The sequence below is a fragment of the Schistocerca gregaria genome, chromosome 1 (genome assembly GCF_023897955.1).
Source record: "Schistocerca gregaria isolate iqSchGreg1 chromosome 1, iqSchGreg1.2, whole genome shotgun sequence".
NCBI classification, from domain to species: Eukaryota; Metazoa; Arthropoda; class Insecta; order Orthoptera; family Acrididae; genus Schistocerca; species Schistocerca gregaria.
The window spans coordinates 139,210,241-139,282,329 of NC_064920.1; positions in this window are offsets into that span (position 1 = coordinate 139,210,241).

Genomic DNA, 72,089 nt, shown 5'->3' on the forward strand with positions numbered 1-72,089 from the left:
AACCTGCAGTGGTGCATCGGCATCTACTACTAAACCCTCAGGATTGTTTTCAACGCAGACTGTTTGATGGGTTATTCCTCCTTGACATAAGTCAAAATTGCGACTTTTATATTGAATCGCGATCCAATTTCTGTGTTTCGTCGTGAATGGAAAGGTCCAAGGGTTATAGTAAACCTGCAGTGGTGCATCGGCATCTACTACTGGAACTTCAGGAATGTCTGCAACACAGACTGTTTGATGGGTTACTCCTCCTAGACAGAAGTCGGCATTTTGACTTTTATATTGAATTGCGATGCAATTTTTGTGTTTCGTCGTGAATGTTAAGGCCCAAGTGTTGCAGTAAACTTGCAGCGGTGCATCGGCATCTAGTACTGGACCCTCAGGAATGTTTGAAACACTGTCTGTTTGATGGGTTAGTCTTCCTAGACGGAAGTAAGCATTCTGACATTTGTATTGAATTGTGATGCAATTTCTGAGTTTCGTCGTGAATGCTTAAGTTCAAGGGTTACAGTAAACCTGCATTGGTGCATCGGCATCTACTGCTGGACCCTCAGGAGAGTTTGCAACACAGACTGTTTGATATGTTACTCCTATTAGACAGAAGTCGGCATTGTGACATTTGTATTGAATCGCGATGCAATTTCTGTGTTTCATTGTGAATGTTATGGTCCAAGGGTTACAGTAAACCTGCAGTAATGCATCGGCATCTACCACTGGACCCTCAGGATTGTTTTCAACACAGACTGTTTGATGGGTTATACCTCCTTGACGTAAGTCAAAATTGTGATATTTGTATTGAATCGCGATGCAGTTTCTGTGTTTCGTCGTGAATGCTATGGTCCAATGGTTACAGTTATCCTACAGTGGTGCATAGGCATCTACTACTGGACCCTCAGGAATGTTTGAAACACAGACAGTTTGAATGGTTACTCCTCCTCGACAGAATTCGGCATTGTGACTTTTATATTGAAAAGCGATGCAATTTCTGTGTTTTGTCGTGATTATTAAGTTCCAATGGATACAGTAAACCTGCAGTGGTGCATCGGCATCTAATATTGTGCCCTCAGGAATGTTTGCAACACAGACTGTTTGATGGGTTACTCCTCCTAGACAGATGTCGGCATTGTGACATCTGCATTGAATCGCGATGCAATTTCTGTGTTTCACTGTGAATGTTAAGGTCAGGGTTACAGTAAACCTGCAGTGATGCATCGGGATCTACTACTGGACCCCTCAGGAATGTCTGCAACACAGACTGTTTGATGGGTTACTCCTCCCAGTGAGACGACTGCATTGTGACTTTTGTATTGAAACGCAAAGCAATTTCTGTGTTTCGTCGTCAATGTGTAGGTCCAAGGGTTACAGTAAATATGCAGTGGTTCATCGGCATCTACTACTGGACCCTCAGGTAAGTTTGCAACACAGACTGTTTAATGGGTTACTCCTCTTAGACAGAAGTCAGCATTGTGACATTGTAATTAATCGTGATGCAATTTCTGTGTTTCGTCGTCAATGTTAAGGTCCAAGGGTTGCAGTAGACCTGCAGTGGTGCATCGGCATCTACTACTGGACCTACAGGAATATTTACAACACAGACTGTTTGATGTGCTTCTCCACCTAGACAGAAATAGACATTGTGATATTTGTATTGAATCGCGATGCAGTTTCTGTATTTCGTCGTGAACGTTAAAGTCCAAGGGTTACAGTAAATCTGCAGTGGTGCATCGGCATCTACTACTGCACCCTCAGGATTGTTTTCAACACAGACTGTTTGATGGGTTATTGCTCCTTGACATAAGTCAAAATTGTGATTTTGTATTGAATCGCGATGCAATTTCTGTGTTTCGTCGTGATTGTTAAGGTCCAAGGGTTACAGTAAACATGCAGTGGTGCATTGGGATCTAATACTGGACCCTCAGGAATGTTTGCAACACAGACTGTTTGATGGGTTACTCCTCCTAGACAGAAGTCGACATTGTGACATCCGTATTGAACCGCGATGCAATTTCTGTGTTTCGTCGTGAATGTTAAGGTCCAAGGGTTGCAGTAAACCTGCAGTGGTGCATTGGCATCTACTGCTGGACCCTGTGAAATGTTTGCAAAGCAGACTGTTTGATGGGTTACTCCTGCTATACAGAATATGGCATTGTGACTTTTGTTATTCAATCGCGATGCAAATTCTTTGTTTCGTCCTGAATATTACGGTCCAAGTGTTACAGTAAACCTGCAGTTTTGCTTCGGCATCTACTACTGGACCCTCAGGAATGTTTGCAACACAGACTGTTTGATGGGTTACTCCTCCTTGACATAAGACAAAATTGTGACTTTTGTATTGAATCGCGATGCAATTTCTGTGTTTCTTCGTGAATGGAAAGGTCCAACGGTTATAGTAAACCTACAGTGGTCCATAGCATTCTATTACTGGAGCCTCAGGAATATTTGCAACACAGACTGTTTGATGGGTTACTCCCACTTGACATAAGTCGCCATTGTGACTTTTGTACTGAATCGCGATGCAATTTCTGTGTTTCATTGTGAATGTGAAGGTCCAAGGGTTACAGTAAACCTGCAGTGGTGCATCGGCATCTACTACTGGACCCTCAGGATTGTTTTCAACACAGTCTGTTTGATGTATTATTCGTCCTTGGCATAAGTCAAAATTGCGCCTTTCGTATTGAATCGCGATGCAATTTCTGTGTTTCGTCGTGAATGGAAAGGTCCAACGGTTACAGTAAACCTGCAGTGGTCCATCGCATTCTATTACTGGAGCCTCAGGAATGTTTGCAACACAGACTGTTTGATGGGTTACTCCTCCTTGACAGAAGTCGGCATTGTGACTTTTGTTTTGAATCGCGATGCAATTTCTGCGTTTCATTGTGAATGTTAAGGTGTAAGTGTTACAGTAAACCTGCAGTGGTGCATCGGCATCTACTACTGGAACCTCAGGAATGTTTTCAACACCGACTGTTTGATGGGTTACTCCTCCTAGAATGAAGTCGGCATTGTGCCTTTTGTTTTGAATCGCGATGCAATTTCTGTGTTTCGTCCTGAATGTTAAGGTCCAAGGGTTGCAGTAAACCTGCAGGGGTGCATCGCATTCTATTACTGGAGCCTCAGGAATGTTTGAAACACGGACTGTTTGATGGGTTACTCCTCCTAGAAAGAAGTCGGCATTGTGACTTTTGTTTTGAATCGCGATGCAATTTCTGTGTCTCATCCTGAATGTGAAGGTCCAAGGGTTATAGTAAACCTGCAGTGGTGTATCGGCAGGTACCACTGGACCCCCACGATTGTTTTAAACACAGTGTGTGTGATGGGTTATTTCTCCTAGACAGAAGTAGGCATACTGATATTTGTATTGAATCGCGATGCAATTTCAGAGTTTCGTCGTGAATGGTAGGGTCCAAGGGTTGAAGTAAAGATGCAGTGGTGCATCGGCATCTACTACTGGACCCTGTGAAATGTTTGCAAAACAGACTGTTTGATGGGTTACTCCTCCTAGACAGAAGTCAGGATTGTGACATCTGTATTGAATCACGATGCAATTTCTGTGTTTCGTCTTGAATGCTAAGGTCCAAGGGTTACAGTAAACCTGTAGAGGTGCATCAGCATCTACTACTGGATCATCAGGAATATTTACAACAAAGACTGTTGGATGGGTTTCTCCCCTTAGACAGAAGTCGGCATTGAGACGTTTGTATTGAATCGCGCTGTAATTTCTTTGTTTAGTCGTGATTGTTAAGGTCCAAGGGTTACAGTAAACCTGCAGTAGTGCATCGGTATCTAATACTGTACCCTCAGGAATGTTTGCAACACAGACAGTTTGAAGAGTTACTGCTCCCAGACATAATTCGGCATTGTGACCTTTATATTGAATAGCGATGCAATTTCTGTGTTTCGTCGTGAATGTTAACGCCCAAGGGTTACAGTAAACCTGCAGTGATGCATCGGGATCTACTACTGGACCCCTCAGGAATGTCTGCAACACAGACTGTTTGATGGGTTACTCCTCCCAGTGAGACGACTGCATTGTGACTTTTGTATTGAAACGCAAAGCAATTTCTGTGTTTCGTCGTCAATGTGTAGGTCCAAGGGTTACAGTAAATATGCAGTGGTTCATCCGCATCTACTACCGGACCCTCAGAAGTGTTTTCAACACAGACTGTTTTATGAGTTACACCTCCTAGACAAAAGTCGGCATTGTGACATCTGTATTGAATCGCGATGCGATTTCTGTGTTTCATTGTGAATGTTAAGGTCCAAGGGTTACAGTAAACATGCAGCGGCGCATCAGGATCTACTACTGGACCCTCAGGTAAGTTTGCAACACAGACTGTTTAATGGGTTACTCCTCTTAGACAGAAGTCAGCATTGTGACATTGTAATTAATCGTGATGCAATTTCTGTGTTTCGTCGTGAATGTTAAGGTCCAAGGGTTGCAGTAGACCTGCTGTGGTGCATCGGCATCTACTACTGGACCTACAGGAATATTTACAACACAGACTGTTTGATGTGCTACACCACCTAGACAGAAATAGACATTGTGATATTTGTATTGAATCGCGATGCAGTTTCTGTATTTCGTCGTGAACGTTAAAGTCCAAGGGTTACAGTAAATCTGCAGTGGTGCATCGGCATCTACTACTGTACCCTCAGGATTGTTTTCAACACAGACTGTTTGATGGGTTATTGCTCCTTGACATAAGTCAAAATTGTGATTTTGTATTGAATCGCGATGCAATTTCTGTGTTTCGTCGTGATTGTTAAGGTCCAAGGGTTACAGTAAACATGCAGTGGTGCATTGGGATCTAATACTGGACCCTCAGGAATGTTTGCAACACAGACTGTTTGATGGGTTACTCCTCCTAGACAGAAGTCGACATTGTGACATCCGTATTGAATCGCGATGCAATTTCTGTGTTTCGTCGTGAATGTTAAGGTCCAAGGGTTGCAGTAATCCTGCAGTGGTGCATTGGCATCTACTACTGGACCCTGTGAAATGTTTGCAAAGCAGACTGTTTGATGGGTTACTCCTGCTGTACAGAATATGGCATTGTGACTTTTGTTATTCAATCGCGATGCAAATTCTTTGTTTCGTCCTGAATATTACGGTCCAAGTGTTACAGTAAACCTGCAGTTTTGCTTCGGCATCTACTACTGGACCCTCAGGAATGTTTGCAACACAGACTGTTTGATGGGTTACTCCTCCTAGACAGAAGTCGGCATTGTGACTTTTATATTGAATTGCGATGCAATTTTTGTGTTTCGTCGTGAATGTTAAGGCCCAAGTGTTGCAGTAAACCTGCAGTGGTGCATCGGCATCTACTACTGAAACCTCAGAAATGTTTGCAACACGGACATTTTGATTGATTACTCCTCCTAGACAGAAGTCGGCATTGTGACATCTGTATTGTATCGCGATGCAATTTCTGTGTTTCACTGTAAATGTTAAGGTCAGGGTTACAGTAAACCTGCAGTGGTGCATCGGGATCTACTACTGGACCCCTCAGGAATGTCTGCAACACAGACTGTTTGATGGGTTACTCCTCCCAGTGAGACGACTGCATTGTGACTTTTGTATTGAATCGCAAAGCAATTTCTGGTTTTTGTCGTCAATGTGTAGGTCCAAGGGTTACAGTAAATATGCAGTGGCTCATCCGCATCTACTACCGGACCCTCAGAAGTGTTTTCAACACAGACTGTTTTATGAGTTACACCTCCTAGACAAAAGTCGGCATTGTGACATCTGTATTGAATCGCGATGCGATTTCTGTGTTTCATTGTGAATGTTAAGGTCCAAGGGTTACAGTAAACATGCAGTGGCGCATCAGGATCTACTACTGGCCCCCTCAGGAATGTATGCAGCTCAGACTGTTTGACAGGTTACTCCTCCGCGTGCGAAGTCGGCATTGTGACTTTTGTATTGAAACGCAATGCAATTTCTTTGTTTCATCGTCAATGTGAAGATCCAAGGGTTACAGTAAGTCAGCAGTGGTGCATCGACATCTACTACTGGACCCTCAGGATGTTTGCAACACAGACGGTTTGATGGGTTACTCCTCCAAGACAGAATTCGGCATTCAGACTTTTATATTGAATACCGATGCAATTTCTGTGTTTCGTCGTGAATTTTAAAGTTAAGGGTTACAGTGAACTTGCAGTGGTGCATCGGCATCTACTACTGGACCATCAGGAATGTTTACAACACAGACTGTTTAATGGGTTAATCCTCCTAGACAGAAGTCAAAATTGCGACTTTTATATTGAATCGCGATGCAATTTCTGTGTTTCGTCCAACGGTCCAACGGTCCAACGGTTACAGAAAACCTACAGTGGTCCATCGCATTCTATTACTGGAGCCTCAGGAATGTTTGCAACACAGACTGTTTGATCTGTTACTCCTCCTTGACATAAGACAGAATTGTGACTTTTGTATTGAATCGCGATGCAATTTCTGTGTTTCGTCGTGAATTTTAAAGATAAGTGTTACTGTGAACTTGCAGTGTTGCATCGGCATCTACTACTGGAAAGTCAGGAATGTTTGCAACACAGTCAGTTTGATGGGTTACTCCTCCTAGACAGAAGTAGAGCATTCAGACATTTGTATTGAATCGCGATGCAATATCTGTATTACGTCGTGAATGTTATGGTCCAAGGGCTACAGTAAACCTGCAGTGGTGCATCGGCATCTACTACTAAACCCTCAGGATTGTTTTCAACGCAGACTGTTTAATGGGTTATTCCTCCTTGACATAAGTCAAAATTGCGACTTTTATATTGAATCGCGATCCAATTTCTGTGTTTCGTCGTGAATGGAAAGGTCCAACGGTTACAGTAAACCTACAGTGGTCCATCGCATTCTATTACTGGAGCCTCAGGAATGTTTGCAACACGGACTGTTTGATGGGTTACTCCCCCTTGACATAAGTCGACATTGTGACTTTTGTACTGAATCGCGATCCAATTTCTGTGTTTCATTGTGAATGTTTAGGTCCAAGGGTTACAGTAAACCTGCAGTGGTGCATCGGCATCTACTACTGGAACCTCAGGAATGTCTGCAACACAGACTGTTTGATGGGTTACTCCTCCTAGACAGAAGTCGGCATTTTGACTTTTATATTGAATTGCGATGCAATTTTTGTGTTTCGTCGTGAATGTTAAGGCCCAAGTGTTGCAGTAAACTTGCAGCGGTGCATCGGCATCTAGTACTGGACCCTCAGGAATGTTTGAAACACTGTCTGTTTGATGGGTTAGTCTTCCTAGACGGAAGTAAGCATTCTGACATTTGTATTGAATTGTGATGCAATTTCTGTGCTTCCTCGTTAATGTTAAGGTCCAAGGCTTACAGTAAACCTGCAGTGGTGCATCGGCATCTACTACTGGACCCTCAGGAATGTTTGCAACACAGACTGTTTGATGGATTACTCCTCCTAGACGGAAGTAAGCATTCTGACATTTATATTTAATTGTGATGCAATTTCTGAGTTTCGTCGTGAATGCTTAAGTTCAAGGGTTACAGTAAACCTGCATTGGTGCATCGGCATCTACTGCTGGACCCTCAGAAGAGTTTGCAACACAGACTGTTTGATATGTTACTCCTCCTAGACAGAAGTCGGCATTGTGACTTTTGTATTGAATCGCGATGCAATTTCTGTGTTTCATTGTGAATGTTATGGTCCAAGGGTTACAGTAAACCTGCAGTAATGCATCGGCATCTACCACTGGACCCTCAGGATTGTTTTCAACACAGACTGTTTGATGGGTTATACCTCCTTGACGTAAGTCAAAATTGTGATATTTGTATTGAATCGCGATGCAATTTCTGTGTTTCGTCGTGATTGTTAAGGTCCAATGGTTACAGTAAACATGCAGTGGTGCATCGTGATCTAATACTGGACCCTCAGGAATGTTTGAAACACAGACTGTTTGATGAGTTACTCCTGCTAGACAGAATATGGCATTGTGACTTTTGTATTCAAACGCGATGCAAAATCTTTGTTTCGTCGTGAATATTACGGTCCAAGTGTTACAGTAAATCTGCAGTGGTGCTTTGGCATTTACTACTGGACCCTCAGTAATGTTTGCAACACTGACTGTATGATGGGTTACTCCTCCTAGACGGAAGTAAGGATTCTGAGATTTGTACTGAATCGCAATGCAATTTCTCTTTTTCGTCGTGAATTTTAAGGTCCAAGGGTTACAGTAAACCTGCAGTGGTGCATCGGATATCTACTACTGGACCCTAAGGAATGTTTGCAACACAGACTGTTTGATGTGATACTGATCCTAGACAGAAGTCGGCATTAAGACTTTTGCTTTGAATCGCGATGCAATTTCTGTGTTTCATCATGAATGTGAAAATCGAACGGTTACAGTAAACCTTTAATAGTGCATCAGCATCTACTACTGGACCTCCAGGAATATTTACAACACAGACTGTTTGATGGGTTACTCCTCCTAGACAGATGTCGGCATTGTGACATCTGCATTGAATCGCGATGCAATTTCTGTGTTTCACTGTGAATGTTAAGGTCAGGGTTACAGTAAACCTGCAGTGATGCATCGGGATCTACTACTGGACCCCTCAGGAATGTCTGCAACACAGACTGTTTGATGGGTTACTCCTCCCAGTGAGACGACTGCATTGTGACTTTTGTATTGAAACGCAAAGCAAATTCTGTGTTTCGTCGTCAATGTGTAGGTCCAAGGGTTACAGTAAATATGCAGTGGTTCATCGGCATCTACTACTGGACCCTCAGGTAAGTTTGCAACACAGACAGTTCGATGGGTTACTCCTCTTAGACAGAAGTCAGCATTGTGACATCCGTATTGAACCGCGATGCAATTTCTGTGTTTCGTCGTGAATGTTAAGGTCCAACGGTTGCAGTAAACCTGCAGTGGTGCATTGGCATCTACTACTGGACCCTGTGAAATGTTTGCAAAGCAGACTGTTTGATGGGTTACTCCTGCTATACAGAATATGGCATTGTGACTTTTGTTATTCAATCGCGATGCAAATTCTTTGTTTCGTCCTGAATATTACGGTCCAAGTGTTACAGTAAACCTGCAGTTTTGCTTCGGCATCTACTACTGGACCCTCAGGAATGTTTGCAACACAGACTGTTTGATGGGTTACTCCTCCTAGACGGAAGTAAGCATTCTGACATTGTAATTAATCGTGATGTAATTTCTGTGTTTCGTCGTGAATGTTAAGGTCAAGGGTTACAGTAATCCTGCAGCGGTGCATCGGCTTCTACTACTATACCCTCAGGAATGTTTCAACACTGACTGTTTGATGGGTTACTCCTCCTTGACATAAGACAAAATTGTGACTTTTGTATTGAATCGCGATGCAATTTCTGTGTTTCTTCGTGAATGGAAAGGTCCAACGGTTATAGTAAACCTACAGTGGTCCATCGCATTCTATTACTGGAGCCTCAGGAATATTTGCAACACAGACTGTTTGATGGGTTACTCCCACTTGACATAAGTCGCCATTGTGACTTTTGTACTGAATCGCGATGCAATTTCTGTGTTTCATTGTGAATGTGAAGGTCCAAGGGTTACAGTAAACCTGCAGTGGTGCATCGGCATCTACTACTGGACCCTCAGGATTGTTTTCAACACAGTCTGTTTGATGTATTATTCGTCCTTGACATAAGTCAAAATTGCGCCTTTTGTATTGAATCGCGATGCAATTTCTGTGTTTCGTCGTGAATGGAAAGGTCCAACGGTTACAGTAAACCTGCAGTGGTCCATCGCATTCTATTACTGGAGCCTCAGGAATGTTTGCAACACAGACTGTTTGATGGGTTACTCCTCCTTGACAGAAGTCGGCATTGTGAATTTTGTTTTGAATCGCGATGCAATTTCTGCGTTTCATTGTGAATGTTAAGGTGTAAGTGTTACAGTAAACCTGCAGTGGTGCATCGGCATCTACTACTGGAACCTCAGGAATGTTTTCAACACCGACTGTTTGATGGGTTACTCCTCCTAGAATGAAGTCGGCATTGTGCCTTTTGTTTTGAATCGCGATGCAATTTCTGTGTTTCGTCCTGAATGTTAAGGTCCAAGGGTTGCAGTAAACCTGCAGGGGTGCATCGCATTCTATTACTGGAGCCTCAGGAATGTTTGAAACACGGACTGTTTGATGGGTTACTCCTCCTAGAAAGAAGTCGGCATTGTGACTTTTGTTTTGAATCGCGATGCAATTTCTGTGTCTCATCCTGAATGTGAAGGTCCAAGGGTTATAGTAAACCTGCAGTGGTGTATCGGCAGGTACCACTGGACGCCCACGATTGTTTTAAACACAGTCTGTGTGATGGGTTACTTCACCTAGACAGAAGTAGGCATACTGACATTTGTATTGAATCGCGATGCAATTTCAGAGTTTCGTCGTGAATGGTGGGGTCCAAGGGTTGAAGTAAAGATGCAGTGGTGCATCGGCATATACTACTGGACCCAGTGAAATGTTTGCAACACAGACTGTTTGATGTGTTACTCCTCCTAGACAGAAGTCAGGATTGTGACATCTGTATTGAATCACGATGCAATTTCTGTGTTTCGTCTTGAATGTTAAGGTCCAAGGGTTACAGTAAACCTGTAGTGGTGCATCAGCATCTACTACTGGATCATCAGGAATATTTACAACAAAGACTGTTGGATGGGTTTCTCCCCCTAGACAGAAGTCGGCATTGAGACGTTTGTATTGAATCGCGATGTAATTTCTTTGTTTCGTCGTGATTGTTAAGGTCCAAGGGTTACAGTAAACCTACAGTAGTGCATCGGTATCTAATACTGTACCCTCAGGAATGTTTGCAACACAGACAGTTTGAAGGGTTACTGCTCCCAGACATAATTCGGCATTGTAACCTTTATATTGAATAGCGACGCAATTTCTGTGTTTCGTCGTGAATGTTAACGCCCAAGGGTTACAGTAAACCTGCAGTGGTGCATCGCATTCTATTACTGGAGCCTCAGGAATGTTTGAAACACGGACTGTTTGATGGGTTACTCCTCCTAGAAAGAAGTCGGCATTGTGACTTTTGTTTTGAATCGCGATGCAATTTCTGTGTCTCATCCTGAATGTGAAGGTCCAAGGGTTATAGTAAACCTGCAGTGGTGTATCGGCAGGTACCACTGGACCCCCACGATTGTTTTAAACACAGTGTATGTGATGGGTTATTTCTCCTAGACAGAACTAGGCATACTGATATTTGTATTGAATCGCGATGCAATTTCAGCGTTTCGTCGTGAATGGTAGGGTCCAAGGGTTGAAGTAAAGATGCAGTGGTGCATCGGCATCTACTACTGGACCCTGTGAAATGTTTGCAAAACAGACTGTTTGATGGGTTACTCCTCCTAGACAGAAGTCAGGATTGTGACATCTGTATTGAATCACGATGCAATTTCTGTGTTTCGTCTTGAATGTTAAGGTCCAAGGGTTACAGTAAACCTGTAGAGGTGCATCAGCATCTACTACTGGATCATCAGGAATATTTACAACAAAGACTGTTGGATGGGTTTCTCCCCCTAGACAGAAGTCGGCATTGAGACGTTTGTATTGAATCGCGATGTAATTTCTTTGTTTCGTCGTGATTGTTAAGGTCCAAGGGTTACAGTAAACCTGCAGTAGTGCATCGGTATCTAATACTGTACCCTCAGGAATGTTTGCAACGCAGACAGTTTGAAGGGTTACTGCTCCCAGACATAATTCGGCATTGTGACCTTTATATTGAATAGCGATGCAATTTCTGTGTTTCGTCGTGAATGTTAACGCCCAAGGGTTACAGTAAACCTGCAGTGATGCATCGGGATCTACTACTGGACCCCTCAGGAATGTCTGCAACACAGACTGTTTGATGGGTTACTCCTCCCAGTGAGACGACTGCATTGTGACTTTTGTATTGAAACGCAAAGCAATTTCTGTGTTTCGTCGTCAATGTGTAGGTCCAAGGGTTACAGTAAATATGCAGTGGTTCATCGGCATCTACTACTGGACCCTCAGGTAAGTTTGCAACACAGACTGTTTAATGGGTTACTCCTCTTAGACAGAAGTCAGCATTGTGACATTGTAATTAATCGTGATGCAATTTCTGTGTTTCGTCGTGAATGTTAAGGTCCAAGGGTTGCAGTAGACCTGCAGTGGTGCATCGGCATCTACTACTGGACCTACAGGAATATTTACAACATAGACTGTTTGATGTGCTACACCACCTAGACAGAAATAGACATTGTGATATTTGTATTGAATCGCGATGCAGTTTCTGTATTTCGTCGTGAACGTTAAAGTCCAAGGGTTACAGTAAATCTGCAGTGGTGCATCGGCATCTACTACTGTACCCTCAGGATTGTTTTCAACACAGACTGTTTGATGGGTTATTGCTCGTTGACATAAGTCAAAATTGTGATTTTGTATTGAATCGCGATGCAATTTCTGTGTTTCGTCGTGATTGTTAAGGTCCAAGGGTTACAGTAAACATGCAGTGGTGCATTGGGATCTAATACTGGACCCTCAGGAATGTTTGCAACACAGACTGTTTGATGGGTTACTCCTCCTAGACAGAAGTCGACATTGTGACATCCGTATTGAACCGCGATGCAATTTCTGTGTTTCGTCGTGAATGTTAAGGTCCAAGGGTTGCAGTAAACCTGCAGTGGTGCATTGGCATCTACTACTGGACCCTGTGAAATGTTTGCAAAGCAGACTGTTTGATGGGTTACTCCTGCTATACAGAATATGGCATTGTGACTTTTGTTATTCAATCGCGATGCAAATTCTTTGTTTCGTCCTGAATATTTCGGTCCAAGTGTTGCAGTAAACCTGCAGTTTTGCTTCGGCATCTACTACTGGACCCTCAGGAATGTTTGCAACACAGACTGTTTGATGGGTTACTCCTCCTAGACGGAAGTAAGCATTCTGACATTGTAATTAATCGTGATGTAAATTCTGTGTTTCGTCGTGAATGTTAAGGTCAAGGTTTACAGTAATCCTGCAGCGATGCATCGGCTTCTACTACTATACCCTCAGGAATGTTTCAACACTGACTCTTTCATGGGTTACTCCTCCTTGACTTAAGACAAAATTGTGACTTTTGTATTGAATCGCGATGCAATTTCTGTGTTTCTTCGTGAATGGAAAGGTCCAACGGTTATAGTAAACCTACAGTGGTCCATCGCATTCTATTACTGGAGCCTCAGGAATATTTGCAACACAGACTGTTTGATGGGTTACTCCCACTTGACATAAGTCGGCATTGTGACTTTTGTACTGAATCGCGATGCAATTTCTGTGTCTCATCCTGAATGTGAAGGTCCAAGGGTTATAGTAAACCTGCAGTGGTGTATCGGCAGGTACCACTGGACCCCCACGATTGTTTTAAACACAGTCTGTGTGATGGGTTATTTCTCCTAGACAGAAGTAGGCATACTGACATTTGTATTGAATCGTGATGCAATTTCAGAGTTTCGTCGTGAATGGTGGGGTCCAAGGGTTGAAGTAAAGATGCAGTGGTGCATCGGCATATACTACTGGACCCAGTGAAATGTTTGCAACACAGACTGTTTGATGGGTTACTCCTCCTAGACAGAAGTCAGGATTGTGACATCTGTATTGAATGACGATGCAATTTCTGTGTTTCGTCTTGAATGTTAAGGTCCAAGGGTTACAGTAAACCTGTAGTGGTGCATCAGCATCTACTACTGGATCATCAGGAATATTTACAACAAAGACTGTTGGATGGGTTTCTCCCCCTAGACAGAAGTCGGCATTGAGACGTTTGTATTGAATCGCGATGCAATTTCTGTGTTTCGTCGTGAATGTTAACGCCCAAGGGTTACAGTAAACCTGCAGTGGTGCATCGCATTCTATTACTGGAGCCTCAGGAATGTTTGAAACACGGACTGTTTGATGGGTTACTCCTCCTAGAAAGAAGTCGGCATTGTGACTTTCGTATTGAATCGCGATTCAATTTCTGTGTTTCGTCTTGAATGTTAAGGTCCAAGGGTTACAGTAAATATGCAGTGGTGCATCAGCATCTACTACTGGATCCTCAGGAATGTCTGCAACACAGACTGTTTGATGGGTTACTCCTCTTATATAGAAGTCGGCATTGTGAATTTTAAATCGAATAGCGAAGCAATTTCTGTGTTTCGTCGTGAATGTTAAGGCCCAAGGGTTGTAGTAAACCTGCAGTGGTGCATCGGCATCTACTACTGGACCCTCAGGTTTGTTTTCAAAACAGACTGTTTGATGTGTTATTCCTCCTTGAAATAAGTCTACATTGTGACTTTTGTATTGAATCCGATGCAATTTCTGTGTTTTGTCGTGAATGGACAGGACCAAGGGTTACAGTAAACTTGTAGTAGTGCATGAGCATCTACTACTGGTACCTCAGGAATGTTTACAACACAGACTGTTTGATGGGTTACTCCTCCTAGACAGAAGTCGGCATTGTGACTTTTGTTTTGAATCGCGATGCAATTTCTTTGTTTCGTTGTGAATATTACGGTCCAAGTGTTGCAGTAAACCTGCAGTGGCGCATCGGCTTCTACTACTGGACCCTCAGGAATGTATACAACACAAACTGTTTGATGGGTTACTCCTCCTAGACAGAAGCCTGCATTGTGACTTCTGTATTGAATCGCGATGCAATTTCTGTGTTTCCTCGTGAATGTTAAGGTCCAAGGGTTGCAGTAAACCTAGAGTGGAGCATCGGCATCTACTACTTGACCCCTCAGGAATGTCTGCAACACAGAATGTTTGATGCGTTACTCCTCCTAGTGAAATGTCGGCATTATGACTTTTGTATTAAAACGCAATGCATTTTCTGTGTTTGATCGTCAATGTGAAGGTCGAAGGGTTACAGTAAACCAGCAGTGGTGCATCAGCATCTACTACTGGACCCTCAGGAAAGTTTACAAGACCGACTGTTTGATGGGATAATCCTCCTAGACAGAAGTATGCATTCTGGCTATTGTATTAGATCGCGATGCAATTTCTGTTTTTCGTAGTCAATGTTATGGTCCAAGGGTTGCAGTAAACCTGCAGTGGTGTATCGGAATCTAATACTGGACCCTCAGGAATGTTTGCAACACAGACTGTTTGATGGGTTACTCGTCCTAGGCAGAAGTAGGCATTCTGCCATTTGTATGGAATTGCGATGCAATTTCTGTGTTACGTCGTGAATTTTAAGGTCCAAGGGTTACAGTAAACCTTTAGTGGTGCTTCAGCATATACTTCTAGACCCTCATAATTATTTTAAACACAGATTCTTTGATGGGTTACTCCTCCTTGACATAAGTCAACATTGTGACTTTTGTATTGGATCGCGATGCAATTTCTGTGTTTTGTCGTGAATGTTATGGTCCAAGGGTTACAGTAAACCTGCAGTGGTGCATCGGCATCTACTACTGGACCCCCACGAATGTTTGCAACACAGACTGTTTGATGTGTTACTCCTCATAGACAGCAGTCGGCATTGTGCCTTTTGTATTGGATCGCGATGCAATTTCTGTGTTTCATCTTGAATGTTAAGGTCCAAGGGTTGCAGTAAACTTGCAGTGGTGCATCGTCATCTACTACTGGACCCTCAGAAATGTTTGCAACACAGACAGTTTGATGGGTTAATACTCCTAGACAGACTTTTCTATTGGATCGCGATGCAATTTCTGTTTTTCATCGTCAATGTTATGGTCAAAGGGTTACAGTAAACCTGCAGTGGTGCATCGGCATCTACTACTGGACCCTCAGGAATGTTTGCAACACAGACTGTTTGAAGTGTCACTCATCCTAGACAGAAGTCGGATTTGTGACATTTGTATTTAATCGCGATGCAATTTCTGTGTTCCATTGTGAATGTTAAGGTCCAAGGGTAACAGTAAACCTACAGTGGAGCATCGGGATCTACTACTGGACCCCTCAGGAATGTTTGGAACACAGACTGTATGATGGGTTACTCCTCCTAGTGTGACGTCGGCATTGTGACTTTTGTATTGAACCGCGATGCAATTTCTTTGTTTCGTCGCGAATGTTACGGTCCAAGTGTTACAGTAAACCTGCAGTGGTGCATCGGCATCTACTACTGGACCCTCAGGAATGTTTGCAACACATACTGTTTGATGGGTTACTCCTTCTAGGGGAACTCGGGATAGTGACATCTGTATTGAATCGCGATGCAATTTCTGTGTTTCATCGTGAATGTTAAGGGCCAAGGGCTACAGTAAATATGAAGTGGTGCATCGGCATCTGCTACTGGATCCTCAGGAATGTTTGAAACACAGACTGTTTGATGGGTTACTCCTCCTAGACATAGGTGGGCATTCTGCCATTTGTATTGAATCGTGACGCAATTTCAGTGTTACGTCGTAATGGTTAAGGTCCAAAGGTTACAGCTAACCTCCAGTGGTGCATCGGAATCCACTACTGGAGCCTCAGGAATGTTTGCAACACAGACTGTTTGATGGGTTGCTCCTCCTAGACAGAAGTCGGCATTGTGACATCCGTATTGAATCGCGATCCAATTTCTGTGTTTCGTCGTGAATGTTAAGGTCCAGGAGTTACAGTAAACCTGCAGTGGTGCATTGTCATCTACTACTGGAGCCTCAGGAAATTTTTGCAACAGAGACTGTTTGAAGTGTCACTCATCCTAGACAGAAGCCGGATTTGTGACTTTTGTATTGAATCGCGATGCAATTTGTGTGTTTCGTCGTGAATTTTAAAGCTAAGGGTTACAGTGAACTTGCAGTGGTGAATCGGCATCTACTACTGGAAAATCAGGAATGTTTACATTACAGACTGTTTAATGCGTTAATCAATATAGACTGAAGTCGGCATTCTGACTTTTGTATTGGATCGCGATGCAATTTCTGTTTTCTTTGTGAATTTTATGGTCCAAGGGTTATAGTAAACCTACAGTGGTGCATCGACATCCACTACTGGACACTCAGGAATGTTTGCAACACAGTCAGTTTGATGGGTTACTGCTCCTAGACAGAATTGTGCAACGTGACCTTTATATTGAATAGCGATGCAATTTCTGTGTTTCGTCGTGAATGTTAAGGTCCAAGGGTTGCAGTAAATATGTAGTGGTGCATCCGCATCAACTACTGGATCCTCTGAAATGTTTGCAAAACAGACTGTTTGATAGGTTTCTCCTCGTATACAGAAGTCGGCAATGTGACATTTGTATTGAATCGTGATGCAATATCTGTGTTACGTCCTGAATGTTAAGGTGGAAGGGTTACAGTAAACCTGCAGTGGTGCATCGGCATCTACTACTGGACCCTCAGAAATGTTTGAAACACAGACTGTTTGATTGGTTACTCCTCCTAGACAGTAGTCGGCATTGTGACATCTGTATTGAATCGCGATGCAATTTCTGTTCTTTATCGCGAATGTAAAGGTCCAAGGGTTACAGTAAATATGCAGTGTTTCATCGGCATCTATTACTTGAACCTCAGGAATGTTTGCAACACAGACTGTTTGATGGGTTACTCCCCCTAGACAGAAGTAGGCATTCCGACATTTGTATTGAATCGCGATGCAATTTCTGTGTTACGTCGTGAATGTTAAGGTCCAAGGGTTACAGTAAACCTGCAGTGGTGCACGGGCATCTACTACTGGACCCTCAGGATTGTTTTCAACAAAGTGTTTTTGATGAGTTATTCTTCCTTGAAATAAGTCAACATGGTGGCTCTTCTATTGAATCGCGATGTAATTTCTGTGTTTTGTCGTGAAAGGAAAGGTACAAGGGTTACAGTAAATCTGCAGTGGGGCATCGCATTCTATTAATGGAGACTCAGGAAAGTTTGCAACGCGGACTGTTTGATGGGTTACTCCTCCTAGACTGTAGTCGGCATTCTGACATTTGTATTGAATCGTGATGCAATATCTCTGTTACGTCCTGAATGTTAAGGTTGAAGGGTTACAGTCAACCTGCAGTGGTGCATTTTCATCTACTACTGGACCCTCAGGAATGTTTGCAACACAGACTGTTTGAAGTGTCACTCATCCTAGACAAAAGTCGGATTTGTGACATTTGTATTTAATCGCGATGCAATTTCTGTGTTCAATTGTGAATGTTAAGGTCCAAGGGTAACAGTAAACCTACAGTGGAGCATCGGGATCTACTACTGGACCCCTCAGGAATGTTTGGAACACAGACTGTATGATGGGTTACTCCTCCTAGTGTGACGTCGGCATTGTGACTTTTGTATTGAACCGCGATGCAATTTCTTTTTTTCGTCGCGAATGTTACGGTCCAAGTGTTACAGTAAACCTGCAGTGGTGCATCGGCATCTACTACTGGACCCTCAGGAATGTTTGCAACACATAGTGTTTGATGGGTTATTCCTTCTACGGGAACTCGGCATAGTGACATTTGTATTGAATCGCGATGCAATTTCTGTGTTTCATCGTGAATGTTAAGGGCCACAGGCTACAGTAAATATGAAGTGGTGCATCGGCATCTGCTACTGGATCCTCAGGAATGTTTGCAACACAGACTGTTTGATGTGTTACTCCTCCTAGAGAGAAGTCGGCATTGTGAATTTTGTATTGAATCGCGATGCAATTTCTGTGCTTCATCGTGAATTTTAAGGATAAGGGTTATAGCAAACCTGCAGTGGTGCATCCTCATCTAGTACTGGACCCTTACGAATATTTGCAACACAGACTGTTTGATGGGTTACTCCTCCTATACAGAAGTCGGCATTGTGACTTTTGTTTTGAATTGCGATGCAATTTCTGTGTTTTAATGTGTATGTGTAGGTCCAAGGGTTACAGTAAACCTGTAGTGGTGCATCAGCATCTAATACTGGACCCTCAGGAATGTCTACAACACAGCCTGTTGATGGGTTACTTCTCCTATACAGATGTCGGCATGGTGTCTTTTGTTTTGATTTGCGATGCAATTTCTGTGTTTCATTGTGAATGTTAACGTCCACCGGTTGCAGTAAACCTACAGTGGAGCATCGTCATCTACTTCTGGACCCTCAGAACTGTTTTCAACACAGACTGTTTGATGGGATACTCCTCCTAGACCGACGTCGGCATTGTTACATCCGTATTGAATCGCGATGGAATATTTGTGTTTGGTCGTGAATTTTAACTATAGGGTTACAGTAAACTTGCAGTGGTGCATCGGAATCTACTACTGGAGCCTCAGGAATGTTTGCAACACAGACTGTTTGATGGGTTACTCCTCCTAGACAGAAGTCGGCATTGTGACTTTTGATTTGAATCGCGATGCAATTTCTGTGTTTCATCGTGATTGTGAAGGTCCAAGGGCTACAGTAAATATGCAGTGGAGCATCGGCATCTATTACTGGACCCTCAGAAATGTTTACAACACAGACTGTTTGATGGGTTACTCATCCTATACACAAGTCGACATTGTGACTTTTGTTTTGAATTGCGATGCAATTTCTGTGTTTCATCGTGAATGTGAAGGTCCAAGGGTTACAGTAAACCTGTAGTGGTGCATCAGCATCTAATACTAGACCTTTAGGAATGTCTACAACACAGCCTGTTTGATGGGTTACTCCTCCTATACAGATGTCGGCATTGTGTCTTTTGTTTTGAATTGCGATGCAATTTCTGTGTTTCATTGTGAATCTTAAGGTCCACGGGTTGTAGTAAACCTACAGTGCAGCATCGGCATCTACTACTGGACCCTCAGAAATTTTTTCAAATCAGACTGTTTGATGGGTTACTCCTCCTAGACAGAAGTCGGCATTGTGACATCCGTATTGAATCGCGATGCAATTTCTGTGTTTCGTCGTGAATGTTAAGGTACAGGAGTTACAGTAAACCTGCAGTGGTGCATTGTCATCTACTACTGGAGCCTCAGGAAATTTTTGCAACAGAGACTGTTTGAAGTGTCTCTCATCTTAGACAGAAGCCGGATTTGTGACTTTTGTATTGAATCGCGATGCAATTTGTGTGTTTCGTCGTGAATTTTAAAGCTAAGGGTTACAGTGAACTTGCAGTGGTGCATCGGCATCTACTACTGGAAAATCAGGAATGTTTACATTACAGACTGTTTAATGGGTTAATCATCACAGACTGAAGTCGGCATTCTTACTTTTGTATTGGATCGCGATGCAATTTCTGTTTTCTTTGTGAATTTTATGGTCCAAGGGTTATAGTAAACCTACAGTGGTGCATCGACATCCACTACTGGACACTCAGGAATGTTTGCAACACAGTCAGTTTGATGGGTTACTCCTCCTAGACAAAAGTAGGCATTCTGACATTTGTATTGAAACGTGATGCAATATCTGTGTTACGTCCTGAATGTTAAGGTGGAAGGGTTACAGTAAACCTGCTGTGGTGCATCGGCATCTACTACTGGACCCTCAGGATTGATTTCAACACAGACAGTTTAATGGGTTTATCCTTCTAGACAAAAGTCGGCATTGCGAGTTTTGTTTTGAATCGCGACGCAATTTCTGTGTTTCATCGTGAATGTGAAGGTCCAAGGTTTACAGTAAACCTGTAGTGGTGCATCAGCATCTAATACTGGAACCTCAGGAATGTCTACAACACAGCCTGTTTGATGGGTTACTCCTCCTATACAGATGTCGGCATTGTGTCTTTTGTTTCGATTTGCGATGAGAATTCTGTGTTTCATTGTGAATGTTAACGTCCACCGGTTGCAGTAACCTACAGTGGAGCATCGGCATCTACTACTGGACCCTCAGAGATGTTTTCAACACAGACTGTTTGATGGGTTACTCCTCCTAGACAGAAGTCGGCATTGTAACATCCCTATTGAATCGCGATGGAATTTTTGTGTTTCGTCGTGAATTTTAACTATAAGGGTTACAGTATACTTGCAGTGGTGCATCGGCCTCTATTACTGGAGCCTCAGGAATGTTTACATTACAGACTGTTTAATGGGTTAATCATCCTATACTGAAGTCGGCATTCTGACTTTTGTATTGGATCGCGATGCAATTTCTGTTTTTCTTCGTGAATTTTACGGTCCAAGGGTTACAGTAAACCTACAGTGGTGCATCGGCATCCACTACTGGACACTCAGGAATGTTTGCAACACAGACAGTTTGATGGGTTACTGCTCCTAGACAGAATTCGGCATTGTGACCTTTATATTGAATAGCGATGCAATTTCTGTGTTTCGCCGTGAATGCTAAGGCCCAAATGTTGCCGTCAACATGCAGTGGTGCATCGGCATCTAATACTGGACCCTCAGGAATGTTTGCAACACAGACTGTTTGATGGGTTACTCCTCCTAGACAAAAGTAGGCATTCTGACATTTGTATTGAATCGTGATGCAATATCTGTGTTACGTCCTGAATGTTAGGGTGGAAGGGTTACAGTAAACCTGCTGTGGTGCATCGGCATCTACTACTGGAACCTCAGGATTGTTTTCAACACAGACAGTTTAATGGGTTTATCCTTCCAGACAAAAGTCGGCACTGCGAGTTTTGTTTTGAATCGCGATGCAATTTCTGTGTTTCATCGTGAATGTTAAGGTCCAAGGGCTATAGTAAATATGGAGTGGTGCATCGGCATCTGCTACTGGACCCTCAGGAATGTTTGCAACACAGACTGTTTGATGGGTTACTCCTCCTAGAGAGAAGTCGGCATTGTGAATTTTGTATTGAATCGCCATGTAATTTCGGTGCTTCATCGTGAATTTTAAGGATAAGGGTTATAGTAAACCTGCAGTGGTGCATACTCATCTAGTACTGGACCCTTACGAATGTTTGCAACACAGACTGTTTGATGGGTTACTCCTCCTATACAAGAGTCGGCATTTTGACTTTTGTATTGAATCGCGATGCAATTTCTTAGTTTCGACGCGACTGGTAAGGTCCACCGGTTGCAGTAAACCTACAGTGGAGCATCGGCATCTACTACTGGACCCTCAGAAATGTTTTCAACACAGACTGTTTGATGGGTTACTCCTCCTAGACAGAAGTCGGCATTGTAACATCCGTATTGAATCGCGATGGAATTTTTGTGTTTGGTCGTGAATTTTAACTATAAGGGTTACAGTATACTTGCAGTGGTGCATCGGCATCTACTACTGGAGCCTCAGGAATGTTTGCAACACAGACTGTTTGATCGGTTACTCCTCCTAGATAGAAGTCGGCATTGTGACTTTTATATTTAATCGCGATGTAATTTCTGTGTTTCATTGTGAATGCTTAAGCCCAAGGGTTGCAGTAAGCCCGCAGTGGTGGATCGGCATCTAGTACTAGACCCTCACGAATGTTTGCAACGCAGACTGTTTGATGGGTTACTCCTCCTAGACAGAGGTAGGCATTCTGACATTTGTATTGAATCCCGACGCAATTTCAGTGTTACGTCGTGATGGTCAAGGTCGAAGGGTTACAGCAATCCTCCAGTGGTGCATCGGCATCCACTACTGGAGCATCAGGAATGTTTTCAACACAGACTGTTTGATGGGTTACTCCTCCTAGACAGTAGTCGGCATTGTGACTTCAGTATTGAATCGCGAAACAATTTCTTAGTTTCGTCGAGAGTGTTAAAGTCCAAGGGTTCCAGTAAACCTGCAGTGGTGCATCGGCATCTGCTACTGGACCCTCAGGAATATTTGCAACACAGACTGTTTGATGGGTTACTCCTCCTAGAGAGAAGTCGGCATTGTGACATCTATTTTGAGTCGCGATGCAATTTTGTGTTTCATCGTGAGTGTTAAGGTCCAAGGGCTACAGTATATATGCAGTTGTGCATCGACATCTACTACTGGATCCTAAGGAATGTTTTTAACACAGACTGTTTGATGGGCTGCTCCTCGTAGACAGAAGTCGGAATTGTAACTTTTGTATTGAATCGCGATGCAATTTCTTTGTTTCGTCGCGAATGTAACGGTCCAAGTGTTACATTAAACCTGCAGCGGTGCATCGGCATCTACAACTGGAACCTAATTCATGTCTGCAACACAGACTGTTTCATGGGTTACTCCTACTTTACATAAGTCGGCATTGTGACTTTTATATCGTCTCGCGATGCAAATTTCTGTGTTTCATCGTGAATGCTAAAGTCCATTGGTTGCAGTAAACCTGTAGTGGTGCATCGCCATATACTACTGGAACCTCAGAAATGTTTGCAACACAGACTGTTTGATGGGTTAATCCCCATAGACAGAAGTCGGCATTGTGACATCTGTATTGAATTGTGATGCAATTTCTGTGTTTTGTCGGGAACGGAAAGGTCCAAGGGTTACAGTAAACCTGCAGTGGTGCATTGGCATCTACTACTGGAATTTCAGGAATGTTTGCAACACAGACTATTTGATGGGTTACTCCTCCTAGACAGATTTCGGCATTGTGACTTTTATATTGAATCGCGATGCAATTTCTGTGTTTCATCGTGAATGTGAAGGCCTAAGAGTTTCTGTAAACATGCAGTGGTGCATCGGCATCTACTACTGGAGCCTCAGGTATGTTTGCAACACAGACTGTGTGATGGGTTACTCCTCCTAGACAGAAGTCGGCATTGTGACTTTTATTTTGAACCGCGATGCAATTTCTGTGTTTCATTGTGAATGTGAAGTTCCAATGGTTATAGTAAACACTTAGTAGTGCATAGCATCTATTACTTGACCCTCAGGAATGTTTACAACACAGACTATTTGATGGGTTACTCCTCCTAGACAGATTTCGGCATTGTGACTTTTATATTGAATCGCGATGCAATTTCTGTTTCATCGTGAATGTTAAGGCCCAAGAGTCTCTGTAAACATGCAGTGGTGCATCGGCATCTACTACTGTACCCTCAGGAATGTTTACAAATCAGACTGCTTGTTGGGTTACTCCTCCTACACAGAAAACGGCATTGTGACATCTGTATTGAATCGCGATTCAATCTCTGTGTTTCGTCGCGAATGTTAAGATCTAAGGGTTGTAATAAACCTGCAGTGGAATATCGGCATCTAATTCTGGACCCTCAGGAATGTTTGCAACACAGACTGTTTGATGGGTTACTCCTCCTAGAGAGAAGTCGGCATTGTGACATCTGTATTGAATTGTGATGCAATTTGTGTACTTTCATCGTGAATGTTAATGTTGAAGGGTTAAGATAAACCTGCAGTGGTGCATGGGCATCTACTAGTGGACCCTCAGGAATGTTTGCAACACAGACTGTTTGATGGGTTACTTCTCGTAGACAGATGTCGGCATTGTGACTTTTGTATTGAATCGCGATGCAATTTCCTTGTTTCGTCGCGAAGGTTACGGTCCAAGTGTTGCAGTAAACCAGCAGTGGTGCATCAGCATTAACTACTGGACCCTCAGGAATGTTTGCAACACAGACTGTCTGATGGGTTACTCCTCGTTGTGAGAAGTCGGCATTGTGACATCGGTATTGAATTGCGATGCAATTTCTGTGTTTCATCGTCAATGTCAAGGTCCAAGGGTTACGATAAGCCTGCAGTGGTGCATCGGCATCTATTAAAGGACCCTCAGGATTGTTTTCAACACAGACTGTTTGATGGGTTACTCTTCCTTTACATAAGTCGGCATTGTGATTTTGTATTGAATCGCCATGCAATTTCTGTGTTTCGTCGTGAATGATAAGGCCGAAGGGTTGCAGTAAACCAGCATTGGTGCATCGGCATCTAGTACTGGACCCTTAGGAATTTTTGCAACACAGAGTGATGGGTTACTCCTCCTTGACATAAGTCGGCATTGTGCCTTTTTTATTGAATCGCGATGCAATTTCTGTGTTCCATCGTGAATGTGAAGGTTCAAGGGTTACAGTAAACCTTTAGTAGTGCATCAGCATATACTACTGGACACTCAGGAATTTTTTCAACACTGACTGTTTGATGGGTTACTCATCCTTGACACAAGTCGGCATTATGACTTTTGTATTGAATCGCGACGCAATATCTGCGTTTCGTCGTGAAAGGAAAGGTCCAAGGGTTACAGTAAACCTTTAGTAGTGCATCAGCATCTACTACTGGCCCCTCACGAATGTTTACAACATTGACTGTTTGATGGGTTACTCACCCTAGACACAAGTCGGCATTATGACTTGTGTATTGAATCGCGATGCAATTTCTGTGTTCCATTGTGTATGTTAAGGTCCAAGGGTTGCAGTAAACCTGCAGTGTGCATCGGCATCTACTACTGGAGCCTCAGAAATGTTTGCAACTCAGACTGTTTGATGGGTTACTCCTCCTAGACAGAAGTCGGCATTGTGACATCATTATTGAATCGCGATTCAATTTCTGTGTTTCGTCGTGAATGTTATGGTCCAAGGGTTGCAGTAAACCTGATGTGGTACATCGGCATCTACTACTGGACCCTCAGGAATGTTTGCAACACAGACTGTCTGATGGGTTACTCCTCCTAGACAGAAGTCGGCATTTTGAATTTTGTTTTGAATCGCGATGCAATTTCTGTGTTTCATCGTGAATGTTATGGTGCAAGGGTTACAGTAAACCTACAGTGGTGCATCGGCATCTACCGCTGAACCCTCGGGAATGTTTGATACACAGACAGTTTGATAAGTTACTCCTTCTAGACTGAATTGGGCATTGTGACATTTATATTGAATCGTGATGCAATTTCTGTGTTTCATCGTGAATTTTAAGGTCCAGGAGTTGCACTAAACCTGCAGTGGTGTATCCGCATCTACTACTGGACCCTAAGGAATTTTTGCAACACAGACTGTTTGATGGGTTACTCTTCCTTAACATAAGGCAGCATTGTGACTTTTGTATTGAATTTTTGCAACACATTCTGTTTGATGGGTGACTCCTCCTTGACATAAGTCGGAATTGTGACTTTTGTATTGAATCGCGATGCAATTTCTTAGTTTCGACGCGACTGTTAAAGTCCGAGGGTTACAATAAACCTGCAGTGGTGCATCGGCATCTACTACTGGACCCTCAGGAATGTTTGTAACACAGGCAGTTGTTTGGGTTACTCCTCCTAGACAGAATTCCGCATTGTGACTTTTATATTGAATCGCGATGCAATTTCTGTGTTTCGTGGTGAATTTTAAGGCCCAATGGTTGTAGTAAACCTGCGGTGGTGGATCTACATCTAGTACTGGACCCTCATGAATGTTTGCAACAGAGACGTCTTGATGGGTTACCACTCCTAGACAGAAGTAGGCATTCTGTCACTTCTATTGAATCGAGACGCAATTTTTGTGTTACGTCGTGAATGTTAAGGTCCAAGAGTTACAGTAAACCTGCAGTGGTGCATCGGCATCTACTACTGGATCCTCAGAAATGTTTGCGAAGCAGACTGTGTCATGGGTTACTCCTCATAGACAGAAGTCGGCATTGTGACTTTTGTATTGAATCGCGATGCAATTTCTATGTTTCGACGTGAATGTTAAGGTCCAGGAGTTGCAGTAAACTTGCAGTGGTGCATCCGCATCTACAACTGGACCCTTAGGAATTTTTGCAACACAGTCTGTTTGATGGGTTACTCCTCCTTGACATAAGTCGGCATTGTGACTTTTGTATTGAATCGCGATGCAATTTCTTAGTTTCGACGCGACTGTTAATGTCCGAGGGTTACAATAAACCTGCAGTGGTGCATCGGCATCTACTACTGGAGCCTCAGGAATGTTTGCAACACAGACTGTTTGATGGGTTATTCCTCCTAGACAGAACTCGGCTTTGTGTCTTTTGTTCTGAATCGCGGTGTATCTTCTGTGTTTCATCGTTAATTTTAAGGTCCAAGGGTTACAGTAAACCTGAAGTGGTGCATCGGCATCAACTACTTGACCCTCAGGATTGTTTCAACACAGTCTGTTTGATGGGTTACTCCTCCTTGACATAAGTCGGCATTGTGACTTTTGTATTGAATCGCGATGGAATGTCTGTATTTTGTCGTGAATGGAAAGGTCCAAGTGTTACAGTTAACCTGCAGTGGTGCATCGGCATCTAATTCTGGGTCCTCAGGAATTATTGCAACACAGTCTGTTTGATGGTTACTCCTCCAAGAGAGAAGTCGGCATTGTGACATCTGTATTGAATCGCGATGCAATTTCTGTGTTTCGTCGTGAATGTTAAGGTCCAAGGGTACGATGAACCTGCAGTGGTGCATCGGCATCTACTACTGGACCCTCAGGATTGTTTTCAACACAGATTGTTTGATGGGTTACTCCTCCTTGACATAAGACGGCATTGTAAGTTTTGTATTGAACCGCGATGCAATGTCTGTGTTTCGTCGTGAATGGAAAGGTCCAAGGGTTACAGTAAACTTGCAGTGGTGCATCGGCATCTACTACTGGATCCTGAGGATTGTTTGCTACACAAACTGTTTGATGTGCTACTCCTCCTAGACAGAAGTCGCCATTCTGCCTTTTGTATTGGAACGCGATGCAATTTCTGTGTTTCATCGTGAATGTTATGGTGCAAGGGTTACAGTAAACCTACAATGGTGCATCGGCATCTACCGCTGGGTCCTCGGGAATGTTTGATACACAGACAGTTTGATAAAATACTCCTTCTAGACAGAATTCGGCATTGTGACATTTATATTGAATCGTGATGCAATTTCTGTGTTTCATCGTGAATGTTAAGGTCCAAGAGTTGCAGTAAACCTGCAGTGGTGCATCCGCATCTACTACTGGATCCTAAGGAATTTTTGCAACACAGACTGTTTGATGGGTTACTCTTCCCTAACATAAGGCAGCATTGTGACTTTTGTATTGAATCGCGATGCAATTTCTGTGTTTCGTCGTGAATGGAAAGGTCCAAGGGTTACAGTAAACCTGCAGTGGTGCATCGGCATCCACTTCTGGAGCCTATGGAATGTTTGCAACACTGACTGTTTTATAGGTTACTCCTCCTAGACAGACGTCGACATTGTGACATCTGTATTGAGACGCGATGAAATTTCTGGGTATCATCGCGAATGTTAAGGTCCATGGGTTGCAATAAACTTGCAGTGGTGCATCGGCATTTAATTCTGGACGCTCAGGAATGTTTGGAACACAGACTGTTAGATGGGTTACTCCTCCTAGACAGAAGTTGGCATTGTGACATCTGTATTGAATCGCGATGCAATTTCTTTGTTTCGTCGAGAATGTTACGGTCCAAGTGTTGAGTAAATCTGCAGTGGTGCATCGACATCTACTACTGGACGCTCAGGAATGTTTGAAACACAGACTGTCTGATGGGTTACCCCTCCTACAGAAAAGTCGGCATTGTGACATCTGTATTGAATCGCGATGCAATTTCTGTGTTTCATCGTGAACGTTAAGGTCCAAGGGTTACGATAAACCTGCAGTGGTGCTACGGCATCTACTACTGGTTCCTCAGGATTGTTTTCAACACAGACTGTTTGATGGGTTACTCCTCCTTGACATAAGTCGGCATTGTGACTTTTGTATTGAAACGTGATGCAATTTCAGTGTTTCGTCGTGAATGGATGGTCCAAGTTTAACAGTAAACCTGCAGTGGTGCATCGTATTCTACTATTGGACCCTCAGAAATGTTTGCAACTCAGACTGTTTGATAGGCTACTCCTCCTAGACAGAAGTCGACATTGTGACATCTGTATTGAGACGCGATGAAATTTCTGGGTTTCAGCACTAAAGTAAGGTCAATGGGTTGCAATAAACTTGCAGTGGTGCATCGGCATCTAATTATGGACCCTCAGGAATGTTTCCAACACAGACTTTTTGATGGGTTACTCCTCTTAGACAGAAGACGGCATTGTGACATCTGTATTGAATCGTGATGCAATTTCTTTGTTTCCTCATGAATGTTACGGTCCAAGTGTTGATTGAATCTGCAGTGGTGCATCGGCATCTACTACTAAACCCTCAGGAGTGTTTTCAACACAGACTGTTTGATGGGTTACTCCTCCTTGTCATAAGTCGGCATTGTGACTTTTATATTGAATCGCGATGCAATTTCTGTGTTTCTTCCTGAATGTTAATTTCCTAGAGTTGCAGTAAACCTGCAGTGGTGCATCGGCATCTAGAACTGGACCCTTAGGAATGTTTGCAACACAGATTGTTTGATGGGTTATTCTTCCTAGACAGAAGTCGGCGTTGTGACATCTGTATTGAATCGCGATGCAATTTCTGTGTTTCGTCGTGCATTTTATGGTCCAAGCGTTAAAGTAAACCTTTAGTGGTGCATCGGCATCTACTACTGGACCCTCAGGAATGTTTGTAACACAGAAAGTTTAATGGGTTACTCCTACTTGAGAGAATTCGACATTGTGACTTTTGTGTTTAATCGCGATGCAATGTCTGTGTTTCGTCGTGAATGGAAAGGTCCAAGGGTTACAGTAACCTGAAGTGGTGCATCAGCATCAACTACTTGACCCTCAGGATTGTTTCAACACAGACTGTTTGATGGGTTACTCCTCCTAGACAGAACTCATCTTTGTGACATTTGTTCTGAATCGCGGTGTAATTTCTGTGTTTCATCGTGAATTTTAAGGTCCAAGGGTTACAGTAAACCTGAATTGGTACATCGGCATCAACTACTTGACCCTCAGGAATGTTTGCAACATAGACTGTTTGATGGGTTACTCCTACTAGACAGAAGTCGGCATTGTGACATCTGTATTGAATCGTGATGCAATTTCTTTGTTTCGTCGCGAATGTTACTGTCCAAATGTTGAGTGAATTTGCAGTGGTGCATCGGCATCTACTACTGGAGCCTCAGGATTGTTTGCAATACAGACTGTTTGATGGGTTACTCCTCCTTGACATAAGTCGGCATTGTGACTTTTGTATTGAAACGTGATGCAATTTCTGTGTTTCGTCGTGAATGGATGGTCCAAGGGTAACAGTTAACCTGCAGTGGTGCATCGGCATCTACTACTGGAGCCTCAGGAATGTTTGCAACACAGACTGTTTGGTGGGTTACTCCTCCTAGACAGAAGTCGCCATTCTGCCTTTTGTATTGGAACGCGATGCAATTTCTATGTTTCGTCGTGAATGTTGTGGTCCAAGGGTTGCAGTAAACCTGCAGTGGTGCATCGGCATCTACTACTGGGAATGCTGAAATGTTTGCAAAATAGACTGCTTGATAGGTTACTCGTCGTAGACAGAAGTCGGCATTGTGTCTTTTGTATTGAATCGCGATGCTATTTCTTTATTTCGTCGCGAATGTTACGGTCGAAGTGTTACAGCAAACCTGCAGTGGTTTATCGGCATCTATTACTGGACCTTCAGGAATGTTTGCAACACAGACTGTTTGATGGGTTACTCCTCCTAGACAGATGTCGGCATTGTGACTTTTGTATTGAATCGCGATGCAATTTCTTAGTTTCGACGCGACTGTTAAGGTCCAACGGTTACAATAAACCTGCAGTGGTGCATCGGCATCTACTACTGGACCCTCGGGATTGTATTCAACTCAGACTGTTTGATGGGTTACTCCTTCTTGACATAAGTCGGCATTGTATGTTTTGTATTGAATCGCGATGCAATTTCTGTGTTTCGTCGTGAATGGAAAGGTCCAAGGGTTGCAGTAAACCAGCAGTAGTGCATCGGTATCTACTACTAGACCATCAGGAATGTTTGCAATACAGACTGTTTGATAGGCTACTCCTGCAAGAGAGAAGTCGCCATTGTGACATCTGTATTGAATCGCGATGCAATTTCTGTGTTTCATCGTGAATGTTAAGGTCCAAGGGTACGATAAACCTGCAGTGGTGCATCGGCATCTACTACTGGATCCCTCAGGATTGTTTTTTACACAGACTGTTTGATGGGTTACTCCTCCTTGACATAAGACAGCATTGTAAGTTTTGTATTGGTTCGCGATGCAATGTCTTTGTTTCGTCGTGAATGGAAATGTCCAAGGGTTACTGTAAACCTGCAGTGGTGCATCGGCATCTACTACTGGAGCCTCAGGATTGTTTGCAACACAAACTGTTTGATGGGCTACTCCTCCTAGACCGAAGACGGCATTGTGACTTTTGTTTTGAATCGCGATGCAATTTCTGTGTTTCATCGTGAATGTTAAGGTCCAAGGGTACGATAAACCTGCAGTGGTGCATCGGCATCTACTACTGGACCCTGAGGATTGTTTTCAACACAGACTGTTTGATGGGTTACTCCTTCTTGACATAAGTCGGCATTGTAATTTTTTTATTGAATCGCGATGCAATGTCTGTGTTTCGTCGTGAATGGAAATGTCCAAAGGTTACAGTAAACCTGCAGTGGTGCATCGGCATCTACTACTGGAGTCTCAGGATTGTTTGCAACACAGACTGTTTGATGTGTTACTCCTTCTTGACATAAGTCGGCATTGTAATTTTTGTATTGAATCGCGATGCAATGTCTGTGTTTCGTCGTGAATGGAAAGGTCTAAGGGTTACAGTAAACCTGCAGTGGTGCATCGGCATCTACTACTGGAGCCTCAGGATTGTTTGCAACACAAAGTGTTTGAAGGGCTACTCCTCCTAGACAGAAGTCGCCATTCTGACTTTTGTATTGGAACGCGATGCAATTTCTGTGTTTCATCGCGAATGTTATGGTGCAAGGGTTACAATAAACCTGCAGTGGTGCATCGTCATCTACTACTGGACCCTCAGGAATGTTTGTAACACAGGCAGTATTTTGGGTTACTCCTCCTAGACAGAATTCCGCATAGTGACTTTTATGTTGAATCGCGATGCATTTTCTGTGTTTCGTGGTGAATTTTAAGGCCCAATGGTTGTAGTAAACCTGCGGTGGTGGATCTACATCTAGTACTGGGCCCTCAGGAATGTTTGCAACACAGACTTCTTGATGGGTTACTCCTCCTAGACAGAAGTAGGCATTCTGTCATTTTTATTAAATCGAGACGCAATTTTTGTGTTACGTCGTGAATGTTAAGGTCCAAGAGCTACAGTAAACCTGCAGTGGTGCATCGGCATCTACTACTGGAGCCTCAGGAATGTTTGCAACACAGACTGTTTGATTGGTTACTACTCCAAGACAGAAGTCGGCATTGAGGCTTTTGTTTTGAATCGCGATGCAATTTCTGTGTTTCATCGTGAATGTTAATGTCCAAGGGCTACAGTAAATATGCAGTGGTGCATCGGCATCTACTACTGGAAGCTGAGGAATGTCCGCAACACAAACTGTTTGATGGGTTACTCCTCCTTGACATAAGTCGGCATTGTGACTTTTGTATCGAATCGCGATGAAAATTTCTGTGTTTCATCGTGAATGCTAAAGTCCAAGGTCTGCAGTAAACCTGCAGTGGTGCATCGGCATCTACTACTGGAGCCTCAGAAATGTTTGCAACACAGGCTGTTTGATGGGTTACTCCTCCTAGACGGAAGTCGGCATTGTGACTTTTGTATTGAATCGCTATGCAATTTCTTAGTTTCGACGCGACTGTTAATGTCCAAGGGTTGCAATAAACCTGCAGTGGTGCATCGGCATCTACTACTGGACCCTCAGGATTGTTTTCAACACAGACTGTTTGATGGGTTACTCCTCCTAGACGGAAGTCGGCATTGTGACTTTTGTATTGAATCGCGATGCAATTTCTGTGTTTCGTCGTGAATGTTACGGTCCAAGTGTTGAGTGAATCTGCAGTGGTGCATCGGCATCTACTACTGGACCCTTAGGAATTTTTGCAACACAGACTGTTTGATGGGTTACTCCTCCTAGACAGAACACGGCTTTGTGTCATTTATTCTGAATCGCGGTGTAATTTCTGTGTTTCATCGTGAATTTTAAGGTCCAAGGGTTACAGTAAACCTGAAGTGGTGCATCGGCATCAACTACTTGACCCTCAGGATTGTTTCAACACAGACTGTTTGATGGGTTACTCCTCCTAGACAGATGTCGGCATTGTGACTTTTGTATTGAATCGCGATGCAATTTCTTAGTTTCGACGCGACTGTTAAAGTCCAAGGGTTACAATAAACCTGCAGTGGTGCATCGGCATCTACTACTGGACCCTCAGGATTGTTTTCAACTCAGACTGTTTGATGGGTTACTCCTTCTTGACATAAGTTGGCATTGTAATTTTTGTATTGAATCGCGATGCAATGTCTGTGTTTCGTCGTGAATGGAAAGGTCTAAGGGTTACAGTAAACCTGCAGTGGTGCATCGGCATCTACTACTGGAGCCTCAGGATTGTTTGCAACACAAACTGTTTGATGGGCTACTCCTCCTAGACAGAAGTCGCCATTCTGACTTTTGTATTGGAACGCGATGCAATTTCTATGTTTCGTCGTGAATGTTGAGGTCCAAGGGTTACAGTAAACCTGCAGTGGTGCATCGGCATCTACTACTGGACCTGCTGAAATGTTTACAAAATAGACTGCTTGATAGGTTACTCGTCGTAGACAGAAGTCGGCATTGTGCCTTTTGTATTGAATCGCGATGCAATTTCTTTATTTCGTCGCGAATGTTACGGTCCAAGTGTTACAGCAAACCTGCAGTGGTTTATCGGCATCTATTACTGGACCTTCAGGAATGTTTGCAACACAGACTGTTTGATGGGTTACTCCTCCTAGACAGATGTCGGCATTGTGACTTTTGTATTGAATCGCGATGCAATTTCTTAGTTTCGACGCGACTGTTAAGTTCCAAGGGTTACAATAAACCTGCAGTGGTGCATCGGCATCTACTACTGGACCCTCAGGATTGTTTTCAACTCAGACTGTTTGATGGGTTACTCCTTCTTGCCATAAGTCGGCATTGTATGTTTTGTATTGAATCGCGATGCAATTTCTGTGTTTCGTCGTGAATGGAAAGGTCCAAGGGTTGCAGTAAACCTGCAGTGGTGCATCGGTATCTACTACTAGACCATCAGGAATGTTTGCAATACAGACTGTTTGATGGGCTACTCCTGCAAGAGACAAGTCGCCATTGTGACATCTGTATTGAATCGCGATGCCATTTCTGTGTTTCATCGTGAATGTTAAGGTCCAAGGGTACGATAAACCTGCAGTGGTGCATCGGCATCCACTACTGGAACCCTCAGGATTGTTTTTTACACAGACTGTTTGATGGGTTACCCCTCCTCGACATAAGTCGGCATTGTAAGTTTTGTATTGATTCGCGATGCAATGTCTTTGTTTCGTCGTGAATGGAAATGTCCAAGGGTTACAGTAAACTTGCAGTGGTGCATCGGCATCTACTACTGGAGCCTCCTGATTGTTTGCAACACAAACTGTTTGATGGGCTACTCCACCTAGACCGAAGACGGCATTGTGACTTTTGTTTTGAATCGCGATGCAATTTCTGTGTTTCATCGTGAATGTTAAGGTCCAAGGGTACGATAAACCTGCAGTGGTGCATCGGCATCTACTACTGGACCCTCAGGATTGTTTTCTACACAGACTGTTTGATGGGTTACTCCTTCTTGACATAAGTCGGCATTGTAATTTTTGTATTGAATCGGGATGCAATGTCTGTGTTTCGTCGTGAATGGAAAGGTCCAAGGGTTACAGTAAACCTGCAGTGGTGCATCGGCATCTACTACTGGAGCCTCAGGATTGTTTGCAACACAGACTGTTTGATGTGTTACTCCTTCTTGACATAAGTCGGCATTGTAATTTTTGTATTGAATCGCGATGCAATGTCTGTGTTTCGTCGTGAATGGAGAGGTCTAAGGGTTACAGTAAACCTGCAGTGGTGCATCGGCATCTACTACTGGAGCCTCAGGATTGTTTGCAACACAAACTGTTTGATGGGCTACTCCTCCTAGACAGAAGTTGCCATTCTGACTTTTGTATTGGAACGCGATGCAATTTCTGTGTTTCATCGCGAATGTTATGGTGCAAGGGTTGCAATAAACCTGCAGTGGTGCATCGTCATCTACTACTGGACCCTCAGGAATGTTTGTAACACAGGCAGTTTTTTGGGTTACTCCTCCTAGACAGAATTCCGCATTGTGACTTTTATGTTGAATCGCGATGCATTTTCTGTGTTTCGTGGTGAATTTTAAGGCCCAATGGTTGTAGTAAACCTGCGGTGGTGGACTACATCTAGTACTGGGCCCTCAGGAATGTTTGCAACACAGACTTCTTGATGGGTTACTCCTCCTACACAGAAGTAGGCATTCTGTCATTTTTATTAAATCGAGACGCAATTTTTGTGTTACGTCGTGAATGTTAAGGTCCAAGAGTTACAGTAAACCTGCAGTGGTGCATAGGCATCTACTACTGGAGCCTCAGGAATGTTTGCAACACAGACTGTTTGATTTTTTACTACTCCAAGACAGAAGTCGGCATTGAGGCTTTTGTTTTGAATCGCGATGCAATTTCTGTGTTTCATCGTGAATGTTAATGTCCAAGGGCTACAGTAAATATGCAGTGGTGCATCGGCTTCTACTACTGGAAGCTAAGGAATGTCCGCAACACAAACTGTTTGATGGGTTACTCCTCCTTGACATAAGTCGGCATTGTGACTTTTGTATCGAATCGCGATGAAAATTTCTGTGTTTCATCGTGAATGCTAAGGTCCAAGGGTTACAGTAAACCTGCAATGGTGCACTGGCATCTACTACTGGACCCTCAGGAATGTTCGCAACACAGACTGTTTCATGGGTTACTCCTCCTAGTCAGAAGTCGGTATTGTGACTTTGTATTGAATTGCGATGCAATTTCTGTGTTTCGTCGCGAATGTTAAGGTCCAAGGTTTGCAGTAAACCTACAGTGGTGCATCGGCATCTACTACTGGAGCCTCAGAAATGTTTGCAACATAGACTGTTTGATGGGTTACTCCTCCTAGACGGAAGTCGGCATTGTGACCTTTGTATTGAATCGCGATGCAATTTCTTAGTTTCGACGCTACTGTTAAGGTCCAAGGATTACAATAAACCTGCAGTGGTGCATCGGCATCTATTTCTGGACCCTCAGGAATGTTTGCAAAACAGACTGTTTGATGTGTTACTACTCCTAGACAGAAGTCGGCATTGTGACGTCTGTATTGAATCGCGATGCAATTTCTATGTTTCGTCGTGAATGTTGAGGTCCAAGGGTTGCAGTAATCCTGCAGAGGTGCTCGGCATCTACTACTGGGCCTTCTGAAATGTTTGCAATATAGACTGCTTATTAGGTTACTCGTCGTAGACAGAAGTCGGCATTGTGTCTTTTGTATTGAATCGCGATGCAATTTCTTAGTTTCGACGCGACTGTTAAGGTCCAAGGGTTACAATAAACCTGCAGTGGTGCATCGGCATCTACTACTGGACCCTCAGGATTGTTTTCAACTCAGACTGTTTGATGGGTTACTCCTCCTTGATATAAGTCGGCATTGTGACTTTTGTATTGAAACGTGATGCAATTTCTGTGTTTCGTCGTGAATGGATGGTCCAAGGGTAACAGTTAACCTGCAGTGGTGCATAGGCATCTACTACTGGAGCCTCAGGAATGTTTGCAACACAGACTGTTTGATGGGTCACTCCTCCTAGACAGAAGTCGCCATTCTATCTTTTGTATTGGAACGCGATGCAATTTCTATGTTTCGTCGTGAATGTTGAGGTCCAAGGGTTGCAGTAAACCTGCAGTGGTGCATCGGCATCTACTACTGGAGCCTCAGGATTGTTTGCAACACAAACTGTTTGATGGGCTACTCCTCCTAGACCGAAGAGGGCAATTTGACTTTTGTCTTGAATCGTGATGCAATTTCTGTGTTTCATCGTGAATGTTAAGATCCAAGGGTACGATAAACCTGCAGTGGTGCATCGTAATCTACTACTGGACCCTCAGGATTGTTTTCAACACAGACTGTTTGATGGGTTACTCCTCCTTGACATAAGTCGGCATTGTAATTTTTGTATTGAATCGCGATGCAATGTCTGTGTTTCGTCGTGAATGGAAAGGTCCAAGGGTTACAGTAAACCTGCAGTGGTGCATCGGTATCTACTACTGGAGCCTCAGGATTGTTTGCAACACAGACTGTTTGATGTGTTACTCCTTCTTGACATAAGTCGGCATTGTAATTTTTGTATTGAATCGCGATGCAATGTCTGTGTTTCGTCGTGAATGGAAGGTCCAAGGGTTACAGTAAACCTGCAGTGGTGCATCGGCATCTACTACTGGAGCCTCAGGATTGTTTGCAACACAAACTGTTTGATGGGCTACTCCTCCTAGACAGAAGTCGCCATTCTGACTTTTGTATTGGAACGCGATGCAATTTCTGTTTTTTCATCGCGAATGATATGGTGCAAGGGTTACAATAAACCTTCAGTGGTGCATCGTAATCTACTACTGGACCCTCAGGAATGTTTGTAACACAAGCAGTTTTTTGGGTTACTCCTCCTAGAAAGAATTCCGCATTGTGACTTTTATTTTGAATCGCGATGCATTTTCTGTGTTTCGTGGTGAATTTTAAGGCCCAATGGTTGTAGTAAACCTGCGGTGGTGGATCTACATCTAGTACTGGGCCCTCAGGAATGTTTGCAACAAAGACTTCTTGATGGGTTACTCCTCCTAGACAGAAGTAGGCATTCTGTCATTTTTATTAAATCGAGACGCAATTATTGTGTTACGTCGTGAATGTTAAGGTCCAAGAGTTACAATAAAACTTCAGTGGTGCATCGGCATCTACTACTGGAGCCTCAGGAATGTTTGCAACACAGACTGTTTGATTGGTTACTACTCCAAGACAGAAGTCGGCATTGAGGCTTTTGTTTTGAATCGCGATGCAATTTCTGTGTTTCATCGCGAATGCTAAAGTCCAAGGTTTGCAGTAAACCTGCAGTGGTGCATCGGCATCTACTACTGGAGCCTCAGAAATGTTTGCAACACAGACTGTTTGATGGGTTACTCCTCCTAGACGGAAGTCGGCATTGTGACTTTTGTATTGAATGGCGATGCAATTTCTGTGTTTCGTCGTGAATGTTACGGTCCAAGTGTTGAGTGAATCTGCAGTGGTGCATCGGCATCTACTACTGGACCCTTAGGAATTTTTGCAACACAGACTGTTTCATGGGTTACTCCTCCTAGACAGAACTCGGCTTTGTGTCTTTTGTTCTGAATCGCGGTGTAATTTCTGTGTTTCATCGTGAATTTTAAGGTCCAAGGGTTACAGTAAACCTGAAGTGGTGCATCGGCATCAACTACTTGACCCTCAGGATTGTTTCAACACAGACTGTTTGATGGGTTACTCCTCCTTGACATAAGTCTTCATTGTGACTTTTGTATTGAATCGCGATGGTATGTCTTTATTTTGTCGTGAATGGAAAGGTCCAAGGGTTACAGTAAACCTGCAGTGGTGCATCGGCATCTAATTCTGGGTCATCAGGAATGTTTGCAACACAGTCTGTTTGATGGTTACTCCTCCTAGACAGAAGTCGGCATTGTGACATCTGTATTGAATCGCGATGCAATTTCTGTGTTTCGTCGTGAATGTTAAGGTCCAAGCGTTGCAGTAAACCTGCAGTGGTGCATCGGCATCCAATTCTGGGTCCTCAGGAATGTTTGCAACACAGTCTGTTTGATGGTTACTCCTCCTAGACAGAAGTCGGCATTGTGACATCTGTATTGAATCGCGATGCAATTTCTGTGTTTCGTCGTGAATGTTAAGGTCCAAGCGTTGCAGTAAACCTGCAGTGGTGCATCGACATCTACTATTGGATCCTCTGAAATGTTTGCAAAACAGACTGTTTGATGGGTTACTCCTCGTAGACAGAAGTCGACATTGTGACTTTTGTATTGAATCGCGATGCAATTTCTGTGCTTCGTCGCGAATGTTACGGTCCAAGTGTTGAGTAAATCTGCAATGGTGCATCGGCATCTCCTACTGGACCCTCAGGAATGTTTGAAACACAGACTGTCTGATGGGTTACCCCTCCTAGAGAGAATTCGTCATTGTGACATCTGTATTGAATCGCGATGCAATTTCTGTGTTGCATCGTGAATGTTAAGGTCCAAGGGTTACGATAAACCTGTAGTGGTGCTTCTGCACCTACTACTGGACCCTCAGGATTGTTTTCAACACAGACTGTTTGATGGGTTACTCCTCCTTGACATAAGTCGGCATTGTGACTTTTGTATTGAAACATGATGCAGTTTCAGTGTTTCGTCGTAAATGGATGGTCCACGTTTAACAGTAAACCTGCAGTGGTGCATCGGCATCTACTACTGGAGCCTCAGGAATGTTTGTAACACAGACTGTTTGATGGGTTACTCCTCCTTGACAGAAGTCGGCATTGTGACTTTTGTATTGAATATCGATGCAATTTCTGTGTTTCGTCGTGAATGGGAAGGTCCAAGGTTTGCAGTAAACCTGCAGTGTGCGTCGGCTTCTACTACTGGACCCTCAGAAATGTTTGGAACTCAGACTGTTTGATAGGTTACTCCTCCTAGACAGAAGTCGTCATTGTGACATTTCTATTGAGACGCGATGAAATTTCTGGGTTTCAGCGCTAATGTAAGGTCCATGGGTTGCAGTGGTGCATCGGCATTTAATTTTGGACCCTCAGGAATGTTTTCAACACAGACTGTTTGATGGGTTACTCCTGTTAGGCAGAAGGCGGCATTGTGACATCTGTATTGAATCGTGATGCAATTTCGTTGTTTCGTCGCGAATGTTACGGTCCAAGTGTTGAGTGAATCTGCAGTGGTGCATCGGCATCTACTACTGGAACTTCAGGATTGTTTTCAACACAGACTGTTTGATGGGTTACTCCTCCTTGACATAAGGCGGCATTGTGACTTTTGTATTGACACGTGATGCAATTTCAGTGTTTCGTCGTGAATGGATGGTCCAATTGTAACAGTTAACCTGCACTGGTGCATCGGCATCTACTACTGGAGCCTCAGGAATGTTTGGAACACAGACTGTTTGATGGGTTACTCATCCGAGACAGAAGTTGGCATTGTGACATCTGTATTGAATCGCAATGCAATTTCTGTGTTTGGTCGTTAATGTTAAGGTCCAAGGGTTGCAGTAAACCTGCAGTGGTGCATCGGCATCTACCACTGGACCCTCAGGAATGTTTGCAACACAGACTGTTTGATGGGTTACTCCTGATAGAAAGAAGACGGCATTGTGACATCTGTACTGTATCGCAATGCAATTTCTATGTTTCGTCGTGAATGTTAAGGTCCAAGGGTTGCAGTAAACCAGCAGTGGTGCATCGGCATCTACTACTGGACCTTCTGAAATAATTGCAAAGCAGGCTGTTTGATGGGTTACTCCTCGTAGACAGAAATCGGCATTGTGACATCCGTATTGAATCGCGATGCAATTTCTGTGTTTCATAGTGAATGTGAAGGCCCAAGGGTTACAGTAAACCTGTAGTATTGCATCAGCATCTGCTACTGGACCCTCACGAATGTTTACAACACAGACTGTTTAATGGGTTAATCCTCCTAGTCAGAAGTCGCCATTCTGACTTTTGTATTGGATCGCGATGCAATTTCTGTGTTTCATCGTGAATGTTATGGTCCAAGGGTTGCAGTAAACCATTGGTAGTGATTCAGCATCTACTACTGGGCCCTCAGGAATGTTTACAACACACACTGTTTGATGGGTTACTCCTCCTTGACTTAAGTCGGCCTTGTGACTTTTGTATTGAATCGCGATGCAATTTCTATGTTTCGTCGTGAATGGAAAGGTCCAAGAGTTGCAGTAAACCTGCAGTGGTGCATCGGCATCTACTACTGGACCCTCAGAAATGTTTGCAACACAGACTGTTTGATGGGTTACTAGGCCTAGACTAAGTCGGCATTGGGACTTTTGTATTGAATCGCGATGCAATTTTAAAGATTCGACACGACTGTTAAGGTCCAATTGTTACAGTAAACATGCAGCGGTGCATCGGCATCTACTACTGGACCTTCTGAAATGTTCGCAAAGCAGACTGTTTGATGGGTTACTCCTCCTAAACAGATGTCGGCATTGTGCCTTTTGTTTTGAATCGCAATGCAATTTCTGTGTTTCATCGTGAATGTGAAGGTCCAAGGGTTACAGTAAACATTTGGTAGTGATTCAGCATCTACTACTGGGTCCTCAGGAATGTTTACAACACAGACTGTTTGATTAGTTACTCCTCGTAGAGAGAAATCGGCATTGTGACTTTTGTATTGAATCGCGATGAAATTTCTGTGTTTCGTCGTGAATGGAGAGGTCCAAGGGTTGCACTAAACCTGCAGTGGTGCATCGGCATCTAGTACTGGAGCCTCAGGATTGTTTGCGACACAGACTGTTTGATGGGTTTCCCCTCCTAGACAGAAGTCGGCATTGTGACATCTGTATTGAATCGCGATGCAATTTCTGTGTTTCATCGTGAATGTGAAGGTCCAAGGGATACAGTAAACCTGTAGAAGTGCATCTGCATCTACTACTGGACCCTCAGGAATGTTGACAACACGGACTGTTTAATGGTTTACTCCTCCTTGACATAAGTCGGCATTGTGACTTTTGTATTGAATCGCGATGCAATTTCTGTGTTTCGTCTTGAATGGAAAGGTCCAAGAGTTGCAGTAAACCTGCAGTGGTGCATCGGCATCTACTACTGGACCCTCAGAAATGTTTGCAACACAGACTGTTTGATGGGTTATTAGTCCAATACAGAAGTCGGCCTTGTGACTTTTGTATTGAATCGCGATGCAATTTCTATGTTTCGTCGTGAATGGAAAGGTCCAAGAGTTGCAGTAAACCTGCAGTGGTGCATCGGCATCTACTACTGAACCCTCAGAAATGTTTGCAACACAGACTGTTTGATGGGTTACTAGGCCTAGACTAAGTCGGCATTGTGACTTTTGTATTGAATCGCGATGCAATTTTAAAGTTTCGACACGACTGTTAAGGTCCAATTGTTACAGTAAACTTGCAGCGGTGCATCGGCATCTACTACTGGACCTTCTGAAATGTTCGCAAAGCAGACTGTTTGATGGGTTACTCCTCGTAGACAGAAATCGGCATTGTGACTTTTGTATTGATTCGCGATGCAATTTCATTGTTTCGTCGCGAATGCTACGGTCCAAGTGCTAGAGTAAACCTGCAGTGGTGCATCGGTATCTACTATTGGACCCTCAGGAATGTTTGCAACACAGACTGTCTGATGGGTTACTCCTCCTAGAGAGAAGTCGGCATTGTGACACCTGTATTGAATCGGGGTACAAATTATGTGTTTCATCTTGAATGTTAAGATCCAAGGGCTACAGTAAATATGCAATGGTGCATCGGCATCTACTACTGGACAATCTGAAAGTTTGCAAAACAGACTGTTTGATGGGTTACTCCTCGGAGACAGAAGTCGGCATTGTGACTTTTGTATTGAATCGCGATGCAATTTCTTTGTTTCGTCGCGAATGTTACGGTCCAAGTGTTGAGTAAATCTGCAGTGGTGAATCGGCATGTACTACTGGACCCTCAGGAATGTTTGCAACACAGACTGTTTGATGGGTTACTCCTCCTTGACATAGGTCGCCATTGTGACTTTTGTATTGAATCCCGATGCAATTTCTGTGTTTCGTCGCGAATGTTACGGTCCAAGTGTTGAGTAAATCTGCAGTGGTGCATCGGCATCTACTACTGTTGCCTCAGGAATGTTTGCAACACAGACTGTTTGATGGGTTACTCCTCCTAAACAGATGTCGGCATTGTGCCTTTTGTTTTGAATCGCAATGCAATTTCTGTGTTTCATCGTGAATGTGAAGGAAGGTCCAAGGGTTACAGTAAACCTTTGGTAGTGATTCAGCATCTACTACTGGGTCCTCAGGAATGTTAACAACACAGACTGTTTGATTAGTTACTCCTCGTAGAGAGAAGTCGGCATTGTGACTTTTGTATTGAATCGCGATGAAATTTCTGTGTTTCGTCGTGAATGGAGAGGTCCAAGGGTTGCACTAAACCTGCAGTGGTGCATCGGCATCTAGTACTGGAGCCTCAGGAATGTTTGCAACACAGACTGTTTGATGGGTTTCTCCTCCTAGAAGATGTCGGCATTGTGACATCTGTATTGAATCGCGATGCAATTTCTGTGTTTCATCGTGAATGTGAAGGTCCAAGGGATACAGTAAACCTGTAGTAGTGCATCTGCATCTACTACTGGACCCTCAGGAATGTTGACAACACGGACTGTTTAATGGTTTACTCCTCCTTGACATAAGTCGGCATTGTGACTTTTGTATTGAATCGCGATGCAATTTCTGTGTTTCGTCTTGAATGGAAAGGTCCAAGAGTTGCAGTAAACCTGCAGTGGTGCATCGGCATCTACTACTGGACCTTCTGAAATGTTTGCAAAGCAGACTGTTTGATGGGATACTCCTCCTAGACAGAAATCATCATTGTGACTTTTGTATTGAATCGCGATGCAATTTCTGTGTTTCGTCGCGAATGCTACGGTCCAAGAGTTCCAGTAAACCTGCGGTGGTGCATCGGTATCTACTATTGGACCCTCAGGAATGTTTGCAACACAGACTGTTTGATGGGTTACTAGTCCTACACAGAAGTCGGCATTGTGACTTTTGTATTGAATCGCGATGCAATTTCTTATTTCGTCGCGAATGCTACGGTCCAAGAGTTCCAGTAAACCTGCAGTGGTGCATCGGTATCTACTATTAGACCCTCAGGAATGTCTGCAACACTGACTGTTTGATGGGTTACTCTCATTTGTGAGACGTCGGCATTGTGACTTTTGCATTGAAACGCAATGCAATTTCTGTGTTTCATCATCAATGTGAAGGTCCAAAGGTTACAATAAACCTGCATTGGTGCATCGGCATCTAATTCTGGACCATCAGAAATGTTTGCAACACAGACTGTTTGATGGGTTACTCCTCCGAGACAGAAGTCGTCATTGTGACATCTGTATTGAATCGCGAAGCAATTTCTGTGTTTCGTCGTTTATCTTAAGGTCTAAGGGTTGCAGTAAACCTGCAGTAGTGCATCAGCATCTACTACTGGACCCTCTGAAATGTTTGCAAAACGGACTGTTTGATGGGTTACTCCTCGTAGACAGATGTCGGCATTGTGACTTATGTATTGTATCCCGATGAATTTTCTTTGTTTTTCGGGAATGTTACGGTGAAAGTGTTACAGTAAACCTACAGTGGTGCATCGGCATCTACTACTGGACAATCTGAACGTTTGCAACACAGACTGTTTGATGGGTTACTAGTCCTACACAGAAGTCGGCATTGTGACTTTTGTATTGAATCTCAATGCAATTTCTTTGTTTCGTAGCGAATGTTACCGTCCAAGTGTTGAGTAAATCTGCAGTGGTGCATCGGCATCTACTACTGGACCCTTAGGAATGATTGCAACACAGACTGTTTGATGGGTTACTCCTCCTTGACATAAGTAGGCATTGTGACTTTTGTATCGAATCGCGATGCAATTTCTGTGTTTCGTCGTGAATGGAAAGGTCCAAGGGTTGCAGTAAACCTGCAGTGGTGCATCGGTATCTACCACTGGAACCGCAGGAATGTTTGCAACACAGACTGTTTGATGGGTTACTTCTCCTAGACAGAAGTCGGCATTGTGATTTTAGTATTGAATCGCAATGCAATTTCTTAGTTTCGGCGCGACTGTTAAGTTCCTAGGGTTACAATAAATCTGCAGTGGTGCATCGGCATTTAGTTCTGGACCCTCACCAATGTTTGCAACACAGACTGTTTGATGGGTTACTCCTGCTAGACAGAAGACGGCATTGTGACATCTGTACTGCATCCCAATGCAATTTCTATGTTTCGCCGTGAATGTTAAGGTCCAAGGGTTACAGTAAACCTTTGGTAGTGATTCAGCATCTACTACTGGGTCCTCAGGAATGTTTACAACACAGACTGTTTGATTAGTTACTCCTCGTAGAGAGAAGTCGGCATTGTGACTTTTGTATTGAATCGCGATGAAATTTCTGTGTTTCGTCGTGAATGGAGAGGTCCAAGGGTTGCACTAAACCTGCAGTGGTTCATCGGCATCTAGTACTGGAGCCTCAGGAATGTTTGCAACACAGACTGTTTGATGGGTTTCTCCTCCAAGACAGAAGTCGGCATTGTGACATCTGTATTGAATCGCGATGCAATTTCTGTGTTTCATCGTGAATGTGAAGGTCCAAGGGATACAGTAAACATGCAGTGGTGCATCTGCATCTACTACTGGACCGTCACGAATGTTGACAACACGGACTGTTTAATGGTTTACTCCTCCTTGACATAAGTCGGCATTGTGACTTTTGTATTGAATCGCGATGCAATTTCTGTGTTTCGTCTTGAATGGAAAGGTCCAAGAGTTGCAGTAAACCTGCAGTGGTGCATCGGCATCTACTACTGGACCTTCTGAAATGTTTGCAAAGCAGACTGTTTGATGGGTTACTCCTGCTAGACAGAAGACGGCACTGTGACATCTGTACTGAATCGCAATGCAATTTCTATGTTTTGCCGTGAATGTTAAGGTCCAAGGGTTGCAGTAAACCAGCAGTGGTGCATCGGCATCTACTACTGGACCTTCTGAAATGTTTGCAAAGCAGACTGTTTGATGGGTTACTCCTCGTAGAAAGAAATCGGCATTGTGACTTATGTATTAAATCGCGATGTAACTACTTTGTTTCGTCTCGAATGCTACGGTCCAAGTGTTACAGTAAACCTGCAGTGGTGCATCGGCATCTACTATTGGACCCGCAGGAATGTTTGCAACACAGATTGTTTGATGGGTTACTCCTCCTAGACAGAAGACGGCATTGTGACTTTTGTTTTGAATCGCGATGCATTTTCTGTGTTTCATCGTGAATGTTAAGGTCAAAGGGTTGCAGTAAACCTGCAGTGGTGCATCGGCATCTACTACTGGAGCCTCAGATATGTTTGCAACACAGACTGTTTGATGGGTTACTCCTCCTAGACAGAAGACGGCATTGTGACGTTTGTTTTGAATCGCGATGCAATTTCTGTGTTTCATCGTGAATGTGAAGGTCCTAGGGTTACACTAAACCTGTAGTATTGAATCAGAATCTACTACTGGACCCTCCAGAATGTTTACAACACAGACTGTTTAATGGGTTAATCCTTCTACACAGAAGTCGCCATTCTGACATTTGTATTGGATCGCCATGCAATTTCTGAGTTTCGTCATGAATGTTATGGTCCAAGGGTTACAGTAAACCTACAATGGTGCATCGGCATGTACTACTGGACCCTGAGGAATGTTTGTAACACAGACAGTATCATGGGTGACTCCTCCTAGACAGAAGTAGGCATTCTGACATTTGTATTGAATCGCGATGCAATTTCTGCGTTACGTCGTGAATGTTAAGGTCCAAGGGATTCAGTAAACCTGCAGTGGTGCATCGGCATCTAATACTGGAGCCTCAGGAATGTTTGCAACACAGACTGTTTGATGGGTTACTCCTCCTACATAGAAGTCAGCATTGTGACATCTGTATTGAATCGCGGTGCAATTTCTGTGTTTCAACATGAATGTTAAGGTCCATGGGCTACAGTAAATATGCAGTGGTGCATCGGCATCTACTACTGGAACCTAAGGAATGTCTGCAACACAGACTGTTTGATGGGTTACTCCTCCTAGCCATAAGTTGGCATTGTGGCTTTTGTATTGAGTCGCGACGTAATTTCTGTGTTTCATCGTGAATGTTAAGGTCCAAGGGGTACAGTAAATATGCAGTGGTGCATCGGCATCTACTTTTGAAACCTCAGAAATGCCTGCAACACAAACTGTTTAATGGGTTACTCCTCCAAGACAGAAGTCGGCATTATGACTTGTATATTGAATCGCGATGCAATTTCTGTGCTTCATTGTGAATGTTAAGGTCCAAGGGTTGCAGTAAACCTGCAGTGTGCATCGGCATCTAGTACTGGAGCCTCAGGAATGTTTGCAACATAGACTGTTTGATGGGTTACTCCTCCTAGACAAAAGTCGGCATTTTGACAACTGTATTGAATTGTGATGCAATTTCTGTGTTTCGTCGTGAATGTTAAGGTCAAAGGGATTCAGTAAACCTGCAGTAGTGCATCGGCATCTACTACTGGACCATGAGGATTGTTTTCAACACAGACTGTTTGATGGGTTACTCTTCCCAGACAGAAGTCGGCATTGTAACTTTTGTTTTGAATCGCGAAGCATTTTCTGTGTTTCATCGTGAATGTTAAGGTCAAAGGGTTGCAGTAAACCTGCAGTGGTGCATCGGCATCTACTACTGGAGCCTCAGATATGTTTGCAACACAGACTGTTTGATGGGTTACTCCTCCTAGACAGAAGACGGCATTGTGACTTTTGTTTTGAATCGCGATGCAATTTCTGTGTTTCATCGTGAATGTGAAGGTCCTAGGGTTACACTAAACCTGTAGTATTGCATCAGAATCTACTACTGGACCCTCCAGAATGTTTACAACACAGACTGTTTAATGGGTTAATCCTTCTACACAGAAGTCGCCATTCTGACATTTGTATTGGATCGCCATGCAATTTCTGTGTTTCGTCATGAATGTTATGGTCCAAGGGTTACAGTAAACCTACAATGGTGCATCGGCATGTACTACTGGACCCTGAGGAATGTTTGTAACACAGACAGTATCATGGGTGACTCCTCCTAGGGAGAAGTAGGCATTCTGACATTTGTATTGAATCGCGATGCAATTTCTGCGTTACGTCGTGAATGTTAAGGACCAAGGGATTCAGTAAACCTGCAGTGGTGCATCGGCATCTAATACTGGAGCCTCAGGAATGTTTGCAACACAGACTGTTTGATGGGTTACTCCTCCTACATAGAAGTCAGCATTGTGACATCTGTATTGAATCGCGGTGCAATTTCTGTGTTTCAACATGAATGTTAAGGTCCATGGGCTACAGTAAATATGCAGTGGTGCATCGGCATCTACTACTGGAACCTAAGGAATGTCTGCAACACAGACTGTTTGATGGGTTACTCCTCCTAGTCATAAGTTGGCATTGTGGCTTTTGTATTGAGTCGCGACGTAATTTCTGTGTTTCATCGTGAATGTTAAGGTCCAAGGGGTACAGTAAATATGCAGTGGTGCATCGGCATCTACTTTTGAAACCTCAGAAATGCCTGCAACACAAACTGTTTGATGGGTTACTCCTCCAAGACAGAAGTCGGCATTATGACTTGTATATTGAATCGCGATGCAATTTCTGTGCTTCATTGTGAATGTTAAGGTCCAAGGGTTGCAGTAAACCTGCAGTGTGCATCGGCATCTAGTACTGGACCCTCAGGAATGTTTGCAACATAGACTGTTTGATGGGTTACTCCTCCTAGACAAAAGTCGGCATTTTGACAACTGTATTGAATTGTGATGCAATTTCTGTGTTTCGTCGTGAATGTTAAGGTCAAAGGGATTCAGTAAACCTGCAGTAGTGCATCGGCATCTACTACTGGACCATGAGGATTGTTTTCAACACAGACTGTTTGATGGGTTACTCTTCCCAGACAGAAGTCGGCATTGTGACTTTTGTTTTGAATCGCGATGCATTTTCTGTGTTTCATCGTGAATGTTAAGGTCAAAGGGTTGCAGTAAACCTGCAGTGGTGCATCGGCATCTACTACTGGAGCCTCAGATATGTTTGCAACACAGACTGTTTGATGGGTTACTCCTCCTAGACAGAAGACGGCATTGTGACTTTTGTTTTGAATCGCAATGCAATTTCTGTGTTTCATCGTGAATGTGAAGGTCCTAGGGTTACACTAAACCTGTAGTATTGCATCAGAATCTACTACTGGACCCTCCAGAATGTTTACAACACAGACTGTGTAATGGGTTAATCCTTCTACACAGAAGTCGCCATTCTGACATTTGTATTGGATCGCCATGCAATTTCTGTGTTTCGTCATGAATGTTATGGTCCAAGGGTTACAGTAAACCTACAATGGTGCATCGGCATGTACTACTGGACCCTGAGGAATGTTTGTAACACAGACAGTATCATGGGTGACTCCTCCTAGACAGAAGTAGGCATTCTGACATTTGTATTGAATCGCGATGCAATTTCTGCGTTACGTCGTGAATGTTAAGGTAAAAGGGATTCAGTAAACCTGCAGTGGTGCATCGGCATCTACCACTGGACCATCAGGAATGTTTGCAACACAGACTGTTCGATGGGTTACTCCTCCTAGATAGAAGTCAGCATTGTGACATCTGTATTGAATCGCGATGCAATTTCTGTGTTTCAACATGAATGTTAAGGTCCAAGGGCTACAGTAAATATGCAGTGGTGCATCGGCATCTACTACTGGAACCTAAGGAATGTCTGCAACACAGACTGTTTGATGGGTTTCTCCTCCTAGACAGAAGTCGGCATTGTGACTTTTGTATTGAATCTCAATGCAATTTCTTTGTTTCGTAGCGAATGTTACCGTCCAAGTGTTGAGTAAATCTGCAGTGGTGCATCGGCATCTACTACTGGACCCTTAGGAATGATTGCAACACAGACTGTTTGATGGGTTACTCCTCCTTGACATAAGTAGGCATTGTGACTTTTGTATTGAATCGCGATGCAATTTCTGTGTTTCGTCGTGAATGGAAAGGTCCAAGGGTTGCAGTAAACCTGCAGTGGTGCATCGGTATCTACCACTGGAACCGCAGGAATGTTTGCAACACAGACTGTTTGATGGGTTACTTCTCCTAGACAGAAGTCGGCATTGTGATTTTAGTATTGAATCGCAATGCAATTTCTTAGTTTCGGCGCGACTGTTAAGTTCCTAGGGTTACAATAAATCTGCAGTGGTGCATCGGCATTTAGTTCTGGACCCTCACCAATGTTTGCAACACAGACTGTTTGATGGGTTACTCCTGCTAGACAGAAGACGGCATTGTGACATCTGTACTGCATCCCAATGCAATTTCTATGTTTCGCCGTGAATGTTAAGGTCCAAGGGTTACAGTAAACCTTTGGTAGTGATTCAGCATCTACTACTGGGTCCTCAGGAATGTTTACAACACAGACTGTTTGATTAGTTACTCCTCGTAGAGAGAAGTCGGCATTGTGACTTTTGTATTGAATCGCGATGAAATTTCTGTGTTTCGTCGTGAATGGAGAGGTCCAAGGGTTGCACTAAACCTGCAGTGGTTCATCGGCATCTAGTACTGGAGCCTCAGGAATGTTTGCAACACAGACTGTTTGATGGGTTTCTCCTCCAAGACAGAAGTCGGCATTGTGACATCTGTATTGAATCGCGATGCAATTTCTGTGTTTCATCGTGAATGTGAAGGTCCAAGGGATACAGTAAACATGCAGTGGTGCATCTGCATCTACTACTGGACCGTCACGAATGTTGACAACACGGACTGTTTAATGGTTTACTCCTCCTTGACATAAGTCGGCATTGTGACTTTTGTATTGAATCGCGATGCAATTTCTGTGTTTCGTCTTGAATGGAAAGGTCCAAGAGTTGCAGTAAACCTGCAGTGGTGCATCGGCATCTACTACTGGACCTTCTGAAATGTTTGCAAAGCAGACTGTTTGATGGGTTACTCCTGCTAGACAGAAGACGGCACTGTGACATCTGTACTGAATCGCAATGCAATTTCTATGTTTTGCCGTGAATGTTAAGGTCCAAGGGTTGCAGTAAACCAGCAGTGGTGCATCGGCATCTACTACTGGACCTTCTGAAATGTTTGCAAAGCAGACTGTTTGATGGGTTACTCCTCGTAGAAAGAAATCGGCATTGTGACTTATGTATTAAATCGCGATGTAACTACTTTGTTTCGTCTCGAATGCTACGGTCCAAGTGTTACAGTAAACCTGCAGTGGTGCATCGGCATCTACTATTGGACCCGCAGGAATGTTTGCAACACAGATTGTTTGATGGGTTACTCCTCCTAGACAGAAGACGGCATTGTGACTTTTGTTTTGAATCGCGATGCATTTTCTGTGTTTCATCGTGAATGTTAAGGTCAAAGGGTTGCAGTAAACCTGCAGTGGTGCATCGGCATCTACTACTGGAGCCTCAGATATGTTTGCAACACAGACTGTTTGATGGGTTACTCCTCCTAGACAGAAGACGGCATTGTGACGTTTGTTTTGAATCGCGATGCAATTTCTGTGTTTCATCGTGAATGTGAAGGTCCTAGGGTTACACTAAACCTGTAGTATTGAATCAGAATCTACTACTGGACCCTCCAGAATGTTTACAACACAGACTGTTTAATGGGTTAATCCTTCTACACAGAAGTCGCCATTCTGACATTTGTATTGGATCGCCATGCAATTTCTGAGTTTCGTCATGAATGTTATGGTCCAAGGGTTACAGTAAACCTACAATGGTGCATCGGCATGTACTACTGGACCCTGAGGAATGTTTGTAACACAGACAGTATCATGGGTGACTCCTCCTAGACAGAAGTAGGCATTCTGACATTTGTATTGAATCGCGATGCAATTTCTGCGTTACGTCGTGAATGTTAAGGTCCAAGGGATTCAGTAAACCTGCAGTGGTGCATCGGCATCTAATACTGGAGCCTCAGGAATGTTTGCAACACAGACTGTTTGATGGGTTACTCCTCCTACATAGAAGTCAGCATTGTGACATCTGTATTGAATCGCGGTGCAATTTCTGTGTTTCAACATGAATGTTAAGGTCCATGGGCTACAGTAAATATGCAGTGGTGCATCGGCATCTACTACTGGAACCTAAGGAATGTCTGCAACACAGACTGTTTGATGGGTTACTCCTCCTAGCCATAAGTTGGCATTGTGGCTTTTGTATTGAGTCGCGACGTAATTTCTGTGTTTCATCGTGAATGTTAAGGTCCAAGGGGTACAGTAAATATGCAGTGGTGCATCGGCATCTACTTTTGAAACCTCAGAAATGCCTGCAACACAAACTGTTTAATGGGTTACTCCTCCAAGACAGAAGTCGGCATTATGACTTGTATATTGAATCGCGATGCAATTTCTGTGCTTCATTGTGAATGTTAAGGTCCAAGGGTTGCAGTAAACCTGCAGTGTGCATCGGCATCTAGTACTGGAGCCTCAGGACTGTTTGCAACATAGACTGTTTGATGGGTTACTCCTCCTAGACAAAAGTCGGCATTTTGACAACTGTATTGAATTGTGATGCAATTTCTGTGTTTCGTCGTGAATGTTAAGGTCAAAGGGATTCAGTAAACCTGCAGTAGTGCATCGGCATCTACTACTGGACCATGAGGATTGTTTTCAACACAGACTGTTTGATGGGTTACTCTTCCCAGACAGAAGTCGGCATTGTAACTTTTGTTTTGAATCGCGAAGCATTTTCTGTGTTTCATCGTGAATGTTAAGGTCAAAGGGTTGCAGTAAACCTGCAGTGGTGCATCGGCATCTACTACTGGAGCCTCAGATATGTTTGCAACACAGACTGTTTGATGGGTTACTCCTCCTAGACAGAAGACGGCATTGTGACTTTTGTTTTGAATCGCGATGCAATTTCTGTGTTTCATCGTGAATGTGAAGGTCCTAGGGTTACACTAAACCTGTAGTATTGCATCAGAATCTACTACTGGACCCTCCAGAATGTTTACAACACAGACTGTTTAATGGGTTAATCCTTCTACACAGAAGTCGCCATTCTGACATTTGTATTGGATCGCCATGCAATTTCTGTGTTTCGTCATGAATGTTATGGTCCAAGGGTTACAGTAAACCTACAATGGTGCATCGGCATGTACTACTGGACCCTGAGGAATGTTTGTAACACAGACAGTATCATGGGTGACTCCTCCTAGGGAGAAGTAGGCATTCTGACATTTGTATTGAATCGCGATGCAATTTCTGCGTTACGGCGTGAATGTTAAGGTCCAAGGGATTCAGTAAACCTGCAGTGGTGCATCGGCATCTACCACTGGACCATCAGGAATGTTTGCAACACAGACTGTTCGATGGGTTACTCCTCCTAGATAGAAGTCAGCATTGTGACATCTGTATTGAATCGCGATGCAATTTCTGTGTTTCAACATGAATGTTAAGGTCCAAGGGCTACAGTAAATATGCAGTGGTGCATCGGCATCTACTACTGGAACCTAAGGAATGTCTGCAACACAGACTGTTTGATGGGTTTCTCCTCCTAGACAGAAGTCGGCATTGTGACTTTTGTATTGAATCGCGATGCAATTTGTTTGTTCGTCTCTAATGTTAAGGTGGAAGGGTCACAATAAACCTGCAGTGGCGCATCGGCATCTAATACTAGACCTTCAGGAATGTTTGCAACACAGACTGTTTGATGGGTTTCACCTCGTAGACAGAAGTCGTCATTGTGACTTTTGTATTGCATCGCGATGCAATTTCTTAGTTTCGTCGTACTTTTAAGGTATAAGGATTACAATAAACCTGCATTGGTGCATCGGCATCTTATTCTGGACCATCAGAAATGTTTGCAACACAGACTGTGTGATGGGTTACCCCTCCGAGACAGAAATCGGCATTGTGACAGCTGTATTGAATTGTGATGCAATAACTGTGTTTCATTGTGAATGTTAAGGTCCAAGGGTTGCAGTAAACCTGCAGTGTGCATCGGCATCTAGTGCTGGACCCTCAGGAATCTTTGCAACACAGACTGTTTGATGGGTTACTCCTCCTAGACAGAAGTCGGCATTTTGACAACTGTATTGAATTGTGATGCAATTTCTGTGTTTCGTCGTGAATGGTAAGGTCAAAGGGATTCAGTAAACCTGCAGTGGTGCATCGGCATCTACTACTGGAGCCTCAGGAATGTTTGCAACACAGACTGTTTGATGGGTTACTCCTCCTAGACAGAAGTCGGCATTGTGGCATCTGTTTTGAATCGCGATGCAATTACTGTGTTTCGTCGTAAATGTTAAGGTCCAAGTGTTGCAGTAAACCTGCAGTGCTGCATCGAAATCTACTACTGGACCCTCTGAAATGTTTGCAAAACAGACTGTTTTTGATGGGTTACTCCGCGTAGACAGAAGTCGGCATTGTGACCTTTGTATTGAATCGTTATGCAATTTGTTAGTTTCGTCGCGACTGTTAAGGTCAAAGGTTCACAATAAACCAGCAGTGGTGCATCGGCATCTAATTCCGGACCCTCTGGAAAGCTTGCAATACAGACTGTTTGATGGGTTAAGCCTCCTAGACAGGATTCGCGCTGTGACTTCTGTATTGAATCGCGATGCAATTACAGTGTTTCGTCGTGAATGTTAAGGTCCAAGGGTTGCAGTAAACCTGCAGTGCTGCATCGAAATCTACTTCTGGACCCTCTGAAATGTTTGCAAAGCAGACTGTTTTGATGGGTTACCTCTCATAGATAGAAGTCGGCATTGTGACTTTTGTACTGAATCGCGATGCAATTTCTTTGTTGCGAGGCGAATGTTACGGTACAAGTGTTACAGTAAAGCTGCAGTGGTGCATCGGCATCTACCACTGGACCCTCAGGAATGTTTGCAACACAAACTGTTTGATGGGTTACTCCTCCTAGACAGAAGTCGGCATTGTGACTTCTGTATTGAATCGCGATGCAATTACTGTGTTTCGTCGTAAATGTTAAGGTCCAAGTGTTGCAGTAAACCTGCAGTGCTGCATCGAAATCTACTACTGGACCCTCTGAAATGTTTGCAAAACAGACTGTTTTTGATGGGTTACTCTGCGTAGACAGAAGTCGGCATTGTGACCTTTGTATTGAATCGTTATGCAATTTGTTAGTTTCGTCGCGACTGTTAAGGTCAAAGGTTCACAATAAACCAGCAGTGGTGCATCGGCATCAAACTCCGGACCGTCTGGAAAGCTTGGAATACAGACTGTTTGATGGGTTAAGCCTCCTAGACAGAAGTGGGCATTGTGACTTCTGTATTGAATCGCGATGCAATTACAGTGTTTCATCGTGATTGTTAAGGTCCAAGGGATGCAGTAAACCTGCAGTGCTGCATCGAAATCTACTACTGGACCCTCTGAAATGTTTGCAAAGCAGACTGTTTTTGATGGGTTACCCCTTGTAGACAGAAGTCGGCATTGTGACTTTTGTATTGAATCGCGATGCAATTTCTTTGTTGCGAGGCGAATGTTACGGTCCAAGTGTTACAGTAAAGCTGCAGTGGTGCATCGGCATCTACCACTGGACCCTCAGGAATGTTTACTACACAGACTGTTTGATGGGTTACTCCTCCTAGACAGAGGTCGGCATTGTGACTTCTGTATTGAATCGCGATGCAATTACTGTGTTTCGTCGTAAATGTTAAGGTCCAAGTGTTGCAGTAAACCTGCAGTGCTGCATCCAAATCTACTACTGGACCCTCTGAAATGTTTGCAAAACAGACTGTTTTTGATGGGTTACTCTGCGTAGACAGAAGTCGGCATTGTGACCTTTGTATTGAATCGTTATGCAATTTGTTAGTTTCGTCGCGACTGTTAAGGTCAAAGGTTCACAATAAACCAGCTGTGGTGCATCGGCATCAAACTCCGGACCGTCTGGAAAGCTTGCAATACAGACTGTTTGATGGGTTAAGCCTCCTAGACAGAAGTGGGCATTGTGACTTCTGTATTGAATCGCGATGCAATTACAGTGTTTCATCGTGATTGTTAAGGTCCAAGGGATGCAGTAAACCTGCAGTGCTGCATCGAAATCTACTACTGGACCATCAGGAATGTTTGCAACACAGACTGTTTGAAGGGTTACTCCTCCTAGATAGAAGTCAGCATTGTGACATCTGTATTGAATCGCGATGCAATTTCTGTGTTTCAACATGAATGTTAAGGTCCAAGGGCTACAGTAAATATGCAGTGGTGCATCGGCATCTACCACTGGAACCTAAGGAATGTCTGCAACACAGACTGTTTGATGGGTTACTCCTCCTAGACATAAGTTGGCATTGTTTGCAACACAGACTGTTTGATGGGTTACTCCTCCGAGACAGAAATCGGCATTGTGACATCTCCATTGAATTGTGAAGCAAATTTCTGTGTTTCGTCGTGAATCTTAACGTCCAAGGGTTGCAGTAAACCTGCAGTGGTGCATCAGCATCTACTACTGGACCCTCTGAAATGTTTGCAAGACAGACTGTTTGATGGGTTACTCCTGCAAGACAGAAGTCGGCATTATGACTTGTATATTGAATCGCGATGGAATTTCTGTGTTTCATTGTGAATGTTAAGGTCCAAGGGTTGCAGTAAACCTGCAGTGTGCATCGGCATCTAGTGCTGGATCCTCAGGAATGTTTGCAACACAGGCTGTTTGATGGGTTACTCCTCCTAGACATGAGTAGGCATTTTGACAACTGTATTGAATTGTGATGCAATTTCTGTGTTTCGTCGTGAATGTTAAGGTCAAAGGGATTCAGTAAACCTGCAGTGGTGCATCGGCACCTACTACTGGACCCTGAGGATTGTTTTCAACACAGACTGTTTGATGGGTTACTCTTCCTAGACAGAAGTCGGCATTGTGACTTTTGTTTTGAATCGCGATGCATTTTCTGTGTTTCATCGTGAATTTTAAGGTCCAAGGGTTGCAGTAAACCTGGCGTGCTGCATCGAAATCTACTACTGGACCCTCTGAAATGTTTGCAAAACAGACCGTCTTTGACGGGTTACTCCTCGTTGACAGAAGTCGGCATTGTGACTTTTGTATTGTATCGCGATGCAATTTCTTAGTTTCGTCGCACTGTTAAGGTATAAGGATTACAATAAACCTGCATTGGTGCATCGGCATCTAATTCTGGACCATCAGAAATGTTTGCAACACAGACTGTTTGATGGGTTACTCCTCCGAGACAGAAATCGGCATTGTGACATCTGTATTGAATTGTGATGCAATTTCTGTGTTTCGTCGTGAATCTTAAGCTCCAAGGGCTACAGTAAATATGCAGTGGTGCATCGGCATCTACTACTGGAACCTCAGGAATGTCTGCAACACAGACTGTTTGATGGGTTTCTCCTCCTAGCCAGAAGTCGGCATTGTGACTTTTGTATTGAATCGCGATGCAATTTGTTTGTTCGTCGCTAATGTTAAGGTCCAAGGGTCACAATAAACCTGCAGTGGTGCATCGGCATCTACTACTGGACCTTCTGAAATGTTTGCAAAGCAGACTGTTTGATGGGTTACTCCTCGTAGACAGAAATCCTCATTGTGACTTTTGTATTGAATCGCGATGCAATTTCTGTGTTTCGACGTGCATGGAAAGGTCCAAGGGTTGCAGTAAACCTGCAGTGGTGCATCGGCATCTACTAGTGGACCCTCAGGTATGCTTGCAACAGACTGTTTGATCGGTTACTCCTCCTAGACCGAAGTAAGCATTCTGACATTTGTATGCAATCGCGTTGCCATTTATGTGTTTCGTCGAGAATGTTAAGGGCCGAAGGTTACAGAAAACCTGCAGTAGTGCATCAGCATTTACTACTGGACCCACAGGAATATTTACAACAAAGAGTATTTGATGGGTTACTCCTCCTAGACACAAGTCGTCATTTTGAATTTTGTATTCAATCGCAATGCAATTTCTTTGCTTCGTCGCGAATATTACGGTCCCAAAGTTGCAGAAAACATGCAGTGGTGCATCGGCATCTACTACTGGAACCTCAGGAATGTCGCAACACAAACGGTTTGATGGGTTACTCCTCCTAGACAGAAGTCACATTCTTACTTTTATATTGAATTGCGATTCCAAATTTCTGTGTTTCGTCGTGAATGTTAAGGACCAAGTGTTGCAGTAATCCTCCAGTGGTGCATCGACATCTACTTCTGGAGCCTCAGGAATGTTTGCAACACTGACTCTTTGTTGAATTACTCCTCCTACACAGAAGTCGTCATTGTGACTTTTGTTTTGAATCGCGATGCAATTTATGTGTTTCATCGTGAATGTTAAGGTTCAAAGGTTACAGTAAACCTGTAGTAGCGCATCAGCATCTACTACTGGCCCAACAGCAATGTTTACAACACTGACTGTTTGATGGGTTACTCCTCCTAGATAGAAGTAGGCATTCTGACATCTGTATTGAATCGCGATGCAATTTCTGTGTTTCGTCGTGAATGTTGAAGCCCAAGTGTTGCAGTAAACCTCCAGTGGTGCATCGGCATCTACTACTGGACCGTCCGAAATGTTTGCAAAAAAGACTGTTTGATGGGTTACTCCTCGTATACAGAAGTCGGTAAACTGACTTTTGAATTGAATCGCGATGCAATTTCTTTGTTTCGTCGCGAATGTTACGGTCCACGTATTACAGTAAACCTGCAGTGGTGCATCGTCATCTATTACTGGACTCTCAGGAATGTTTGCAACACAGACTGTTTGATGGGTTATTCCTCCTAGACAGAAGTCACATTCTGACTTTTATACTGAATTGCGATTCAAAATTTCTGTGTTTCGTCTTGAATGTTAAGCCCCAAAGGTTGCATTAAACCTCCAGTGGTGCATCGGCATCTACTACTGGACCCTCAGGAATGTTTGCAACATTGACTGTTTGATGGGTTACTCCGCCATGACGGAAGTAATCATTCTGACTTTTGTATTGAATCGCGATGCAATTTCTGTGTTTCATTGTGAAAGTTAAGGTCCAAGGGTTGCAGTAAATCTGTAGTGTGCATCGCCACTAGTACTGCACCCGCAGAAATGTTTTCAACTCTGACTATTTGATTGGTTACCCCTACTAGACAGAAGTTGGCATTGTGACTTTTATATTGAATCGCGATGCAATTTCTTTGTTCGTCGCTAATGTTAAGGTCCAAGGGTTACAGTAAACCTGCAGTTGTTCATTGACATCTAATACTGGACCCTCAGGAATGTTTGCAACTCTGACTATTTGATTGGTTACCCCTCCTAGAGAGAAGTCGGCATTGTGACATCTATATTGAATCGCGATGCAATTTCTGTGTTTCATCGTGAATGTTAAGGTCCAAGGGTTACGATAAACCTGCAGTGGTGCTTCGGCATCTACTACTGGACCCTCAGGATTGTTTTCAACACAGACTGTTTGATGGGTTATTCCTCCTAGACAGAAGTCGGCATTGTGACTTTTGTATTGAAACGTGATGCAATTTCAGTGTTTCGTCGTGAATGGATGGTCCAAGGGTAACAGTAAACCTGCAGTGGTGCATCGACATCTACTACTGGAGCCTCAGGAAAGTTTGCAACACAGACTGTTTGATGGGTCACTCCTCCTTGACAGATGTCGGCATTGTAAGTTTAGTATTGAATCGCGATGAAATTTCTGTGTTTCATCGTGAATGTGAAGGTCCAAGGGTTACAGTAAACATGCAGTGGTGCATCGGCATCTACTACTGGACCCTCAGAAACGTTTGCAACACAGACTGTTTGATGGGTTACAAGTCCTAGACAGAAGTCGGCATTGTGACTTTTGTATTGAATCGCGATGCAATTTCTCACTTTCGACGCGACTGTTAAGGTCCAATTGTTACAGTAAACCTGCAGTGGTGCATCGGCATCTAATACTGGAGCCTCAGGAATGTTTGCAACACAGACTGTTTGATGGGTTACTCCTCGTAGACTGAAGTCGGCATTGTGACATCTGTATTGAATCGCGATGCAATTTCTATGTTTCGTCGTGTATGTTAAGGTCCCAGTGTTGCAGAAACCTGCAGTGGTGGATCGGGATCTACTACTGGACCTTCTGAAATGTTTGCAGAACAGACTGTTTGATGGGTTACTCCTCGTAGACAGAAGTCGACATGTGACTTTTGTATTGAATCGCGATGCAATTTCTTTGCTTCGTCGCGAATGTTATGGTCCAAGTGTTACAGTAAACCTGCAGTGGTGCTTCGGCATCTACCACTGGACCCTCAGGAATGTTTGCAACACAGACTGTTTGAGGGGTTACTCCTCCTAGAGAGATGTCGGGATTCTGCCTTTTGTATTGAATAGCGATGCAATTTCTGTGTTTCATCGTCAATGTGAAGGTCCAAGGGTTACTGTAAACCTGCCATGGTGCATCGGCATCTACTACTGCACACTCAGGTATGTTTGCAACACAGACTGTTTGATGGGTTACTCCTACTCGACAGAATTCGACATTCTGACTTTTGTACTGGATCGCGGTGCAATTTCTGTGTTTCACCGTCAATGTGAAGGTCGAAGGGTTACAGTATACCTGCAGTGGTGCATCGGCATCTACTAATGGACCCTCAGGAATGTTTGCAACACAGACAGTTCGATGGGGTACTCCTCCTAGACAGAAGTCGGCATTCTGATTTTTGTATTGAATCGCGATGCAATTTCTGTGTTTCGTCGTGAATGTTAAGGTCCAAGGGTTACAGTAAACCTGCAGTGGTGCACCGGCATCTACTACAGGACCCTCAGGAATGTTTGCAACACAGACTGTCTGATTTGTTACACCTCCCAGACAAAAGTCGGTATTGTAACTTATCTGTTCGATCCCGATGCAATTTCTATGTCTCATCGTCAATATGACGGTCTAAGGGTTACAGTGAAACTTTAGTAGTACATCGGCATCTACTACTGGACCCTCAGGAATGTTTGCAACACACACTGTTTGATGGGTTCCTCCTCCTAGAAAGAAGCCGGCATTGTGCCTTTTTTATTGAATCGCCATGAAATTTCTGTGTTACGTCTTGAATGTTAAGTCCAAGGGTTACAGTAAACCGGCCATGGTGCATCGGCATCTACTACTGGAGCCTCAGGAATGTTTGCAACACAGACTGTTTGATGGGTTACTCCTTCTAGACAGAAGTCGGCATTCTGACTTTGGATTGAATCGCGGAGCAATTTCTGTGTTTCATCGTCAATGTGAAGGTCCAAGGGTTACAGTAAACCTGCCATGGTGCATCGGCATCTACTACTGGACCCTCAGATACGTTTGCGACACATACAGTTTGATGGGTTACTCCTCGTAGGCAGAAGTCCTCATTGTCACTTTTATATTGAATTGCGAAGTAATTTCTGTGTTTCCTCGTGAGTGTTAAGGTCCAAGCTTGACAGTAAACCAGCGAAAGTCCATCACCATCTACTACTGGACCCCTCAGGAATTTTTGCAACACAGACTGTTTGAAGGATTACTCCTCCTAGGTAGAAGTCGGCATTGTGCCTTTTGTATTGAATCGCGATGCAATTTCTATGTTTAGTCGTGAATGTTAAGGTCCAAGGGTTACGATAAACCTGCAGTGGTGCATCGTCATGTACTACTGGACCCTCGGGATTGTTTTTAACACAGACTGTCTAATGGGTTACTCCTCTTTGACATAAGTCGGCATTGTGACTTTTGTTGTATTGAAACGCGATGCAATTTCTGTGTTTCGTCGTCAATGGAATGGTGCAAGGGTTACAGTAAACCTGCAGTGGTGCATCGGCATGTACTACTGGAGCCTCAGGAATGTTTGCAACACAGACTGTTTGATGGGTTTCTCCTCCTTGACATACGTCGGCATTGGGAGTTTTGTTTTGAATCGCGATGCAATTTCTTAGTTTCGACGAGACTGTTAAGGTCCAATTGTTACAGTAAACATGCAGTTTTGCATCGGCATCTACTACTGGACCTTCTGAAATGTTTGCGAAGCAGACTGATTGACGGGTTACTCCTCCTAGACAGAAGTCGGCATTGTGACTTTTATAGTGAATCGCGATGCAATTTCTGTGTTTCATCGTGAATGTTAAGGTCCAAGAGTTGCAGTAAACCTGCAGTTGTGCATCGGCATCTAGTACTGGACCATTAGGAATTTTTGCAACACAGACCGTTTGATGGGTTACTCCTGCTAGACAGAAGACGGCATTGTGACATCTGTACTGAATCGAAATGCAATTTCTATGTTTCGCCGTGAATGTTAATGTCCAAGGGTTGCAGTAAACCAGCAGTGGTGCATGGGCATCTACTACTGGACCATCTAAAATGTTTGCAAAGCAGACTGTTTGATGGGTTTCTCCTCGTAGACAGAAATCGGCATTGTGACTTTTGTATTGAATCGCGATGCAATTTCTTTGTTTCGTCGGGAATATTACGGTCCAAGTGTTACAGTAAACCTGCAGTGTTGCATCGGCTTCTACTATTGGACCCTCAGGAATGTTTACAAGACAGACTGTTTTATGGTTTAATCCTCCTACACAGAAGTCGCCATTCTGACATTTGTATTGGATCGCCATGCAATTTCTGTGTTTCGTCATGAATATTATGGTCCAAGGGTTACAGTAAACCTACAATGGTGCATCGGCATGTACGACTGGACCCTGAGGAATGTTTGTAACACAGACAGTTTCATGGGTGACTCCTCCTAGACAGAAGTAGGCATTCTGACGTTTGTATTGAATCGCGATGCAATTTCTGCGTTACGTCGTGAATGTTAAGGTCCAAGGGATTCAGTAAACCTGCAGTGGTGCATCGGCATCTACTATTGGACCCTCAGGATTGTTTTCAACACAGACTGTTTGACGGGTTACTCCTCCTTGACATAAGTCGTCATTTTGACTTTTGTATTAAATCGCGATGCAATTTCTGTGTTTCATCGTGAATGGAAAGGTCCAAGGGTTACAATAAACCTGCAGTGGTGCATCGGCATCTACTACTCTAGCCTCAGGAATGTTTTCAACACAGAATGTTTATCGGGTTACTCTTCCTAGACAGAAAACCACATTGTGACTTTTGTTTGGAATCGCGATGCAATTTCTGTGTTTCATCGTGAATGTGAAGGTCCAAGGGTAACAGTAGACCTGTACTACTGCATCAGCATCTACTTCTGGACCCTCAGGAATGTTTACTACACAGACTGTTTGATGGGTTACTCCCCCTAGACAGAAGTCGGCATTGTGACTTCTGTATTGAATCGCGATGCAATTACTGTGTTTCGTCGTAAATGTTAAGGTCCAAGTGATGCAGTAAACCTGCAGTGCTGCATCGAAATCAACTACTGGACCCTCTGAAATGTTTGCAAAACAGACTTTTTTTGATGGGTTACTTCGCGTAGACAGAAGTCGGCATTGTGACTTTTGTATTGAATCGTTATGCAATTTGTTAGTTTCGTCGCGACTGTTATGGTCAAAGGTTTACAATAAACCAGCAGTGCTGCATCGGCATCTAATTCCGGACTCTCTGGAAAGCTTGCAATACAGACTGTCTGATGGGTTAAGCCTCCTAGACAGAAGTCGGCATTGTGACTTCTGTATTGAATCGCGATGCAATTACAGTGTTTCGTCGTGAATGTTAAGGTCCAAGGGTTGCAGTAAACCTGCAGTGCTGCATCGAAAGCTACTACTGGACCCTCTGAAATGTTTGCAAAACAGACAGTTTTTGATGGGTTACCCCTCGTAGATAGAAGTCGGCATTGTGACTTTTGTATTGAATCGCGATGCAATTTCCCTGTTTCGTCGCGAATGTTACGGTCCAAGGGTTACAGTAAACCTACAGTGGTGCATCGGCATGTACTACTGGACCCTGAGGAAAGTTTGTAACACAGACAGTTTCATGGGTGACACCTCCTAGACAGAAGTAGGCATTCTGACATTTGTATTGAATCGCGATGCAATTTCTGCGTTACGTCGTGAATGTTAAGGTCCAAGGGATTCAGTAAACCTGCAGTGGTGCATCGGCATCTACTACTGGACCCTCAGGATTGTTTTCAACACAGACTGTTTGACGGGTTACTCCTCCTTGACATAAGCCGTTATTTTGACTTTTGTATTGAATCGCGATGCAATTTCTTTGTTTCGTAGCGAATGTTACGGTCCAAGTGTTACAGTAAAGCTGCAGTGGTGCATCGGCATCTACAACTGGACCATCAGGAATGTTTGCAACACAGACTGTTTGATGGGTTACTCCTCCTAGATAGAAGTCAGCATTGTGACATCTGTATTGAATCGCGATGCAATTTCTGTGTTTCAACATGAATGTTAAGGTCCAAGGCCTACAGTAAATATGCAGTGGAGCATCGGCATCTACTACTGGAACCTCAGGAATGTTTGCAACACAGACTGTTTGATGGGTTACTCCTCCGAGACAGAAATCGGCATTGTGACTTTCATATTTAATCGCGATGCAATTTCTGTGTTTCGTCGTGGATGTTATTGTCTAAGGGTTACAGTAAACCTACAGTGGTGCATCGGCATCTAATACTGGACCCTCAGGAATGTTTGCAACACAGACAGTTTGATGGGTTATTCCTCCTAGACAGAATTCGGCATTGTGACTTTTATATTTAATCGCGATGCAATTTCTGTGTTTCGTCGTGAATGTTAAGGCCCAAGGGTTGCAGTAAACCTGCATTGTTGCATCGGCATCTAGTACTGGACCTCAGGAATCTTTGCGAGACAGACTGTTTGATGGGTTACTCCTCCTACACAGAAGTAGGCATTCTGACTTTTGTATTAAATCGCGATGCAATTTCTCTGTTACGTCGTGAATGTTAATGTCCAAAGGATACACAAAACCTGCAGTGGTGCTTCGGCATGTATTACTGGACGCTCTGAATTGTTTGCAAAATAGACCGTTTGATGGGTTACTCCTTCTAGACAGATGTCGGCTTTGTGATATTTGTATTGAATCGCGATGCAATTTCTTTGTATCGTCGCGAATATTACAGTCCAAGTGTTACAGTAAACCTGCAATAGTGCATCGGCATCTCCTACTGGACCCTCAGGAATATTTGCAACACAGACTGTTTGATGGGTTACTCCTCCTACACAGAAGTCGGCATTGTGACATCTGTATTGAATCACGATGCAAATTCTGTGTTTCGCCGTGAATGTTAAGGTCCAAGGGTTACAGTAAAAATGCAGTAGTGCATCTGCATATACTACTGGAACCTCAGGAACGTCCGCAACACAGACTGTTTGATGGGTTACTCCTCCTAGACAGTAGTCGGCATTGTGACTTTTGTATTGAATCGCGATGCAATTTCTTTGTTTTGTCGCGAATATTACGGTCCAAGTGTTACAGTAAACATGCAGTGGTGCATCGACATCTACTACTGCACCCTCAGGAATGTTTGCAACGCAGACTGTTTGATGGGTTATTCCTCGTAGACAGAAGTCGGCATTGTGACATCTGTATTGAATCGCGATGCAATCTTTGTCTTTCGTCGTGAATGTTAAGGTGCAAGGGTTACAGTAAACCTGCAGTGATGCATCGGCATGTAATACCCTTGGTTCTTCACAATGACGATGAAACACAGAAATTGCATTGCGTTTCAATACAAACGTCACAATGCCGACGTCTCACTAGTAGGAGAAACCCATCAAACAGTCTGTTATGCAGGCATTCCTGAGGGTCCAGTAGCAGATCCCGATGCACCACTACAAGTTTACTGTAACCCTTGGACCTTAACATTCACAATGAAACACAGAAAATGCATCGCAACTCAATACAAAAGTCATAATGCCGACTTCTGTCTAGGAGGAGTACCCCATCAAACAGTCTGTTTTGCAAACATTCCTGAGCGTCCAGAAGTAGATGCCGATGCACCACTGTAGGTTTACTGTAACCCTAGGACCTTAACAATCATAATGAAAAACAGAAATTGCATCGCGATTAAATACGAAAGTCATAATGGACACTTCTGTTTAGGAGGAGTAACCCATCAAACAGACTGTGTTTTAGACATTCCTGAGGTTCCAGTAATAGATGCAGATGCACTACTGGATATTTACTGTAACCCTTGAACCTTAAAATCCACGACGAAACACAGAAATTGCATCACTAATGTATACAGATGCCACAATGGCAACTTCTGCCTAGTAGGAGTAACCCATCAAACAGTCTGTGTTGCAAAGATTCCTTAGGGTCCAGTAGTAGATGCCGTTGCACTACTGCAGGTTTACTGTAACCCTAGGACCTTAACAATCACAATGAAGCACAGAAATTGCATCGCGATTCAATACAAAAGTCATAATGCCGACATCTGTTTAAGAGTAACCCATCAAACATTCTGTGTTGCAGACGTTAATGAGGTTCCAGTAGTAGATGCTGATGCACCATGCAGGTTTACTGCTACCCATGGGCTTTAACATTCACGACGAAACACAGAAATTGCATCGCAATTCAATACAGAAGTCACAATGCCGTCTTCTGTCTAGGAGGAGTAACCCGTCAAACAGTCTGAGTTGCAAACATTTCTGAGGGTCCAGTAGTAAATGCCGATGAACCATTGCAGGTTTACTGTACCCTTTTGACCTTAACATTAACGACGAAACACAGATATTGCATTGCGATTCACTACAAAAGTCACAATGCAAACTTCTGTCTAGGAGGAGTAACCCATCATACAGTCTGTGTTGCAGACATTCCTGAGAGTGCAGTAGTAGATGCCGATGCACCACTGCATATTTACTGTAACCCTTGGACCTTAACATTCACGGCGAAACATAGAAATTGCATCGCGATTCAATACAAAAGTCACAATGCCGTCTTCTATCTAGGAGGAGCAACCCATCAAATATTTTTGCAAATATTTCAGAGGGTCCAGTAGTAGATGTCGATGCACCTCTGCAGGGTTACTGCAACCCTTGGGCCTTAACATTCTCAACGAAACACAGAAATTGCATCACGATTCAATATAAAAGTCAATATGCCGAATTCTGTCTTGGAGGAGTAACCCATAAAACTGTCTGTGTTGCAAAAATTCCTGAGGATCCAGATATAGATGCCGATGCACCACTGCAAGTTCACTATAACACTTATCCTTAAAATTCACGACGAAACACAGAAACAGCATCGCGATTCTATACAAAAGTCACAATGCCAAACTCAGTCTAGGAAGAATATCCCATCAAACAGTCTGCGTTGCAAACAATCCTGAGGGTCCAGTGGTTAATGCTGATGCACCATGGCAGGTTTAGTGTAAATCTTGGACAGTAATATTCGCGAGATAACCAAGAAATTGCATCGCGAATCAAAACAACAGTCACAATGCCGACTTCTGTCTAGGAGGAGTAACCCATCAAAGAGCCTGTGTAGCAAACAAACCTGAGGGTCCAGTATTACATGCCGATGCATCACTGCAGGTTTACTTTAAACCTTGGACCTTAACATTCACTACGAAACACAGAAATTGCATCGCGATTCAATACAAAAGTCACAATGCCGACTACTGTCTAGGAGGAGTAATCCATCAAACAGTCTGTGTTGTAAATGTTCCTGAGGGTACAGTAGTAGATGATGATGCACTACTACAGGTTTATTGTAACCCTTGGACCTTAACATTCACGACGAAACACAGAAATTGCATCGCAATTCAATATAAAAGACACAATCCGGACTTCTGTGTAGGAGGAATAACCCACCAAACAGTCTGTGTTGCAGACACTCCTGAGGGTTCCAGTAGTAGATCCAGATGCACCACTGCAGGTTTACAGTAACCCTTGGACCTTAACATTCACAATGGAACACAGAGATTGCATGGCAATTCAATACAGATTTCACAATGGCGCCTTCTGTCTAGGAGGAGTAACCCATCAAACAGTCTGTGTTGCAAACATTCCTGAGGGTCCAGTAGTAAATGCCGATGCACCACTGCAGGTTTACTGCAACCCTTGGTCCTTAACATTCACGACGAAACATAGAAACTGCATCGCAAATCCATATAATTGTCACAATGCCGACTTCTGTCTACGAGGAGTAACCCATCAAAAAGTCTGTGTTGCAGACATTCCTGAGGGTGCAGTAGTAGATGTCGATGCACCACTGCATGTTTACTGTAATCCTTGGACCTTAACATTCACGACGAAACACAGAAATTGCATCGCGATTCAATACAGATGTCACAATGCTGACTTCTGTCTAGGAAGAGTAACCCATCAAACAGTCTGTGTTGCAAACATACCTGAGGGTCCAGTAGTAGATGCCGATTCACCACTGCAGGTTTAGTGTAAATCTTGGACAGTAAGATTCGCGAGAAAACCAAGAAATTGCATCGCGATTCAATACAACAGTCACAATGCCGACTTCTGTCTAGGAGGAGTAACCCATCGAACAGTCTGTGTTGTAAATATTTCTGAGGGTACAGTAGTAGATGCTGATACACTACTATAGGTTTACTGTAACTCTTGGAACTTAACATTCACGACGAAACACAGAAATTGCATCGCGCTTCAATACAAATGTCAGAATGCTTACTTCCGTCTGGGAGGAGTAACCCATCAAACAGCCTGTGTAGCAAACAAACCTGAGGGTGCAGTAGTAGATGTCGATGCACCACTGCATGTTTACTGTAACACTTGGACCGTAAATTCTATGTTTCATTTTCAATGTGAAGCTGCAAGGGTTATAGTAAACCTACAGTGCTGCACGGGATCAACTACTGGACCCTCAGGAATGTTTGCAACACAGACTGTTCGATGGGTTACTCCTCCTAGGCAGAAGACGGCATTGTGTCTTTTGTATTGAATCGCGATGGAATTTCTGTGTTTCGTCGTGAATTTTTAGGTCCAATGGTTACATCAAACCTCCGGTGGTGTATCGTTATCTACTACTGGACCCTTAGGAATGTTCGCAACACAGACTGTTTGATGGGTTACTCCTCCTAGACAGAAGTTTGCATTGTGACTTTTGTATTGAATCGCGATGCAATTTTTGAGTTTCGTCATGAATGTTAAGTTCCAAATGTTACCGTAAACCTGCAGTATTGCATCGGCATCTACTACTGGACCCTCAGAAATGATTGCAACACAGACTGTTTGATGGGTTACTCCTCCTAAACTGAAGTCGGCATTATGACTTTTGTATTGAATCGCGATGCAATTTCTGTGTTTCATTGTGATTGTTAAGGTCCTAGGGTTACAGTAAACCTGTAGTAGTACTTTGGGATCTACTATTGGACACTCAGGAATATCTGCAACACAGACTGTTTGATGGTTTACTCCTCCTAGACAGACGTCGGCATTGTGACTTTTGTATTGAAACGCAATGCAATTTCTGTGTTTCATCGTCATTGTGAAGAACCAAGGGTTACAGGAAACCTGCAGTGGTTCATCGGCATCTACCACTGGACCCTCAGTAATGTTTACAACAAAGACTTTTGATGGGGTTCTCCTCCTAGACAGAAGTCGGCAATGTGACTTTTGTATTGAATCGCGATGGAATTTCTCTGTTTCGTCGTGAATTTTTAGGTCCAATGGTCACATCAAAACTGCGGTGGTGTATCGTCATCTACTACTGAACCCTTGGGAATGTTTGCAACACAGACTGTTTGATGGGTTACTACTCCTAGACAGAAGTTAGCATTGTGACTTTTGTATTGAATCGCGATGCAATTTTTGAGTTTCGTCGTGAATGTTAAGTTCCAAAGGTTACAGTACACCTGCAGTATTGCATCGGCATCTAGTACTGGACCCTCAGAAGTGTTTGCAACACAGACTGTTTGATGGGTTACTCCTCCTAGACAGAAGTCGGCATTGTGATTTTTGTATTGAATCGCGATGCAAATTCTTTGTTTCGTCACGAATATTACGGTCCAAGTGTTACAGTTAACCTGCAGTGGTGTATCGGCATCTACTACTGGACGCTCAGGAATGTTTGCGACACAGACTGTTTGATGGGTTACTCCTCCTACGCAGAAGTTGACATTGTGACATCTGTATACAATGGTACGGCCCAAGCGTTGCAGTTACTTGAAGTGGTGCATCGGCATGTACTAATGGACCCTCAGGAGTGTTTGCAACACAGACTGTTTGATGGGTTGATCCTCGTAGACAGATGTCGGCATTGTGACTTTTGCATTGTCACGAAATGCAATTTCTGTGTTTCATCGTCAATGTGAAGGTCCAAGGGTTACAGTATTTTTGTATTGAATCGTGATGTCATTTCTGTACTTCGTCGTGAAAATTAAGATCCAAGGTTTACAGTAAGTCTGCAGTGGTGCCTCGGCATCTACTACTGGACCCTCAGAAATGTATGCAACATAGATTGTTTGATGGCTTACACCTCCTAGACAGAAGTCTACATTGTGACTTTCGTATTGAATCGCGATGCAACTTCAGTGTTCCGTCGTGAATTTTACGGTCCAAGGGTTACAGTAAACCTGCAGTGGTCCATCGTCATCTACTACTGGACCCTAGGAATGTTTGCAACACAAACTGTTTGATGGGTTACTCCTCCTAGACAGAAGTCGGCATTGTGTCTTTTGTATTGAATCGCGATGCAATTTCTATGTTTCATCGTCAATGTGAAGCTACAAGGGTTACAGTAAACCTGCAGTGGTCCATCGGCATCTTCTACTGGACTCTCAGAAATGTTTGCAACACAGACTGTTTGATGAATTACACCTCGTAGAGAGAAGTCCACATTGTGACTTTCGTATTGAATCGCGATGCAATTTCTGTGTTCCGTCGTGAATGTTACGGTAAAAGGGTTACAGTAATCCTGTAAGTGTCCATCGGCATCTACTACTGAACCCTCAGGAAAGTTAGCAACAGAGACTGTTTGAGGGTTTACTCCTGCTAGACAAAAGTCGGCATTGTGACTTTTGTATTGATTCGCGATGCAATTTCTGTATTTCGTCGTGAAAGTTAAGGTCCAAGGATTACAGTAAACCTGCAGTGGCGAATCGGCATCTACTACTGGACCCTCAGAAATGTTTGCAACACAGACTGTTTGATGGGGTACTCCTCCTAGACAGAAGTCGGCATTGTGACTTTTGTATTCAATCACGTGCAATGTCTATGTTTCATCGTTAAGGTGAAGGTACAAGGGTGACAATAAACCTGCAGTGGTGCATCGGCATCTGCTACTGAACCCTCAGGAATGTTTGCAACACAGACTGTTTGATGGTTTACTCCTGCTAGACAAAAGTCGGCATTGTGTCTTATGTATTGAATCGCGATGCAATTTCTATGTTTCGTCGTCAATGTGAAGCTACAAGGGTTACAGTAAAACTGCAGTGGTCCATCGGCATCTACTACTGGACCCTCAGGAATGTTTGCAACACAGACTGTTTGATGGGTTACTCCTCCTAGACAGAAGTCCGCATTGTGAGTTTTGTATTGAATCGCGATGCAATTTCTGTGTTTCATCTTCAAAGTGAAGGTCCAAGGGTTACAGTAAAACTGCAGTTGGGCTTCGGAATCTACTACTGGACTCATAGGTGATTTTAAAAGCACAGACTCTTTGAAGCCTTACTCCCCCTGTGCAGGAATCGCGATTTTGCGTTCTGTATTGAACACCGATGCAATTTTTGTGTTTCCTCGTCAATGTGAAGGTCTGAGGGTTGCAGTAGAATTTCAGTGGTGCATCGGAATATACTACTGTAGTACCAGGAAAGACTCAAAGCACAAACTCTGCTAAGCGTTACTCCCCCGGGACAAAAGATTGCATTCTGATGTTTCTATTCAATCCCGATGCAATTTCTGTGTATGGTCTGGAGTGTTATGATCCAAGGGTTACAGTAAACCAGCAGTGGTGCATCGGCATCTTCTACTGGACCCTCAGGAATGTTTGCAAGACATACTGTATGATGAGTTACTCCCCTTGACAGAAGTCGGCAATGTGAATTTGTATTGAATCTCGATGCAATTTCTGAGTTTCGTCGTGAATGTTAAGGTCCAAGTGTTACAGTAAACCTGCAGTCTTGCATCGGCATCTACTACTGTACCCTCATGAATGTTTGCAACACAGACTGTTTGATGGGTTACTCCTCCAAGACAGAAGTCGCCATTCTGACTTTTGTTTTGAATCACGATGCAATTTCTGTGTTTCGTCGTGAATGTTAAGGTCCAACGGTTACAGTAAACCTGCAGTGGTGCATCGGCATCTACTACTGTACCCTCATGAATGTTTGCAACACAGACTGTTTGATGGGTTACTCCTCCAAGACAGAAGTCGCCATTCTGACTTTTGTTTTGAATCACGATGCAATTTCTGTGTTTCGTCGTGAATGTTAAGGTCCAACGGTTACAGTAAACCTGCAGTGGTGCATCGGCATCTACTACTGTACCCTCATGAATGTTTGCAACACAGACTGTTTGATGGGTTACTCCTCCAAGACAGAAGTCGCCATTCTGACTTTTGTTTTGAATCACGATGCAATTTCTGTGTTTCGTCGTGAATGTTAAGGTCCAACGGTTACAGTAAACCTGCAGTGGTGCATCGGCATCTACTACTGGACCCTCTAGAATGTTTCAAACACAGACTGTTTCATGGGTTACTCCCCCTAGACAGAATTCGGCATTGTGAATTTGTATTCAATCCCGATGAAACTTCTGTGTTTCGTCTTGAATGTTAAGGTCCAAGTGTTACAGTAAACCTGCAGTGGTGCATCGGCATCTACTACTGGACCCTCAGGAATGTTTGCAACACAGACTGTTTGATGGGTTACTCCTCCTAGACAGAAGTCCGCAATGTGATTTTTTTATTCAATCG